Consider the following 59,807-nt stretch of genomic DNA (forward strand, 5'->3'; position numbering starts at 1 on the left):
AACTGGAAATAATTAGCTTAAAATAAATGATTTTGCACACCCAATACCATCTTAGTACATTTTGACGTACTATGAAAATTCTCAGACAAGTGCCACCTTCTCTCGGTTACTGTACTTGCAATGATTGTCAATTAATCTAGTCTAGTAATGACTTGTCCTCATCTACTGAAAGACGCTGTTCTCTGTCATTGTTGACAATCAACTGTTTGAATATATGTAGTCTCCAATGATGAACAATTTAAAAATATGAAGGAGAACCCAGGGGCGTGCCTCAAATCTCTCGAATATAAAAAACGAAATTAAAAAATTAGAAGACATTTTCACTTAACTCTGTCATGATAAAAGTATCATTCATACTGGCTGGCGTTTTACGTATACGTTGATTTATAAAAAGAAAATTTTATAGCCGCTTTCGAAACCCGACCCTAATTAAATCGGCCGATTTCTAATCCGACTCTAAAATAGGGTCGCTTTCTGAAATCCGACCCTATTTTTAGAGTCGCTTTCGAAATCCGACTCTAAATCAAAATCCGACTCTAAATTAGGGTCGGATTTAGAGTCGGATTTTAAAGCGACTCAATTTTTCCTCGCATCGCGAGTATCCGGATCGATGCCATATTTTGCAATTTTCGAGCTCATTTCGATCATAAAACGAGTTCTACTTGTCGCGTCTATTGACCTCTGGGTCAAGTGCATGATCTTCCCGGTAACCCGACGGTTTCTTCTACCCCCAAGAAACACCGTTGCCAACACATTTGGTAGACTCACTACTGTTTTTTCAGGGATGGTGGACAATGAACCCATTTTCTCGACTTCTCGTTCTAAAGGGTGGTTGGCAGAATTACTACTCCTGTAGCTTCTTTATAGTGCAAGGAGATGTTCTGTTGAAAGTTTCCTAATTAATTTAGTGCTTCACAATTGGCTGCTTTGTACTACTTTTTACAATTGGTTGCCTTTTTCGTTGGCAGCTAGTAAATGCTAGAATTGACAGCAGCCACAAGATCGTGCATATCATCAGAGTCTAAAGAGTCAGTATCATCAAAGCTGCGCTTCAGATGTGCCCCCTTGTCACCCATTGTTTCACTTTTGGTCTCCTCAATGCCTCTAAATTTGCTTTCGAGCTCAATTTTACACTGAGTATAGCTGTCGTGGTGCTCTCGATATACTAAAAGGTTTTTTGGCACCTCTCGACTTTTTTCAAGTAGTCATCTTGCTCAGTTTTAAGACGCCAAACAAAGGCAGTATCACACTGCATCCTTCTGAAAGCACAGTTGTCCTTGCAATGGTCCCTCCATACTAGTTTTGCATCTTGGTAGTTGGATGAAATCGTTTCCTCTCGAAAATATTGCTTCGAGACCTGTTTTGCTGCTGACTTGCTCCACTCAATCACCTTAGGCTTTTCTTTCTTCTGAAGATCACCCTTCATGTGCTTCTTGCGAAGCAGTCTTAGTATTCAAGTGAATTTGTCACCATGGGGGATACCATTGAATGCTGGGTTGTCGACGACTACCTTTGGTCACAATTCCATTGATGCAATTGGGATTTCTTCTGCTAACAGCGCTTCTTCAAGTAGCCCTCTTACTACCATTCACTTCTCCTGTGTGACTTCTTCATCCTGGATATCCTTCGACAAAAGTAATAAGCTGCTACTCTTAACTATTATCTGCTCCCGAAGGTATCGCGTTGAAATTAGGAATCCGATTGATGTTTGGCTTCTGTCTCGTTCCGCTACCACCGCAACCAAATGACTGTTCATTGGGCAGAAACAAGACAACTTTACTATAGACTGTGAGTAGATCTACTAGTAGATATGGCTCTGGAAATCGAAGCAAAAATGAAAATGCGACTCTAAAAACTTGAGTCGCTTGCGAAATCCGACTCTAAATCCGACCCTAAATCCGACTCTAAATCCGACCCTAAATCCGACTCTATTTGAAAAACCGACCCTAAATTAGAGTCGGATTTAGAGTCGGTTTCTGAATCCGACTCTAAATAGAGTCGATTTCGAAATCCGACTCTAAATTAGAGTCCGTTTCAAAAGTCCGGCCAAATTTTTAGAGTCTTTTTCAAAACCCAACGCTCAACTTACATGTATCAGTCATTTTTAGCGTCCGTTGGGAAAGCCCGCCTGGCGCACTACTGGCATTTAAAGCTCGAAATGCAAAATGTCGTATTTTTGTTTTCCCGGGATTGCGACTTAATGAGGCACGCCCCAGACAGAGTTGCCACAACTTTGTATTGTTACCCGGATATTGATGTACATTTGGTTTTACAAAGTTCCGTCCTTTACGGTACTTTTATTTATCGCATAGACTGTTGGATGCGAGGGGCGTTTCTGGGTGGTGACTGTATAAGAGATCAAAATTTACGATGTCTCGCAAGAGCAAACTTTCATTTTAAAATATGCTGGCTCACGCAGAAGTTGCGAACTTCGTTTCATAGGAAATCTTTCTTGAAATTTTCATACAAATTATATACAGCGTGTAGCTCTTGCGGTTCTCAAGTATTAATTTAAACAACCACAAGAAGCCCCAATCGATAACTCTAAGTTTGGGCTTGGAATTCTGATCTATTTAGTAGGAAGCATTTCTAGAAGACTTTTCAAATGACTTTCACTGACAGGCATACCTTCAAATTGGATGCCTGAAAATTTTAACCATTTTCAATTGACTTACTGTTTCACGTTGTTGAAATGCGGGTTCCCTGGCATAATTGCCATCCTATTTTCAGTGTTAGGAGTCCATTGTCAAAAAAGGAGCTTACTGTAGAAAACTAACTGTCCGAATACTTTCTCTCCTAAGCATTTCACATTTATTAGCAGCGGGTAAAAAGACATAAGAACCCCCTATCGAGTGAATTCGCAAATCCTTCCAGTGAAGTGACCAAAACGACGTGGTCATGTGTACTACGGATTTTGTTGCATCGGAGGCGATATCGACCGGTATCATAGTTTATGTTCGTGCATTGCAGGACACCACACCCCTTTCTCATGAAGTTTCCTTCGCAACTCGGAGCCACGGTCGCTTTCGTCGTCGTTGCCACAACGACAACTAAAACGGTGTCGGGCAATCTAGCCTCTCCGTTCCCTTTCGAAGAAACCAACGCTGATGGAACCCCCACAGGTGAGATGTACATCCACGGAGGACCTGGCGAAAGCTGGTTCGAAGACAAGCAGGGATTCACTATTTGTCCAGTGGATGAGCAGCCAACTAGACGTAGTCGACGTTTTCTTGGTGTCTTGGACTGGTTCACTGGTGGGACAAGCGAGGAAGATTTAGCCTCTTCTGATCCAGAAAGGACCTTCTACTACTGCGACCAGGACGAGAACGGCAACGCGGTACCCAGAACGGATCTGAAAGTGGGTGAGAGCGATCCCCAAGCCTCTGGCCTCCCCGCACATATTGAAATAACGAGCGATCAGCTCGAAGCGCAATGTGGGCCTTACTGTCAGTTGGACGAAAACGGTCGCCGCTTGGGTGAAGAAGAGATCGATGGCAGCCATCGCAAGCTCCAGGGAACTTTGAAGAACCTCGTGGTCCTTATGCGGTTCAGCGATCACGCTACTCGGGATCTTCCGTCGGTGGGTGAAGTGGACGACCTGATGAGTGCCGATAGTCCCACCACGTCCTGTCCTACTGGTAGTGTAAAGCAGGTGTTCTTGGAGAACAGCAATGGTCGATTGATTCTCGATTCCACCGTCTACCAATGGGTGACCCTCGACCCTTTATACACGGAGACATACTGTGCCAATGGACGATCCGGTCTTGACGCACGCGTCCACGAATGCATTGCGAACGCACTGGACCAGGTTGAAGCTGGTGGATTGGACTTCCGTGACTTTGATCAGGACAGCGACGGCAGAATCGATGCCATTACCTTTCTGCACTCGGGCTATGGGGCAGAATGTAAGTTTCGAAAATAGAAAATACGGCAGTCGCATGAGATGATAGTGCTCTCCTATAAATATCTGACAATCTCTTCTTCTGAACCCTTAGGGAATGGAGCTCCTAATCGCATCTGGTCGCACAAGTGGGTGCTATACTCCATCAACGACGGTGGCGGGAGTGGCTGGACGTCTAACACGGGTGTGAGCGTGTACACCTACCACATCAGCCCGTCTCTGTGGGGCACTAGTGGCAACGCAATTGGTCGCATCGGAGTCATTGGTACGTGGCGTAAAGGCACCACACAAGGAGAACTGGCGCTCTGTGGTAGTCGCGCTTCGACTTTTGCTCCGAGTAACTTCCTGTTGGGACGAACTCACACATTTCTCAATCACTCTGTCCTTGCAGCTCATGAAACCGGCCATTTTCTGGGACTACCTGATCTCTACGACACCGATGGAGGCGGACAAGGGCTAAACTCCTGGAGTCTGATGGCCAACAGTTGGGGATTTGACGGGTCGCAGCTGTACCCGCCTCTCATGGATCCTTGGTGTAAAATCCAGCTAGGTTGGGTCACTCCCACAGTCTTGACGGAAACCTCTCGAAGTATCGAGATTAAACCTTCTTATACCGAGGACGACTACTATGTCATCCAAAAGGGTTTCCCACAGGGAGAGTATCTCGTGATTGAGAATCGTCGCAGGGTGGGATACGACAGCCAGATTCCCAGGGTAGGTTTTTGTTTTGTTTTCCAATGGGCCATAATGCTGACTGTTGAGTCGACGTGAATTCTTACCTGTTATCCTGTCATGCCTTGCCTTGCTCTTTGACTGTGAATGTCGTTTGATTGTAGGAGGGACTTATGATCTACCACATTGATGACAGTGCTAGTTTCAATCGAGAGGGCTTCCCAGGCCAATTTAATTGGCCTCAAAACGGAAACCACTACAGAGTAGCGCTCTTGCAAGCTGACGGGGCCTACAATTTGGAACGAGGACGCGGTGGAGATAGTGGTGATGTGTTCCACGGCGGGAGCGGCGGCGTTTCGTCCCTTGGCCCTGGTCCGAATGTCTATCCAAACACTGATAGTTACAAATTTGGTAACATTGTTCAAACTCGAGTCACCATTGAGAATATAAGTCCGGCCGGCGAGATGATGACTTTTGATTTCCTGGACGGCGACGATGTGGTAGAGGGCGCTCCGACCCAAGCACCCACAACAGAAGGCCCGCACGAAATTAGTGTTAGAGTGACGCACGATAGATATCCCGAAGAAACGTCCTGGAACCTAGTAAACGTGGCTGGAGGAGGCGTACTTGCTCGTCAGAATGCAGGCGAAGTCACAACCGACAATACGGTTGTTGTAGAGACAATTCGAGTTTACCCCGGCACCTTTCGGTTCGACATATCGGATGTGTACAACGATGGCATTTGCTGCACCTATGGAATAGGGTCTTTCGAGATCAAGGTTGATGGTATGGTTGTTTATGCTTCTGACGGGGCGTTTGGTCAGTCCGATAGTACCACGTTCGAAGTCGGTGGCGCCATCATCGATACGTCCGCACCCATGGGACAATCCAGTCCTGCGCCCACGCCGATTCCGACTGTACAACCCACAGGGCCGCCCACTGTTTTTCCTACAGTTTCGCCTAGCACGAGTCCCACCTTCCCTGCTCCAACAGCTCCACCAACTGTGACGCCAACGGATAGGCCTACCACTCTTGCTCCGACAAACGCTCCAACCAGTCAGCCTTCGAACACACCGACAACCATACCAACCTCCCTTCCAACCGTTTCTTTCAGTACAGCTTCACCCACTCGGGCGCCAACCGATACGCCTATCACACTTTCTCCTACATTGACTCCGACCAGTCCGCCCTCAAACACCTCCACTTCTGTAACCACCTTCAGCCCAACCAGCCTAATCTCCACAGCTTCACCTACTGCGATACCATCCAATAGACTTGCTACTCAATCTCCAACAGTAGCTCCCACCAAGCAGCCATCTGCTTACCCGTCTGCAGCACCCACTGTTACAGCAACAAACTTACCCACTGGAGAAGAGTCAAACCTTGACAACAATTATCTGATTGAAATTGAAGTAGTCCATGATGATTATCCGTGGGAAACTTCATGGACCTTGACAAAGCCAGACGGTGTCAACGAAGTTCTCGCATCTCAAGCGCAGGGTTCCATTGTCACGAAGGGCTACGTAACAAACATTGCGCTTAACCTTTCTTCTGGAGCGTACTTGTTTGAGTTGAGGGATTCTGCCAGTGACGGAATTTGCTGTGGGTGGGGAATTGGCGGTTACGAAGTCAAGGTGGATGGCACTGTCGTTGCCACCGGGGGCGAGTATGGGCCCTCAAAGCTTGAAACCATCATAGTCGGCCCCGTGGATCCTCCGTCCGACGACTTGGTGGAAGTGACAGTTCGAGTGAAGCACGACAATTACCCCGGGGAAACGGGCTGGGAGATGCTGGACACAACAACCAACGCCGTATTGATAAATCAGGTTCAAGGTACTGTTACCAGTCGCGGGCAGGTTGTGACGAAGAGTGTCCTAGTTTCTCCGGGAGAGTATGCGTTCCACATAACGGATACGTTCAGCGACGGTGTTTGCTGCTCGTATGGTGAAGGTCTATACGAAGTACTTGTTGGTAACACTGTTGTTGCCAGCGGTGGCGATTTTGGAGCCGAGAGCTTCAACACTTTCGTAGTCGTAGGCCTCTAGATAGACAGCATTGCATCCTGCCGGTTAGTCTGGCTCTTAATTTGTTGTCAAATGAATCAACTATTAAGGATTGATATACATTGAAGGTGTGAAGTATTGGAATTACGTGTGCAATATGGGAGCCATGGAAGAAGGCCAAGGGCCAAAGTAGGTTATGGATGAGACAGATGACACGCTGCTAGGTACATTGGTCAAATATAAAGCTGCTTCAGACCTGAGGAGAATAAAAATTTGCTTTCAATTTCTTGGAATATGCTGTTCTGAGAACAGAAAGCAATTTTGTTACAAGTCATCGAGGGTCAACTTGCTTAAAGTTTCGTCGTGTATGGCTTTTCTGCTGGCCATCCAGGCTGTCAATGTCAAGGCATCGTCTTTTTCAGCAATGAATGAATCTTCTAATTCCGCAAGGTTTCCAACAATAGTGAGACGATCATTAATTTTGCGAGGTAGCATCCTTTTGGCTGGAGATATGAAATGCGTAAGAAACGACGGCACTTCAGCGTAGACCCGTCGGATTCGGTTGCAGTGCATATCCGAAAGATTCTCTCGCGCCAGCAAAGTCAGGCGTAGATATCTCATGGCTCGAGAAACCGTCAATTCGCCGTTAGCCACGCAAACGAGCGCCATTCCCCGGCGTGCTTCATTCATATCCGCCGCCGCAAGATCCCATCTCCGCTGCTCGGCGGCTAGATAGATCGAGTCTTTGTCTTTGGTCCCCACCGGTGGTGAGTGCGCTATATTATGACCCACCACATTGTGGCCTTCCTTATCCTTGAGATAGGTCGGAGCAAAATACTTCGGTTTAGCCTCCAACAGTTGCTGGAGGGCTACGTCACCGTCGATTTGATCCAACCCGTGCCGTTTTTCCCAGGCCCTGCGCTTCTGGATGCGACTGAGCGCAATTTGCAGCCGTTTGGCATCCGCTTGCTCATCACTGTCCTGAACCGAAGACTCGACAACCAATACGTACTTCACAAGTTCGAAAAGTGATATGTAGCGGATCCCTTTCTCAAGGCAGGCTAGCCGTAGTCTTTGCACGCTTGCTCGCTCCCAGTCCGTAAAGGAAAAGCGGGTGTCTACGCTTTCATCGCTGTCGCAAGCAAGTTGCGAGTTGTCGCCGATGAGCATCCTGAGTGATGGCAGAGAATGAGGATTGTATCAGACCTTTGAGTGATAAGAGAGGTATCGCTTTCTGCCATGCGCATCAAAAGCGTCAACATGCACAGATACGAGACTCGCAGTCAGTCAAATGTTTCCAAAAGCAGTATGCGTTGGTTGGTCGGTATATTCATGAAATTGTCATTCGCGCGGGATCAGGGGATGAGACGCGAATTTAACCTTAAATAAGTGAATTCAATCTACATCTTGCTTTTCCTCCGTAGTCATTCCTACGAGCTAATAAAATCGAAAAGTTTTGTGTATATATGAGTAAAAATTCATAGTAAGTTTTAATTATCAATACAATAGCGTCGTTGTAGGCAGGAAGGCTGTCAACAAATTCTGCAAATTTCTATTCCTGCTTTTCTTAGTCAGGCGCTGATAGTGCAGCATATGCTACAGCGGACATACTTCATTTATTTTCGGTATACTTCTTCTCGACTTCACTATAGCCTTTCCTTCTGCAATAAATCGTTGCCACACTTCCGGTAAATTCGATTCTGTTGCGACACGGTTTATTGAACTCGTATTTTCCTCTTCACTTCTGTTGCGAAAAAGACCCATTGAAGTTTCGGCAGTATCAAATACCTGATAAGGTCATGATCACTGGGAGCGTCGGCGTCACGCATAATTGGTGGGAAGCGTGGCTTTCGAATCCTTGGTTTTGTTGGGGTTTTGGATCATATTTAGCCCTGAACGTGGGCTACTACACGACGGCCTTGCTGCTGGAATACGCATTGGCTCACGGGCAGGAAAGAAGCATGATTTCTTACGGTGTGTTTTCCTCCAAATCGCATCGTCGACGTAGCAGCCTTTTGGTCCACAAGGAACCTTCATTTGCCGAGCAGCTCTCCGGATCTCTGTGGACGACCGCTGGCCCTGCCGCCATTTCCAACGCCATGCTTGCAGCCTTTCTTATGCCCTACGTAATCCCTGGACCGTATCCTACCCTACCGAATTTGTCTTGGCTTGAACTGGTATGCCAAATTTTGGCAATCTTGATTGCAAACGATTTTTTGCTCTACTGGGGCCATCGTATTCAGCACGAGAGCGACTATCTGTGGCAATTCCACGCCGAGCATCATCGCATAAGTACACCTCGTCCGCTCACGACGGCCAACATTCACCCTATTGACGGGACGCTCCAAGGGGGGCTGCCACTGATTCTAGCATGTGCGTGGTTCAAGCCACATCCCTTGATCTTTTACGGTTTGATTGTGGTGCGGTACGGCGAAAATGTTCTCAATCACAGCGGACTCGATACGTGGTGGACACGAGCCCTCAAGGGCTCTTGGTTCGTGCCGTTCGTCCGAGCTGGCGTAAACCACCACGACCGCCATCACAAAATGTCCAACCACGCCAAGGGAGCAACTAACTATGGAGAGTCTCTTGTAATCTGGGACTGGCTCTTTGGGACACTCGCTAAGACAGACTTGCGCTACCGGGAAGACGACCGTCTTGTGAACATCACCAATAGTTTGAAAAGGTAACACCAAAATAATACATACTACATACTCTACTCTTTCAGTGTTTACATTGAACAGACTGGAACTAATGATGGCCGCATCTATCACCCAGCTACATCCAAATATATCCGGCTTGCCGAGAAGACGGCATGATCAACAAACAAAAAGTTAGTAGAAAAAGTGCGCACTCGATACTTCACACTTTCCGCGCTCAACCAGACTGGAACTCGCTATGGTCGCTAGTCGCAGCGGTCACTCGGACGGCGAAAGTGCGGCTACGAGCCTGTCGCTGGTTGTGCACGAACCAAAGACACCGCCTTGTTTTTTCACCATACTGATTGCGGCAGCGTGATTGTCTGGATCCGTCGCCGCGCAACAGTCCTCCAACAGTAAGCACTCATAGCCCATATCGTTGCCGTTGCGCATCGTTGTGTGCACGCAGACGTCCGTGGTAACGCCCGCTAGGATGATGTTAACAATCCCTTGGGAGCGGAGAATAAGGTCCAGGTTGGTGCCCACAAAACTTCCTTTGCCGGGCTTGTCAATGATAATCTCGCCGTCGAGTGGTTGCAGTTCGGGAATGAGTTCCCACCCCGGCTCGCCCCGTACCAGAATACGTCCGCAGGGACCGGCACTGCCGATCTCGGCACCAATCTGTGCCGAGCGCCAGCGCTTGTTGGGCGGACAATCAGCGAGGTCGGGACGATGTCCTTCCCGAGTATGGATGATATGGTAGCCTTGGTCTCGCATACAGGACAGGACCTTTTGGATGGGTTCTATGGGAGCTCGTGTGAGGCTGATATCGTAACCCATTGTGTCGACGTAGCCGCCCTTGGAACAAAAGTCGACCTGCATGTCAATTACGATAATACAAGTGTTTTCTGGTCTCAGATCGCCATTGTAAGGCCACCGGTACGGATCGGCGTCGACGTACTTTTTCGTCATGATAGTCGAGAAGGTTGTACAGGGCTCTTTCTTTCACGAGAGAAGTAACGGTAAGTCGGTAACGAAACTATAGAGAGGATCTGTTGAAGCTAACAGTAAACTGTATCCAGCAAAGAGAGTTGTTGACAATTCAGTGGCGTGTCCAACCTTCGAATTTACCCTTACTTTCGAGTAATATATTAACCAACAGTGAAATCAATGGATGCTTTGGAAGCGCGTGTTTGGAAAACAATTTGGGACCGTACAAAATGATGCCTGGACACCGGACCGCTCCTCCTTTCGTCTGTCTGACTGTGACGTGGACAATGAATGCTTGCAGGACCGACCCCGATCCGTCAGCGCACTCCAGACTGTCTACAATTAGTGGATTTTCCCTCGAAGCTGTTCTTCTCAAAAAGGCGGCGTAAAAAGGAGTATCAGAAGTATTCCTCGGATTCACCAGCAGAGGCTCTTTTGTCGCAGTGAATGCGTTTGTGGTTATTAAAAGTTCCGTCGACTACGGGAGAAGAAAAAGACGCTGACGCCACTAATTTTGATTTTCGTGTTCAGTCACGCCTTTTGTATCGTTTGTTTCGAGCGTCTGAACGTACCATAAATGTACGCATTAGATGCGGTGTGTCACTGCCAGATCGAATTACGCGGTCCATCGAGTGTACAATAAATCGGCACGTGCTCTCGAGCAATTGTGTGAAGCATCCATCGACTGGACAGTTTTCCTTCGAGTAGTTCGGCGTAATGTGATGCTACTCTCTAAGATACGGATAGTCCAATTCAGCTTCTTCCGTCGGCAAGGGGGGAAGTTGTGATCCGACGAACGATATGTATGGCTCAAAGTCAGCGACGGATTGTGTTTAACATGGACACATCCATAATTCCGATTGACTGTGACATCGGGGAATCCGTATACGAATCAGCTTTTTACTTTCGCAAGCACATCTCACAAAAAAGAAAACGCCGATCGTTTGTACTTGGCGTTGACGTCGCCCACAGCAAAAGCACCAATAGCACTCGCAGTCAACCACCATGGTGCGATCGGCAGAAAACGACGGACCCGTTGGACCTCCCGTGGGAGCGCTCGGACGAGTGAAAAAGGTAAGCCTGTCAGCCTAACAGTCAGTCAGTCCGATCGATCGATTCATCGATTCCTCTTGGCCCTGTTCCGATACGAGCTCTGTACTGATTGAGCTGTCGCCATTGTTCTTTCTTTGCTCATCAGGAACTCGTCGACTTCAAAAATGGCTTGAGTGTCGGTGGTGGTGACCTGGGATCGCTCGGTCAACTATTCTTCGACAACTTGTCCACCTTGCTCGGTGCCATTTTTGCCATGCAAAATATGACCAACTTTGGCGTGTCGCGCGATCTTATCGACGACACCATCTTTGGCAAGATCGTTCCCGGAGTTGGACTGACCCTCGTCGTGGGAAACATCTATTACTCCTGGCAAGCGGTCCGTCTCACTACCTTGCACGGACGCCAGTACACTGCGCAGCCCTATGGTCTCAACACGGTCGGAATTTTTGCGTTTATCTTCAACATTATCTACCCCGTATACTTCACTTCCGTGGACGCCGTGGGGCCCTCCGAGGCTTTCTTGACCGCGTACAAAGTGGCCATTGCCGCTAACTTTATTACCGGTCTACTGTCCGTCGTTTTTGGTATCATTGGACCCACACTCCTCCGCATGATCCCCCCGGCCGCTCTTTTGGTACCGATTGCCGGGATCGGATTCAGCTTCCTGGGCCTCGAACAGCTTACGACAACCCTGGCCGCCCCGTACGTAGCCGTCTTGGCCAACCGCTCCCTCGCTTCACGTTCGTATGATGAACCAAGTCATTTCTCACAAACAACATTCTCTTTTGACTCTCGTTTACAGATTGGTAGGATACTTGGCAATCATGTGGGTGTATCTGGGATGGTACGCGGGCGTCAAGATTGGTTGGGGCAAATTCCGCATCCCCGAAGCGGTCACCGTCATTTTGGTCGGAGTCGTCATGGGATGGATCACGGGCTTGAATGACGCGTCGGCGGTCCGCAGTGCTTCCAAGCTTGTCAAGTGGTCGGCTCCGGTCTGGTCCGGGGACGATCTCTTTGCCGGTACGTTAAAAACGCTTATGGTGTCTTGATTGCATAGCACAAACAACTTCTATTCGCAAAGAACGAATGTATGTTTCCTTTTCGTGTGACTCTCGGAGCTCTTTCTAACATATGCACAACAATGGTTTCGTCATCTCCTCTCCTGCTCTAGACTTTAGCGAAATTGGGGACTACCTTGGAATTATCATCCCCATTGCCATTGCGAGTTCTTCGGCGACGCTGATGTAAGAAACAGATGAAAGTCATTTAGGTTCTGACTGTCACTGCTTCTACTTCCAAGATTGTCGACAGCTCACTCCAATCCTTGTTCGTCGTCGCTCTCCTTTTCCAGGTGCCTCGTGAGTGCTAAGGAAGCGGGCGATCCTTACCCTGTCCGGGAGACGATGATCATTGATGGCATTGGTACCTGCATTGCTTCATTTTTCGGTAGTCCGTTTGGTACCGTTATTTATGTCGGTCATCCCGCTCACAAGCGTTCGGGTGCGACTGTCGGGTACTCTTTTTACAACGGATTCTTGTACTTGTATGTATTATGACTACGTTTACATCAGGAAGAGATGACCGTGAATATAGCTGTATCGTTCACAATCTCACTGATTCTTATTTATCGCCGTGCAGGATCTTCTGTTTGACGGGCATCCTAGCGTTGATTCAGAGTATCGTGAACCAGGCAACCGTCGGACCCATCGTTTTCTTTGTTGGTCTCATGATCAACGAGGAAGCCCTCAATTTTATGCCTTCTCGCCACTATTCGGCGTACATCATCGGTCTCTTTCCAAGCATCTACGACTGGTTAGTCAACGTATCGAATCGTTCACCACTCGAGGGTTTCGCGCGGGATGGGAGCTACGAGGGCAGCTGGAATACCGAACTACCGCCAGGATCGTCCGGTTTCATCGGTGTGCTGTCCTGGAAACGCGGATCGCTGCTTGTTTCGATGGTTTGGGTCGCCATGATTGTCATGGTGCTGGATCGCAAGTGGAACATGGCAATTTTGTGGGCTATCATTGGTTCCCTTTTTGCCTTGTTTGGCATCATCCACATGCCCAAGGCTGGCTTTGAAACAATCAATGACCCCATCTGGGAACAGTGTGAGGCTTTGCGCAGTGCCGATGAAACCATTATCGGCACGTCGTGTTGGGAACACGCCGAGCAGTGGATGTTTTTTGTGGCATATCTAATGCTGGCCGCGACGTTTGGTTTGATAGAGATTGCGAAGCGTTTCGATGACAGCATTGCTGATTCCATCGACGATCCGTCGCAACATGCATTTGATGATTGGTTCAAAGACGCCAAAAAGACGACCACCTTAGTTTCAAGCGACGAGGACCAAGCGATGGCGAAGGTGCCCCCCCGTCTTGGAGCCAACAGTGAAGATGAGATGGACGCTGTCCGCGATTACTTGGATGAGGCCTAAACAGAACGGACCCATGGTACTTTACATGTAGCATGTAGGGAAGTGGCCACATTTTTTGTGTTTTGCATCGTGCCTTCAAGCGCTAGGGGGTAGAAGTTTTGATAGCGATTTTTCAGGTTTTTTACAGTTAATGAGAAAATACGCTAAAGGGGATGGAAAAAGGTAATAACTCGCTAAAGGGGACAGAACGTGTTCTCTCTAAGTAGCTTCATTTGGCGCCAGTATATTGTTAAATATCCAAACTATTTAAACTAAATGCCAAAATATTTGTCACGGATGCCAACCGTTGCCCAAAGCTGGCCAGCAAGGTATCACTGTCAACACCACTCCCTCCTCTCATTGAATTTACGAGCCAAACATTGCAAACTGAGCATGAGGATAGCTGTTGAAGATATCTTTCCTTCCTTCAAAGCTCTCCAAGCTGCATGGTTCAGCCATAAACACGTGCTCAATAAAAGGTACAGAACTTTGGAGGCAACACCACTGGAACGGACTCGACCCCGCGTCACAATGACAATGATAAAGAAAAGCAGCGCGGATTGGTAGTCCTTGCCACAGCGGAACCCTGGGAACAACATTCCGTCACCGAAAAAACTCTACGCCGGACTAGCTGTAAGCGCTGTACTTACGCCCTTGTTGTCTTGCTGGGAATCGTGGGGCTCGTACTGGGCGTAACCTTGGGGATTACCAACCGCACGAACAGTCGCACCGACAGCCAAACGACTGCAACAACGGCGAACGACGGTACAACTACCGGAGACGCCCACGGCAATTGTGACAATTTGGATGGCGACACCAATGATGCACTCTCCGTGTCACAAACGTCCCACGTCGTAGCTTGGCCGGTAGCCACTTCCTGTCTGGATGAACCATCTCGGCCACTCGTACGGGTTTCTTGTGGCGCCACGGAAACGGTACGTATTCGCACCGCCTTAAACGCTAACCGCACCCTTACAAGCAATCGCACCAACGTAGCCATGTGCGTCCTCAATCAGCTCGCCAATTCCGCAAGGTTGGCGGTTGCCTTTTGGGACTGTACCGGCACCGTGCCGGGGTCCGTCGGTCCCGTCCAGGCGGTGTTGTCCCCGCCGCTCCCTGCCGACACCGCCAATAACGTTGCGGACGAGCCCCGACCAGTCCTTGTATAGTCCTTTGCTGTTAGTTATGACTTTTACCACCCTGCTTCGTGATTCTGGCGAACAAAAACGTCGTGGCAGCGTGAGAGAAATTTGGACACTCTTTTCTCAAAACCTAGTCCTAGTAGATTCCGTTATCGTGTAACATCAAATTATTTCCGACTGGAACTCCCAACGAAAAATCTCGAAACGAGACGGGTTCACGAACCTGGTGGACATTTTCTTCACGAAAACATATTACATTCCTTCCACCTTGTGAGTCTTCTACTTTCATTTCCATTATACAAATGGTTTGTCCATCTCTTCATCGGGATAGTATGCAATGAGACGAGGCGTGCTAAATTTACAGCTACGTTGGTTTTGTTCAGTTCCGTTGGTGACGGCTTGGACGTTTCTGCAAGCGCTGCTTTGGTCACAGACTCAAGCTCCGAATTCTTTCCTGGATTGCTCCCGTCCACAAAATTCTGACGGGCCAGTCAGTATTCTATTGGCAGCGAAAGAAGCGAGACTGTGAAACAGCTGTGGTTGGAGTCATGCTCCCAAGATCACAAAAAAGTGATACAATTCCAGCTGCCCCCGAATCGATGCCGGCTTACCGAAAAGAATGCCTGGCAGAATCGCTGTTCCTTTTCCTACGCTACACGATGTCCGGAACCAGCCTGGTTGAGAAAAGCAGAAGAGACACTGCTATCACCTGATCGGGATTTTGCTAAGAAATTGGATCGCAAAGGTCCAGTAGCGATTTATGTCGGCTGCAACAAAGGGATGGACGCTGTGAATACACTGCGCATGTTGTCTTCCAGCCCTGTCATTGACAAAAACATTTGGCGAGATGCTCTCATGGAAAGTTCCCGCTCCGCAAACCGAACGATTCATGTAGGACACTGCAATCAAGAATACGCATCACAATACGCGCTGCCAACAGGGCTGGCCACTGCGGTGACAACAACTTCCCAAAGTACACCTCAGGTGATTAACGCTCGTGTGTTTTGTATTGAAGCCATGCCCAACTCGGCCGAACAACTCCAGCAAACTACGCATCACCTCGGTTGGGAGAAGTCCCTTATTGTTACGAATGCCGCCATTGCTGCAGCCGACGGTACCGCAAGATTTCCTCATCGACAAGTCGGAAAAATTGTTGGTGTCGAAAGTCTCGGTCTAGCCACTTGTCAAACGCCGGGACAGAAGCGGTTCTGCACGAATGTACCACAATACAAGCTCGACACCTTTGTAAGAACGGTTGTAGACGATTTAAGCGAGAATTATTTTGCGACTCCTATTGATTTCTTGAGCATTGACGTCGAAGGGTTTGATTGGGATGTGCTACTGGGTGCGAACGACACATTGCGTCGCGTCAAGTATCTCGAGTTTGAGTACAACTGGAAAGGTGAGTCGTCACGAACATGATACCAGGTATGGCTATGGTATAGACCACTACTATGGAGTGTGTTTCGCGGTCAATCCTTTTTGCTTACTGGACTTTGAATGCTTCTAACGACGATATACCTGGACACGGCAACCACAGGGTCTTGGAAGCAACAAACCCTGTCATTTGCTATCGACTCTTTGCAATCGCGGGGTTTCGTTTGCTATTGGGCAGGATCTGGTGGTAATCTTTGGCGAATAACTAATTGCTGGATGGACTACTACAATCTCAAATTCTGGTCCAACGTGGCGTGCGTCCACCAGCACTTGGCGGAGTCTTTGTTGCGTCGTATGGAAGATTTGTTTCGACATACACTCGCTGCGGGCCGCGCGATTCGGTACCACAATGCGTCGAGTGCCAATACGGATGGACGGATGCAGTGGGACTACCACCGGATTGTTGGTGGTGGTAGTGACGGTGCAGCGAGTGTCCATTCGAATACTGGTTAGCAATCATGCTCCCTTGCTGCAGTGGTAGTTTGCATACGCTAACTGTAACTGCGGTATAATGCCATCCATTGATGCAAACAAAACTTTATCGTTATACCGTACGTTGGGAATGAGCATCATCTCTCTAATCAAAAGCGCAACAAAAAGGTCCATAGGTCATTAATCGCTCACAGACGCTCCACGAGATGGTTGACACCGTTGCCTGCTGTGGTGCATGCCTACTGTACTCCTTGTTCTCAATGTTGAGAAAACGCGCGTTGTTGCGACGGCGGCTGTATTGCCGGTGCTGGCGGAGGTGGCTGGGACTGTAGTGGTTGTTGCTCGGTAAGTTGTGGTGTGGATTGGGGTTGTTGCGACGCTGACGCTGATTGTGGGGTTGGCAGCGGCACTTGCATCGCTGGATGCTTCTGTTGTTGGAACAGTTGCAGTGGCTGCTGCGGCTGTGGTTGTTGTAAAAAGCTTGCGACAGCCATCGGTGGCAAGGACGCACCATCCCCTATACTATTGCCCATAGTGTTGGGATTTCCAAAATTCAGCAAGTGTTGTCCGCCGGCGAGTGCTTCCAAAAGCGCGGCGTTTTGCATATTGTTGGTTGCTGATTGGGGCAGTAGGAATGGGTTCACCCCGGAGGCTGCCGCAGCGTTCAAAAACATGTTGACGTTTCCCATGGCCGACGGCATTGCTGCAACGGGAGGCATCGGAAGGCTCCCACGTTGACCGTTCACGAGTAGAGTGCGATTTTGTTGTTCGAGTAGAGTCAACTGGGCGCGCATGACTTCGTTGTTGCGTTGCAGTTCGGCCTTGTCCCGAGTCAATTCACTCACTTGGGTTTGGAGTGTCGCAATGAGATCTTTGGACCGTTTGCGGGCCTTGGCGGCACACATCCGGTTGTACGCTCTTCGTTGCTCGAGCTTGACGCCCTCCTCCCCGGGAATGGGCGCCTCCAAGGGATTCTCCGTGCCCGTAGGAATGTCGGTAGTGAGAGCGGAAGTTGGAACCGGCCGTTTCCGACTCGCGCGATTCACAACGTTGCTTTCGGCGCCTTCTTCGTCCGAGTCGGAATGGGAGGTCGTGTCTCCGGCAGCGACAGCGGGTGGGTTGGGATCTTGGTCGACGTTGTTGTTGTGAACGTTGTTGTCACCATGGTGTCTCGAGGCAACGCCACTCGCCGCAGCGTTCGGGTGTTCCATACGAGGAAAGAACCAAGCTTACGGTTGCACAACAACGAAGAGGCCCGTGATCATGAGTGGGATCGGGCTGCCGACTCGCTCGACCTACCGACGATTGACTCCGTAACGGTGACAAATTTGGGCGTGAAGGTGCGTTCGGACGTCCGGACGTAAACGTTTCTCTCTAACTGCGACGGAACGGAACGCAATAACGGGCGTGTGTGGATGGATGTTGGATCGTGTCTACACACCGGTGTGGCCTATACGTCCGGTAACGTACGGAACGGTACTTCTAACTAGTAGCTAGAGTGAAAGGGGTGGGTGGTGTCTGATGCGGGACAAAGTCACACTGCGTACGCCGCGAGTTGGTAGATAACGGGGATACGAGCAGCACCTCGGTGTTTTACAGTCAATGATACGACGGGTTTGGTCACTTTCAGACATGCGTTCGCGTCTTTTTATGAAAACAGGTTCGGAATTTCCGAAGGACGCAACGAATTCGGTCCGGGCCGCAACCGTACCAGTGTGTAGACGCCACGTACTCTGTACCGAGCCCCTCAGGAACAATTTTGAATGGCTAGGAATCGCTACGGGCGGGTTTTCCGTTGGTTGGGGAGTCCTCACTCGTTCCTTTTTGCAAAGTGCCACTACTATAGTAAATCGAAAATTACCCAAGTCACAGTGTCTGTGGTGACTTAGTGTAGGGTGTTTTTAAACTGGAACGTTATGGCGCTTCCGGCGTGCAGCCTTCCCCCTACATACTCTTGTGAATTATGGAAAAGGTCACGCGGAGGATTCCGTTGACGGATTTCACGTCCAAAGTTGAAGCGTGCCTCTGGCTTTTGAGGTTGGTACCGGGCGACGCCTGGACGGTGTAGTAAACCGACGACGGTCGTTTCCAATGAAAAAGGACAAGCACCCAGAATTGATACTAAAGGTGAGCTCGATTCCAGGAGCACCTGTACCACAGGACAATGTGAGAGTGACTGTGAGTGACCTGCGTGACCTGTGATCCGGTAGCCCTACCCCTAAGTAATCCTGGATCGCCATGTAATGCTTAGAACCAACGTTCGCAATCCAATCGTCGATCGTCCATCCAAGTACCATCCAACTAGCAACCAACTAGCAACACCCCACCAATCCCAATTTGTTCGAAGTACCTGTAAACCTGCCGCCTCCTTGTCACACACACATACATACATCCATTTATAAATCCATCCATCCATCCATCCTTTCAACATGAGCGCTTCCGAAATTCAATTCCAGAGCACGACCAAAGATACGGCGCAACTCGAGCGCATCGGAGCACACTCGCATATTCGCGGTTTGGGTCTCAATGAGCTCCTAGAACCCGTGGATACTTCCACACACAATATGGTGGGCCAGGAAAAGGCAAGACGAGCCATGGGAGTTGTTCTCAAAATGATTCGAGCAGGGAAGATTGGTGGACGCTCCGTATTGTTGGCGGGCCCGCCCAGTACGGGCAAAACGGCCTTGGCCATGGCCTTGTCGCAGGAACTCGGAACGGATGTCCCCTTTACCAATCTCTCCGCCTCGCAAGTCTTTTCACTCGAACTCAGCAAGACCGAGGCCTTGACGCAGGCTGTCCGAAGATCCATGGGTGTACGCATTAATGAAGAGACGGAAATCATCGAAGGTGAAGTTGTGGAAATTCAAATGGATTCCATTCTCCCGACCAACCACAACGATACCTCCACTGCTGCTACCAACAGTAGCATTAGCAAACAAGGACTCACCAAATCGGGTCGACTCACTCTCTGTACCACGGAGATGGAAACAATTTACGATTTGGGCAGTAAAATGATTGACATGCTGCGATCCGAAAAAGTGTCGGCCGGAGACGTTATTCGTATCGACAAGGCGTCGGGGAAAATTAGCAAGCTTGGACGGAGCTTCAGCCGCTCCCGTGACTACGATGCCGTCAGCAGCACCACCAAATTTGTCCAGACGCCGGAAGGAGAACTACAGAAACGCAAACAGGTTACCCACGTCGTCAGTCTACACGAAATTGACGTTATCAATTCACGACAGCAGGGCTTTATGGCACTCTTTGCCGGAGATACGGGAGAAATACGTCAAGAAATACGGGATCAGATTGACGCCAAGGTGGCCGAATGGCGAGAGGAAGGACGCGCTACGCTGGTCCCCGGAGTCCTCTTTATTGACGAAGTCCACATGCTGGATATGGAGTGCTTTTCCTTTTTGAACCGCGCCCTGGAATCGGAAATGGCCCCGGTTTTGGTGATTGCCACCAACCGCGGCCTTTCCAAAATTCGCGGCAGTCAGTACGTGAGTCCACACGGCATTCCCGTCGACTTGCTGGATCGACTCATGATTGTCGCCACCGAACCGTACGACGTAGCCGAGATTCGGCAAATTTTGTCGGTCCGTGTGCAAGAGGAAGAAGTCGACATGGATCCGACCGCATTGGAACTGCTTACGCGAATTGCGTCGGAAACGAGCCTACGGTACGCGATTCATTTGATTATCACCTCGCAACTGACTGCAACCAAGCGCAAAAGCAAAGTCGTCGAATTGGCCGACATTGAACGCGTCTACTCTCTCTTTGTCGACATTAAACGTTCCACCAAGCTCTTAATGGAGTATCAGAAGGAATTCATGTACAATGAGTTAGATGATACCGAGGTTGATGGTCTGGGGGTCCAGAAATTAGGGAATGTCGAAGAGACGAAGACAGAGACCATGGTAGAAGGATAGAGTGGACACGGAATGCACCGTCCGGAACAAGACTGTTATCAACAGTAAATAAAGTTTCGATGGTGTGTGAACGCCGACTTTGCCAAAAGGAATCGGCTATTGTTTACCTTTGAAGGACACACATTGCGACCGCCTTGGAACCAATAGCAATCGCCAAAGCCGGAAACAGTTGGCGAAGCTAGCACTTGGATAGTTCCAACCCCTGTTCAGAAAAAGTGATGATCGATTCTGCAAACAGAAAGCGAAAATAGTCGAACATTTCTTCGTTTTGTCTTTCGAACGTCCTATCTGTTCTATTTACTGTGAGCTCTGTCTTTTACGCGCAAATCGATGTCATCTAGCTTTGTGTTAGGTATGGTAGGGTCAATTATTAAAAAATCGATAGGTCGGCACCATTGCACACATATACGGGGGACGACAGACGGCTTGACACTGACAGTGAACTGACTTCGGTTTAGGTTTCACGACGACTTCGGTCAATCTGTTGCGGAAGCTCCATTGTGCGTTGATGGAGTTGGTGCTCCTAGAGAGTTGTGCTTTCCGTTGATCAACACAGAGTATGAAAGCCAAGACCAAGCGCAAAAGGCAGGATGCACCGCTCGTGCCGCCACCACAAATACAATTGTCGCGCAAAAAGGCACGTCGGGTGACAACGCTCTTCCACAAACTTACCCGTGCCTTGGACGCCGCCGTCGAAGACGGTGACGAATCGCAGGTAAATCGTTTACAAAACGAAATTTCCAGCATGGGTGGACGAACTGAGTACCAAAAAGCAAGTCAAGTGAGTACGTTTTATCACTCCACGAGCAAATGGGTTTTAGGATACTTGTCTCGTAACGGCTGGCTATACGGAAGAATGGTTCCGAGCAAGGAGGTGATCGAGGCCCCAGATAAGGCCACCAAAAAACAGCCTCGGCGATTGACACGCCTATTGGAAGTGGGTGCTATTAATACCGAACTCCTCGATGCGTCTCAAAAAATCATCACGAATCCGGACACCGAGGTAAAAACTCAAAAGTATCGTTTGGATGTGCGGGCAGTCGACTTGCACGCCATGGACGATCGAATTCAAGAAGTCGACTTTTTGACCATGAACGTTCCTCAGCGCGAGGTAAACGAGCGCTACGATGTCCTCGTCTGTTCAATGGTACTCAACTGCGTCACGACAGCGGAAAGACGAGGAGAAATGGTTTGTCGTCTGTATCACTTTTTACGTCCCTCTGGCTTGTGTTTTGTAACCATTCCTCGCACCTGTTTGAATTTGTCTCCCTACATAAATCAGGATCGGTTCTTGGCGCTTTTGCGCCTAGTGGGGTTTGAGATTCTTGAAAGAAAGGAATCGCCCAAAGTGGCATTCTTCGTTTGCGGTAAACCAGCTCAGGAACAGCGTATACCTTGGAAAGAACTGGATAGTAAGTGGGCCATGGTGAAACCTTTACGTCAGGGCAAAAAGTTTCGGAACGACTTTGCCATAGCTCTGACCCAGGAAAGCTACGAGGGGCGCTCTTTGACCTTTGAAGCCCGGTGATTCGTAGCAGCCTAGCTTCGCCGACTTCGAGAACCAAAGGGATGTGGGGAAGTGGCTATGTGTATCGGGGTTTCTTTACATTAGGAAAAAGTAGTGTTTTTTTACAAAATACAGGCCGACAAAGCAAGCCAAGAATACTGGAACGACCAGCGAGTTCACAATGTCCACATTTATCAGCTTGTGCGAAAGCTCCACAAAAAAGATTTGACCATCGGCAAAGATGCGGCCAGTGAAGGAAAGAAAGACAGCGAGACTACTCACATGTACCGACACGCTGCTTAGCCGAGACGGTGACGCCTTAGATGCCAGTGCCTGGGCCGCCCCCTCGAGCGATGTGAGACCAATAAAGGTAAACGTCAATCCGATCACGTACTGGAAGACTCCCAACTTCCAGTCGTAAGGGTGAGCCATGGGACCGTCAGGCCTCTCCGCTAGCAGACTTGAAAACCGCCCCGCCAGTGAGCATATGCTTACCCAATTAATCATAAAAAACAGCCCCCAACTTATAACGTGCAGTGATCGCTGTAGAAGGAACAGGAAATCAAAATTGGCCATCGCAGGTTGCCAACGATTCCGTACCGCCGCAATTTTGCTATCGACTTACCTTGAGAACAGTACGTTCCTCGTATCGTCGAGCCACCAACTCACATACAAAGTAGGTCGGGAGAACCAAAAGAGCGAGGCCGCCGAGAAAGACGCCGGCATGATCACCGTTCCATCCAAAGTATCGGCAGACAACAATCGGAGTGGCGGTGAAGAATACTTCAGTGGCATAGCTAGTGTACAGGAGAATTGCCAAAGATATAGGGATTGCAATATGAAATGCAAGCAGCTTCTTTGTTCGAGCAAAAAATGTGGTGATTTGGCGAAAGGGCCGTCGTCGAATGCCGTGATCAAAAGTCTTTAGAGGGGTCGATTCCGTGCTGGCAGTGTTTTGGTCTGACATTATTTGCTCCTCTTGCTGACTCCCGTAGGCTATAGTGAAAGGATCATGGGACGTAACGTCTGAAGAAGATCGGTACAGTACGCTCGTAGGTGTTCCTGGCTCAACGGAGCTAGATGAGTCGGAACTGTAGTCGACACTCGAAGCTTTTGCAGGACCATTGATCTCTTGTCCCTCTAGTACCGAAAAATCGCACCCTAAAGCTTTCATCCGCCCTTCAACTAATCCTGAGCTCAATAATAGATTTATCAGTTGAGTCATCCAGAGGACTGCCATCAGCCAGCCCGATGTTTGAAGGACGCGAATTCCGAGTGCATCGAAGGAAATCGGCAAGGATTCAATGATTGTGCCGGCGATAAGCCCAAGAACAGTGCCGACTGCTCGAAGCTGCACAAGCATCGATGATTCTGAAACGATGTACGCAGGCAAGCAAGTCGACAACAACTGTCGATGCAATATCTCGGCGGAGCTAAACCCCAAGAGGAAACGTCCACATATCGCAAGTGCTAGGCATTCTTTTTCGATCGCGAGACTGTGCGCAATGTTTCCAAGCACGCCCATGATTGCAGATACCAGAAAACAACCACGCAGAAGACCTGTACTGTCTCTGGGAAACCGCCCAGCGGTCTTTTCCGAAGCAACTGCTTGTACATGTATGACCGCGACGATGATAGCTGCCACATTAGGAATCCCAATAATCACAGAGGAATAGGCTGAATGAGCCCCCATCGCGTGCGTAAAAGTATTTGTACTCGAATGAGCGACAAAATAATTCATCTGGATAGAGGGATTCAATATAATGTGAGTCGTAATGAACTCTGAAGCGTAGTCTCAGTCGGAAAAAGGCAGCATAAACTTACCGAATAAAGAAAGCATGAAAATTGACTTAATCGCAAGATCTTCAATGGAGCCTCTGATATGTTCGGACTTCCCTTCACAGCAAGTTGTTTAGGAAGAAGTCCCTTCAAAAAACTTTGGAGGAACAAGTTCTTAGGTCCGGGTACGATGCTGACTGCATTTGCCACCGCAAGCTCTTCCGGACTTAGTGTCGATGAACCATTGAGCAGAAACGCAGGATCTGGACTTGTAGCAGCTGCCAACGTTGAGACCATGACCTCACTCACAGGTTCACCGAGCCAAAGTCCGTGCTTGATACCATTGTACAGTACCGAAGAGTCGAAAAGCAATGCTGCATCGGGATTGTACGACACCAAAAAATCGAGAGTCACTCGCGAGCAGCCGTCCAGTCCTTCGCCGGCAGCGGGCTGTCCTGTAAACGAAATCAACGATCTAGACAAGTATGTAGCATAATGGTCCATTTTGTATCGAGCTGCTTCTCGCAAAGCAAAAATTGATGTGACAGTGAATCGCAGCCTTGTCAAAGATACCGTGGAAGTCGTCGATGGCGGCCCGTCATCTTCTTCATCGTCGGATTTTACAGCTGGCTGAAACAAGCTGTTCTTCAATCCTTGTACCCATGACAAGGTGCCGCCATGTCCTGATCGTTTTGGAGTGTCCGATGACGTTGTAGACTGGATCTTGGTCAGCTTCTCGGCTCTCGACTGTGTTATTTCGTGCTCTGATAGGGCCAGGGCCAGACAGGCAGAAATTACTTGCACGGTACGTGAATTTGCTAGCTTTTGGACCTTTCGATCGTACACTCCCACGAGTTTATAATACGTCATATGCCCAATCAACGCTGGATGAGCTTCGTAGATATCGCCAGAAACTCGTGCCAGTAGACCACCCAGGGTTTGCACATCCTCTATGTGGGCGTACCGATCGTGCCCCAAATTCCTTGTGCGGTGATAGTATCCTCCAAGCATTCGATTCATCAGGAGACGATCATGCTTGCGACATATTTTGCGAACGGCAATCAAGTTGACACAAATGTAGCGGAGCACGTGCATGAGTTCTACCCCCACGGCGGTAAAGCCGTCCGCCTCTTCCACGGCCGATATCAGCAACATATCTTCCCCAAGAATTTGGTCATTCCGTTGAAAGACAGGTCTATTTTTTCGTAGGCGAGCAAAATGAGCAATCTGTCGCTGCACGGATGACAGCGTTTCCGCGTGCTGCTTAACATTTCGCTGGCCTTTGCTCTCCTTAATTTTGGCCGCCCGTTTGAGCTGTTTGGCGGAAGATGCAACACTTTTAGACGCGCTGGGATTAGCTCGTCCCAAAGTTTCTTCCGACAGGTGACCTTTGGGTATTATGTACGATCCTTCACGGGGACTTGCGCGACCGTTGTTGGCAGTAGTCGCGTCTTCTTCGTCCGAGCTGTCTGACCAGGGACATGCTCCTGCCGGGCCGTCGTCTTCTGAAGAGGATGCCGAAGGGTGCATCCCACCGTCGGTAAGGCGATAATCATAGGCGGCCGAGCCCTGTGTTTGGTGTGGAACATAGTCGATCTCATCGATCGAAGGAAAGCGCAAACTACCAGCTGTATCGGCCAATTCTCCCAATCTCGACTGAGCAAACAACATGACCTTTTCTGTTTCGGCTCGCAGTAATCCCAGGAACCGTTCCGTAATGGCCCTAGCTTTGGAATGTGCGACACGAATGTGCCGGGGTACCTTCCGTTCCTTCTGTTTGCGTATGGCACGGAGTCTGTGCCGACGTTTGCGACGAGCGACGCGGTCGCGATTACGTTCGTCCTCTCCCCGGTGGTTCATGCGTCCGGACAATGGTGGTGTGAGATTGATGCTCTCGGGTAGAAGGTGGTTGTCTCGCAGAAAATCTGCTGAAGTTACGTGCGGTGGAGTTGTATTGTCCATATTGTGACTCGTCCGTACGGATGGAGATGTATGGAACGTATACCAGGACGCATTCGATTGGGATGGTGTGGTGGGTGGCAGCAATGACGCACTTTCGCCCGTTCTACGTATGGGGGCGTTGAGAATGGACGGAGTGTGAGAGCTTCCCAAGGTCTGCAAATACTCGGCACTGTCACTGCCGGAACCCCCAGCCATGTAAAATGCTTGGGTGGCGGTATTGTTGGTGAGCGTTGTTCCGTGAGAGGGAAGAGTGCCGATCCCTGAGCGAACGCCGCTTCCCCCAATCGCGTGGCCACTTCCGCCAGCGCTCGCGTAGAAGTCGTCGTCTTCTCTCAATCGTGGCAACCGATGAGCCTTGCGTTTGGCGGCGTTTCCGCCTTGCTGCTGGTACGGTGGCTTTTTGCGAGTAATATTACTGGTGTCCCAGGTCCGGGGTGTCCAGGAACTCAAGGTACCGGCTCCACAGCCAACGTCCACCTGGTCCTCTTCCTCGTCACTCGAGGTGGCTTCGTGGGAATAGGACAACTTGAAGGGTTTGCTCGATCGGGACGACGTTCCCATTGAAAAGTCGACGTTTTGTCCCGATTCGTCGGCTGCGCCCATACCGGCAGAAAGATCGTCGTTGTCGTTGATGTCAACATCGTCTTCCAGGGACGCGTATTCTTCGTCCGAGTCCGACTCCAGAAACAATTCTTCCCGATAGTCCCTTGCGGTTTCTTGTTCGCCCAAGACGTTCCATTCGTGCGATGTTTGGCGGTGCGTCTCTTCTTCGTAGACGGCTTCGATTTGCGAAAGCAAGAGTTTGAGGGTTTCGTAGTCGAGGTAGGCTCCTTCCCAGCCGGACCGACGTGCTATGCGGAGTGAAGATCCAAAGCCAACCATGAGTGACAATTTTGGACTGTAAGGGACTCACACTGTCAATGAATTGACGGGTGGTGACTGCCGAGACGGTGGATTGATTGCGATTCCGTTTGGGTAGCTAGGAGGTTCGTTGTGATGTTCCTTGTCACTTGTCGGGAGCCGGTAGGGTTCCCTGGTATCCAAATACTAGGATATACCTGGAGAACGACCTCTCCCACCCCTCATCATGGTCGCCGAAACTCGGGGGTTGCTGAACTTTTAGGAACAGCATGCGTTAGGGTCGCTATAGCCAAGGTGTAGATGTTGCTCGTCCGTCTTTCGACAGTCGTGTGGACACGAATTAACAGTAAGAAAACTCTAAACTCGTCCCGATTTTACGTATAGAGTCAAATAGTCGGTAGAAATGTGGGGATAAAGAAACAGACCACATAATGAATTACTACGGTTCCAAATTCCCTTCTGGTCGGAGTCTGCGAGGGCAAGGTGCGGCACTGTGAACCTCCGGAAGTACCCTGCCGGCGGTGGTGATGCAGTTCCAATTCCTACGTAGATGCTGAGAGACCCCGGGGAACGTGAATACCGGTATCTGGCAACGTGGTCTCGTCATGACGATATTCGCGTGTCATCCCGAACGCGATTGTGTGTTCCGCTGTCGTACCAATCTCTACGAGACAGCCCATGTCCGTAGAATCAGCAGTGGTAGTTGTACTAGAGCAACAGATGTAAGGAATACGCGTACCGTTCGCTCGTCACTGTCACGGTTCACAAAATTGTTTTCTCCCGTGGGGCCAAGTTCGGAATTTACAATCCTGTTACACGGAAGATGGTGATTGCCAATTCGGACTCGACCAACACGCTCGTGAGTCTCGATGACTACAACAACGGTGGATTCAAGTGTAAGGCAATCTGGGCGTCCCACCAACAAATCCGTGAAGCACCCACGCACGAACACTGGTTGATACCCACCGCGTTGCGGGTTCCGGAAGATTCATCCGTGCGTTTGGAGGATACGGACAACTCGTGCAGTCCAAGTAGAACTTCTTCCTCGGAAGCATTGCGATTGGTTCATTTACCCACAGAGTCGTCTCCCTACACGGTCGACGAATGTTTGGGGAACGTTCCGGCGATTCGGCAGCGCTGTAGCGACTTGCTGGAGTCCGGTACGCGGCACTACCACGCGAGTTCTCCGGCACGGATCCTGTACGTGGCACAAGGCGAGGTTGCCTACGCCGTGCCCAGACAGTGTGATGTTATCGTCAGTGACAAGGCAACAACCTGTCACGTATTAATACTGAAGAGTGTGTCGGATCACGCTGCGCCCCTCGTCTCGTGTGCACACATTGATGGAGATCGGTACGAAACTTGTATTCGCGACATGTTTCGGCGTCACCAAACGCATCACGAAGAATCGGCCGATGCCGAAATGGATATTCATATCATGGGGGGCTTTGGAGACGAGCACGGTGCAAGCCGTGTCATTACCTCTTGGTTGGTGCGATTGCTCGCCGCGCTAGCCAAGGAAACCCAACCAGTGTTCCATACAACCACGTTAGGAACCTGTGCCGTCACGTCACTAAACCATTGCAACGACAGCAAATATCCATCTCCTATTGGTCGTGGTCTAGCCATGGAAATGGAGTCGGGCAGAGTCTTTTTGGCCTCTTGTGACACCGCCGTGGCTGGCCCCAATACGGTTCTCCGGTCCGTGCGACTCTGGGCACCCCAAGCACAGCCTCGATTGCACGTCATTCACGAAGCTCACCGGGACGGTATCATTATTCGGCCCTTTGCGTACAAACCGTTTGCCGATATTGGTACCTTACTGGCCTTGCCCGACGATCTACTCTTGACCTACACGAGTACGTCGCCCGACTGTGAACAAGACGATTTTTGCGGCGCTCTCCGGGAGACTCTACGTTTTCTGCAAACCGTCCCAGCCGCATCGGTCTTTGGACCCGACCTGGGTCAGCCCTTGGTGTACCGACGTACGGGACGACTAGGAAACCGATGGATGCTGGTCCGGTGATGCCTTGGATCTTTTTGTCCTCCGAAGAACTGGTGTAATGGCAGCTTTTTCCTACAACTACATATACTATTCTTCCCTACACTTTCGGATCCCGACGAGTTTTCTCTGTGTCGTCATTTTTGTGATCCACCACTCCTGGAAATCTTTCACTTGAAAATTATGTAAAAACGCACTTGAAGTTTGCTGTAATATAAATTACCAATTTTTTTATCCCTACCCAAATTCGGCTTTGGCTGCAGCCACAGTTTATCGGCTGTACTACACCTCTGTCATAGTAGCTGCTGAGTTATGGGAGTTGTAGTCGCCTGGCTTCGCTGTCTTGTTGCTTCTTAGACTTTTTTACAGTTTTTTACTTTTCTTTGTGTTTTTCACTCACAGTCAATTCTACGAACCGTAACTGTTTGAACAGCCGACTTGCAACTTCGGATTTCGATTCGGCTGATGCACCGAGTCCTGCACGCAATAGTCTAGGCTTGTCCTTATCTTTATAAATTGGATAATCTCTGTCTGTTTCTATTCACGTTCGCGCTCATTCGATTCCTTTTCATACCGTTGCCTCTGTCTCTATTATTCATATTCGTAGGAAGGGTAATGGGAACCCGAGTGGGCTGATGGCTCGGTACCGAGGAAAAAAAGTCCGCCGTCGGCATGAAAGACGGCACCCCTGTTGGCTGAGTAGTCGGTACAGATGAGGGAGGAGCTGTTGGTTCCCTAGGAGTCGCTGTTGGTTCCCTAGGAGTCGCTGATGGCTCCCTTGGAGAAGCTGTTGGATCTCTTGGAGAAGCTGTTGGTTCCCTTGGAGTAGGTGTTGGTTCCCCAGGAGTCGCTGTTGGTTCCCTTGGAGTAGCTGTTGGTTCCCTTGGAGAAGCTGTTGGTTCTCTTGGAGTAGCTGTCGGGACGCCGGAGGGCATTAAGGATGGGACGCCGGAGGGCATTAAGGACGGGACGCCTTCCTCCTCGTACACGAAATCGAACGTTACAGTATCTCCTGCCAAACTTATGTTTTCAATCAGGATGCCCGTTTTGGTTACACTTCCAGACTGGTAGCTGTCGGTATTTGGGTAGATATCAGGGCCAGGGCCGAGAGAAGAAGCACCATCCCTTCCACCCCGAAAGACATCCCCAGCATCGGAATCTAGAAACTGTTCCAGGTCATATTCGCCATCGGCCTGCAAGAGAGCTACACGATAGTGATTGCCATTTTCAGGCCAACCCGTTTGTCCAGGAAACCCTTCTTGATCGAAACTAGCAGTGTCATCAATGTGGTAGATCAGAAGCCCTTCCTGCAATCAAAGAACATTTTCAGAAAGGCAGTTTGGATAACCAATCATCTGTCACTCCCTTTGGGACGCAATACACAACCTTACCTCGGGAATCAGGCTGTCGTATCCTACCCTGCGACGATATTCAATCAGGAGGAACTCATCCTCGGGGAATCCTCTTTGAATGATATAGTAGTCGTCGTCAGTATACGAAGGTTTGATCTCAATGTTCCTGGAGGTTTCCGTCAGCACTGTAGGCGTCACCCAGCCTAGCTGGATCTTGCACCACGGATCTAATAGGGGTGGATATAGCTGCGAACTATCAAATCCCCAGCTATTTGCCATAAGACTCCAGGAGTTCAGCCCCTTTCCCCCTCCATCTATATCATATAGATCAGGCAGTCCTAAGAAGTGACCGGTCTCGTGTGCTATGGTGGATATTAAAGTATTTGGTGAGATCATCCGTACCACAGGATGCTGGAAATAAAAGACACAATAATGCTCCTGTAAAGCTTCTGCCTCCTTTAATTGCTCTGTTGCGTACCTATTACTCCGATACGACCAATGCTTGTACCAGTAGATCCCCATAGAGATGGATTAATATGGTAGTTGAAGACACTTACGCCAACGCTGGATGTCCAACCGGCCTCGCCCCCATCCTCGATGGTAAACAGCGACCACTTGTGAGACCAGATCCGATTGCTGGCCCCATTCCCTGAGGTATAGAAGATTACAAAGCAAGAAGTGAGAGTGTGTGGTCTATGTCGACCACGCTATATTCACTTGACGACACTTACATTCCGCTCCGTAGCCCGAGTGTAGAAAAGTGATCGCATCAATAAGCCCGTCGTTGTCCTGGTCAAAGTCACGAAAGTCCAATCCGCCAGCTTCAACTTTGTCCAGTGCATTCGCAATACACTCGTGGATTCGCACATCTAGACCAGACTTATCGTTGGCGCAGTATGTCTCCGTGTATACGGGGTCAAGGGTCACCCATTGGTAAACGGTGGAATCAAGAATCAATCTGCCGTTGCTGTTCTCCAGGAACACCTGTTTAACGCTTCCAGTAGGACATGATGCAGTAGGACTTTCAGCATTCATAAGGTCGTCTACTTCCGCGACAGTTGGGAGAAAATTACGAGAAGAGTGATCACTAAATCGCATTAGAACCACCAGGTTCTTCAGGGTGCCCTGGAGCTTGCGATGACTGCCGCGGAACTCTCCTAGTCGGCGTCCGCTGTCGTCCACCTCGCAAAAAGCCCCACACTCCTCCTCGATCTGATTTTCGTTTTTTCCGACGTTTGGCTTAAGGCCGGAGGCTTGAGGACTTTCTCTTCCTACTTGAAGATCCATTCTAGGCACCACGTCGCCGTTCTTATCTTTTCCACAGTAGTAAAAGGTCGTCTCCGGATCAGCGTTGCCGACCGAATCTTCATTGGAGAGCTGTTGGGGGATTTTATCGGGGTGCGTGACTACGGGACAGATAGTGAACCCGTTCTTGTCCTCGAGCCAGCTATTACCTGGTCCGCCAAAGACGTACATTTCGCCCGTCGGGGAGCCATCTGCGTTGAGTTCTTCGAAAGGAAATGGAGACGCCAGAGTCCCCGACACATTGTCTATCTTTATTGTGGTAACGACGAGGAGAGCGAACAAAGCTTCGCTGTGGAACGAAAATTTCATTAGTGAGATATTTCAGTCGCAAGCGTGCGGATCTTGAATTAATGCTTTTACAGTTAGCTTTGCTCCTCACTATCTCTTTGTTTGAGAATCGTAAAGGACAACACACACGAAATTGAGCTTTCAGCGACGGCCGCGTAACCAAGTTCGCATTGAAACATTAATCATAAATCGTTCACAAACGTGAACTCCATTATAGGCCCTCGCAGTCACGTAAACCAATGGTTTTACAATTCCTGTTAACTGTAAGAGTCGCTTAGCATGCCACTCTAGGGCGCCATGTATTCCCTTTCGGGATATAAAACGACAAAATCCTCTATATTAACAGTGTTTGGTTTGAACATTGGCAGCTGCCATTTCACCGGACTGCGCCACCAAGCCCTGCCTACAATCGTCATGATCCGTAAGCAGATTCCTGACTGTCTCTTTGAGAATCGCGAAGGAATGCTCGCACGTAATCGAGCTTCGAGCGACGGCCGCGAAACCAAGTTCGCAATGAAATATCAATCGCAAAGTGTTCTCAAACGTGAACTCCATTGTAGGCCCTCCCAGTCACGAAAACCAATTGTTTTACATTTAACTGCATCATGCAACCAGCCGCAAGATATTCTGCATCCATTCGTCACCAGCCGACATGGTATATAGATTTTTCAGAAATTAAAATTTTTAATTAAATAGTATTTCACGCTTGAATAAAACTAATTAGAGCCAGAGCGAGAATTCAATTCCCCCAAATAGCGAAATGTCACCTAGTTCATCCCGATTCCTGGGTTTTCTCATATAATTACAATATAAGTATTTTGGGGGGCAATGCAGAAACCGTGTCTGACCATTATTGGTTGAATACCAAAGACATATATTGTCTTCCAATTGAACCCTATTTGCTGTTCAACAGAAATATACCATTTCGAGTATAGCGTGTAGTAGCGATAGTGTTGGAACTTCCCAGTAGTATCCATTTACAACTATAGAGCACAGCTGACTTCCAAGACACTTTACTGTTGGTCGAAGTTTCCTTTCCTTTGAGCCCTACACACGCGGCATAAGAGGCTGATATATCGACATCAAGTTGTCCCGCATTTTAGAATATGTTAACAATATGTAGGTATTTAAGGGGTCTGTCTTGTCGCATAGTTCCTCTTTTTGAAAATTAAGTGCACGTAGGTCGTCGTTCTTTGGGCGGGCCTAATTTATTAATATACCTTATTTAGAGGATCGTAGCCGAGTAGGTTGATTTTCAAAGAAATGTATTCCGCAGAGGTGTCGCATCAAACGGCACTGATCCAAGTTCTTCTCGAATTCTCGTGATGTCATGCGTATAGGAGTCGTCGAGTACGCTTTGATTCTTGATTGTGAGTACGAGAACCAACAACAAAGGCTCTTCCAAATGTTTGCTGCCGTAAGTGTTATTTGAACTTACGGATCCAATTTTAAGACTTCTTGGTAGGTATTATTCGCTTATTGATGCAATGATCATGTTCGTAGCTTCGGCTTCGAATGTTGACGTACGGGCGACTTTAGACTTACTGTTAGTCCTGTTTTTAGCAGGATCCCTTGAGCTGAATGAAGAACCGATAGCTTAAAAGTGATTTTCTCTGTTGTAGCATTGACAGTGAAGGTGAGCTACCGACGCATGAAGTCATGTCCATATAGAATCAATAATCACATGCTTCCTCTTGACCTCGTAGTCACTATAAAGCAGCATTTTCATTTTTAAACATTTCTTCTGCCTTCAGTCGTTTCGGTTCATTGTAATTACGTCGCTTACGACGCTGCGCCCTGTCAGCTTTTTCCAATTAACGCAATGTTTCGAAATACACGTTTGCGGACAGTTCTTACTGTTACTCTTGGTTGCGGTTGGAATCAACGACTTGTCTCTGGTTTTCTCTCCCATTTCCGTATCTATCGTACGGCCACTTCCATTCGGAATCGGTGTGGCGTTTGGATTCTCCATCGGATTTTTTTTTGACGGGGAGTATTTGTGTGCTGGAGATGGGGGGAAGAGGAAACACTTTCACATCAATGCTGCGTACGGCAGTTTTGCTTTTCCTCTTACGGACTCCCATGTTCGTCGGCGTTGCCACGGCTGCTGCCGTGGAATCCCTACCGACGACGATGACGAGTCATACGTCTCCTGGTGAAAATTATGACAACCAAGGAATGAAAAGCGCGCACAATCTTGTTGGGGAACCACCGGCATTCGAAAGCGATCTCGAACGCCGTCAGCGGGTCTGGGAAGACGAGAAGTCGCTGCTAGCGAAGAAGCTCCAAGTCGCCCAACTTGAGCGAGATCAAGCAGTCTCGCAGAATCGGGACCTTCTTACTACCATACAAAGCCTGAAAACACTGTTGGAACACTCGGAAGCGACCAACGCCGACACGGAAGACCGTATCGCTCAAGCCGTACAAGGATCTAGAGTTGCCGCTGCTCGTCAAGCATCGAAAACGATCCAGAGCTTGGAAACGCGTCTGGAAAAACTACTGACTTCCTATAGTGAACTAAAGGATCAGAGTGGTACTCTCACGGAGACATTGAAGCAGGCAAATGCTCGTCTGGTTTCGGTCGAACAAGAACGGGAGACTCTACAAGCTTCGGTATCTCGTTGGGAGGCAAACGTCCAGATACTAGAAATGGAACGCGCTCAGATCCCATCTACATTGGGCGGATTAAACGTTTCGGATTCTTCTGTGAAAGGTGTTCAGGAACATTGTTCCCCAACAATGTTGGTGGAAAAACAGACTTTGGAGTTAGCATTAGCGAACGAGACCAAACGTGTGCAGGAACTCGAAAGTCAGCTCGAACAAGCGAAAGTCGAGCAACATGAACTCGAAAATTCGTCAATGTCATTTCGTAGCAAGATGCAGAAGATGGAATTCTTGAACGACAAGCTTACAGCACAATGGGAAGAATCTAACGCAGTTGCGGCCCAAGTCGACGCCTCCCAAATAACGCTAGAGTTGGAGCACGTACAGGAACGCATCCAGCAGCTGCTGCAAGAAAAGAATGCATTGAAGACGGAAGTGGCAGATCTGCACAGGCAACTCAATAACACCAAAGCTGACAGTGAGCGAGCCGCGCAACATTTGCAAACAAGCAAAGATTTAGCGGATTCTTTGACAATCCAGCTAGCGGAAGCTGTAACTGAATTGGATTTCGTGGAGGCGTCTACAAAACAGGCAGCCAATGAGAAGATAGCAGCAATCCAGTCACGCTACTGGACGCGCACCACAGAATTGCGAGAACGCAGCGATAGTCTATCAGTGGAATTAGCTACAGCAAAATTGCAACTGCGTCAAGTGAAAAGGACGCTGTTTGAAGTGCGACGAGAGTTGTTTGAATCTAACGAAAAACTCCGAGATCGCCATCGGTGGAAGCAGAATGCTTGGACTCGGGTTCGCATTGCGACACATGTTATACAAATTCCATACGAGCACCTTTGGCGGTATTTTGAGCCATCCTACGTGCAATACGTGTCACCGGTTCTAGAACAGCTGCAATACTTTTGGCAACGACTGCAAGTACATGCATGGCCAATGTTGGGCTTACTAGCAAACTTGGGGCGGGAGCTGTGGGTCGAAATTCCCATCTTGTGGAGTAGGGCTTGTGCGGAATTTCGTCTTGTTGTGCCCAAGGTGGCGGAAAGTCTGGCGCCTTTGGGGAATCGCGCCCAGCAGACATGGGGTTATTTTCGATCGCTTTGCCAACATGTATTGGACCGCGTCTTACCGCACCATATTGTGTTCAATTTTATTCCGTATATGGATACTATTCGGGAAAAGCTGTCGCCTTTGACGGCTCGCATAGGAGAGGCCTGGGATTTATTCCGATCCTTCTGCAAGCAACACGTATACGACCGCTTCTTGCTCCGGTACATTGTTTTGGAATTGCGTCCATTTGTGCACACACTGCGAGAACACCTAATGCTTTTGTGGGATTGTGCAGAGCACGCTTGGGAATCGTTCTGTTTGCTTTGCAAACGTCAGATATTTGACCGCTTCGCACCCAAGTTTGTTGAGTTGCACAATATAGATTTGTACGGCTGGAGATATCGCGTACAAGACAAACTTGTCAATGGCATTCGTGTGGTTGCCGACACTTTGCTGACCTATTGCAAACTGAGCGACGCACCCCAGCCTTTCGTTCATGCTGTTCGGTACATTCGTGACGATCCCGAATGGTCCATCGTCGTCATCGAAAGCCTGGTGCTGGTAGCAGCCGTACTCGCTTTGACGAGACCCCTTTCGTGGCGCTGGCGGTCTCGTGTGGTCAAATTGGAAGCCAAGCCACGGCGCGGATGGTTTTAGAATTCAAAACGGTCGCGTTCGTTTTGTTGGCATTACCGAATCGGGAACTACCGGGAACAGACTGGTATGTCGGGAGTCTCATACAAAGCTAATAGTAAATATAACGTAAACGTAGCAATACCGATGGATCTACTGACATTATCGAAATAATATTTAGGCTTGTGTAATTGATTTTTTGGGAAATGAATAATTTAACTGTAAGGAATTAGAAACGATCTACGTCACAAGCGGGAAAACGTGTTTCACCAAATGCTTCCCTGTGTGACCGGAGGGTGTGCTCACCAATCTCATTCGATACTGGGATGGCGGGAAGCTGGCTGGCGCGTGCGATAGGAATACCGCAGTCCTTCGACCGTCACGACACTCACGAATGTGGTACCGTTATCTGATCGACGATAGAGACGGATATAGACGTTGGAAGCCAGGAAGTCCCTCGGTTCCCTGTACGGCCCTTCTTGCACCTGTGGCGGTTACAATTCACACACAATTGTTTGGACAGAGTCCAACTATCATGAGTCCGGGGCCGAGGTCCACACATCCCTCGTCGTTGCAGACCACACCAACTGCACGCCGGAAAGGAGGCGCCGGACAACAAGGTGATTCAGAGTTTCTACAAAAGCTCGCGGGTGCCTGCAATCAACATCAAGCTTCGTTGCATTCACACGGCACGGAAGCCTTTCAGGAAGACTTGGATGCTGTTCCCACTCCTTGTCAAGCCGCGATTCGAACAATTCGACAGCTCATTCCCAAAGCAGAAAAGTCCTACGCGCCGTCGAAGCACACGACTATCCTCGATGTTGCGAATATGTGCGATTTTTATCGCAACGTTCTGCAAGGAGTCTTCTGCCCCCACGCGCCACATCTTTTGGATTTTGGTAAACGAAGTGGAACCGAAAGTACGTCTCGTGCGCCTTTACTTGTAAATTGCGGAAGTCACGGTACGATTACTAAAAGTTCGCCTTCCTCATCTGCGTGTTCGTTCTTTGGTAGTTTTTCCGCGCGTCAATTTCCTATTCCAACACCTGGTTTCCAAACCGATCATTGCGAACATGGTGCTTGTTGCGGAGAGTGCTCCGGTTGCGGACAAGATCCAGCTCACGATTGCGCACTTGCTGAGCTCAATTTCCGACGAGCGTTGGCATGATTTGGTGCAACAAGATTTGATTGATATGGGTGCTGATCTTTCTGACTTGGCGGCTTCTTGGGACCGTGGCGAGTTGAGTGGGAAAGATCAACAGCAGGTTTTCTTGATCCTATTGGCGGAGACCGTGCATCATTCAGGACTACCAAATGATACGGAATACAGTGTTCCCGTGCGAAATCGTGAAATGGTGACGATATTGCAAGCGGCCGTGTGGGGTATACTGCACCGCTATGTGTCGTTCCGAAAGCATGCTCGTGTCAACACTGATTCTGTGATGAACCAAGCCGACTCTCCGTCTAGACACGCGGACATTCATTTTGCGAGTGTCTGGAGAGATCCAGAACTATTCTTTCTTTTACTTTGTCAACTGCGCCGACTTCTCGAACCATCGACCTCCTGTGAGCCGAGAGCTATAGTATTCAATAGTCGTTCGAAAACTGCGGCCATCATGGTTGTGTTTCGTTTGATACAGGACATGAAGCGCCGCGGTGCCGATAGTGTGGCACAATTGCTGGAAATCGGGCTTTTGCTCGCAGCAGCAATGCTGGAGCATTGTCGGGTTCTCTTTGGAGACTCAAAGACGACATTCAATGGTTCAAGTGCAGTTCAGCTCTCGCAACAACTCGCCAAGTCGTTTCGTTTGTTGGTGTTTCCCCCTCCACGCGTCCACGGTTCAGTTTCTGCGAAGCATGCACAACGTGCTCTCTTTTTTGAGCTTCTCCCGACTCTTTTAGACTGTATGCATTGGATTTGTCCCTCGGATGTCAACGTTACAGCCTCATCATTCAGTTTGGTTTTACTAGACGCCTTGAAACAGGCTTTTCAAGAAGTCTTGGAGGCAGAGAGTTCTCTATACGGATTCGTAATGTCAAGGGAGTCTGTTGCCAATATATTTTCTCTGATCGTTGATCCTGAATTGGGCAATTCTGCTGTCGGTGTCGTATTGCAGCTACTGGCTTTCGGAGACGTTGCGTACGAAAATCTGATAGATTGGAGTCTTTTGAAGAGTTTGTCTAAAGTAGCCACGACAGATTTTGAATCATTAAGACTGCCCAGCTTTTCCATTTCAGAGGACCAACACTGTGGAGGGGAAGAGCTTACTGCTGCTGCTGCTGGAACAAAAAGAAAACCGTCTTCGATTGAAAGCCTTAGAGCACGATCACGAATTCATCTTGAGAAATCGTTGGGTAAAATCCGTCGCATTGAACAAATGACTGTCTGCTCCAGGCATAGTGTCAAAGCCTCTGATTCTTGTTCAGTACTGGAAGAGCTAAGTCGTGTCTTATGCTCTGCAACTCATTGTGTGAGCAGACTGGCTAGGTTGCTCCAGACTCACGAACACATCCATTACTCGAAAGAGACAGCTCAACTAGACGCCAGCAGTATTATGGAAATTATGCTTGCACCAGCTTTGCAAGGAATTGTTATACTGGCTTCGTTATTGGCCCAAAGACCTTCCCACTTCCAAGCTTTCGATAAAGATGAACCAAACGGAAGAGCTTTGCGGCTTCTGGCGACTTTCATCGAAACTGCTGGGCTCGCAGGAAGGCATTTTTTTTCAAAAAGTCGTGCGAGCGACAAATACGATCGAAGAATTGGTGAACTCTTCTTTCGTTGCAGTACCCAATTGAATATTCTTATCTCCCGGCGCTCTCTTCCAGCGTCGTTGAATGGTTCTTTTAAGGCCTTTGTCAATATCGGCTTGGATTTATCAGATTGTTTGCTGCTTTCGGATGACGAAGCGATGTACATAGGAGCCGAAGCTCATTGCGACGTGATTAGAACCGCTCCGGTACCAGAGCCCATCTCTGTACAGTATTTTGAATGCCCCCCAGGCGCCGTACCAATCGCTCTCGACATACAGTCTACCTATAGCTCACATTCCCAAATACGACGTATCGCCTGTTTGCGCTGGAAATATATAGGTGGTGTGGTTGCTGCTGGAGGTGACGATGTTCCACTCGTTCGCCTCAGCATTGAAACAATCCGCCAAATCGACTGCAAACAAACTAAGTCTGCTCCTCGGCTCCTCCTTTGGCAGACGGTTGCATGGCTTTTTCTCAACGCGTCTCGTGATGAACTCGATACGTTGCTTACCAATCGAAGATCAATCGAAGATTCGGAGTTCTATGGATACGTAAGATGGATGGTCGAATCCGCATTTGCGGATCGAAGTGCTTTCATTCGAAATTATGTTTCGCGGGAGATTGGAACACTTTTCAGCGGTAAATCCTTGGGTAAAATACTCGTGGCTTTCGCATCAGGCAACGAATCTCAAACCATAGGCCTCGAGGCTATGCTGGATTCTGATGTGCAATGTCGAACGACTATAGTGGCTGTGTCGGATCGTCTTTTTAAGATGATTGACGAAGTCCTCCACGAATTCTGCTATTCCCCACAATCCACATTTTCATGTTCAGCAACCACGTCGCAAGAGCCACGAGTTAGCAACGCAGGCGCCTCTGCATTACATGGCTTGCGGTGCTCCCAAAAGTTGGCTCTACGTACGCTTCTGTCAATTTGCGACCACGTAGACTCTAAAAGCATTGCCGGCCGATTCATTTACGAATACTCTTTCATGCGTATCGTTCGGTTGTGGTCATCGGTATCGAGACGACCTCAGGGGATTACGAAGGGGCTTTCTTACGGCGAGATGGCTTGCTTCAGGAAGCGAGGTCCAGTTGGAACACTTGTTCCAAACGAGTGGTTCGGTGCCCTTATCCCCTCTATTGTTCGAGATGTGCTTGTCGTAAGTACGGAATATTGCGGTCGTTTGCCCAAACAGGGATTTGAAGGCATACCACCGAAAATGATTGAATTCCAATACTTTTTGCTGGAGACCTTTTTTGAGAACCTCTTGAACCGTGATCGAGAAGACGGAGCTCTCGAAGTGACACGGACAGGAGGTATACTTGAATCGATCCTACCAACCATTATATCTCAATTCGTAGCCGAGATGAACTACGACGCTTTGCGCCTCGTTGCCGGTTTTAGGATATTTATTCAAGCTCGAAAAAGGAAATTTGAAAAGATTACAATGCGAAATGGTTCCATTGGCGTCCTCCCAAGATTCCACCGTGATTCAGTAATTGAGGATATGTTTTCTTTCGCTTCTAAAAGTACAAGGACTAGACAATGGGCACGAAACCTCGGCGATCATGCGCGAAACATGTGTTTGACTTCATTTCTTATCGAGAGGACTCTGCCGTTGATTTTTTTTAAAGCAGGGAAGGCCGAACTGGTCTTCTTTATCAAAACTGCCCTCCAAAACACAATTACCCTGAAGAAGCTCTTGTCTTCTCGTGAACAGTTGATTTTGAAAGGACTTATTTGCGAATTGACCAAAGATTCCGAATTGAGAAGCGCAGCAGGACGTGTCCTTCGTACCGCTGCTATCGCCAGGAGCCAGGAGCGGAGCGGAGCGCCGTCGCTCATTGTTTCTAACGAAAGCCAAATTTCCACCACGTTGAATTTTCGTGACTCGGCCGGATATCATCGTGAAGCGACCGCCGCTATCTACTGGGTCACTTCACATTTTATGTACCTTCTGGTGAATGCTGTACAACATCGGTGGGGATTTCGCTCAATCAACGAACGCGTCCATGCCATGCATTGTTTAACCTTTATGCTAGAGAACCTGCAAGCTTCCGACGCAGCACAATATTTTCCTCAAATACTGACCAGCGTAAACGCTGCAATGACCCAACGGCTTGAACCTGCGATGGACAAAAAGGAGCGCAAAGGAACGCTGGAGCTTCACTTTCTCGCAGTGCATGTCCTGTCTTTATTCACGAAACGGATAGCCGAGAGCAATCCAATGTTTCTTGGCCAAAACTTAACTACAGTGGTTGTATCGCTCATTCCTATTTTGTCGTCCTCCCTTTTTCCATCCTTTCTCGTGGACGGTGCGGAACAGAAGATTGCCCAGGGATCCTTGAATGCCGCCGTCGGTATGCTAGAAGAATTTACTACGGGTGAGCTTGGGAAGCACTTGGCGCCTTTCTTTCGAAAGATTCCATTCCTCCCTCCGTGCGCAGCACTGGACTCGGTACGTGTAGCTCTTAAAGGGCTTGGGGTGGACTTTGACAATCTTCATGTGGTTTCTGTCCAAAGTCCGCAGCAAGATGGTCAATGGCGTGGAAGCTTAACAAGCGATATTGGATCGGGTAGTGTGGACAGCGCAAGTACTGCGTGTAATTCTCGTCGCCAGCTGGCACTTCGGCAGCGACTGGAAATGATTTGCTCCCTACTTGGGAACGAAAACGCTAGTATACGCCGTGTAGTTCTTGAGCATTTAACGTCCCTTCTTAAAGCCAACCGAGAGTTGTTCCATCGCCTACTGGAAAACGAAAGTTTTTCTTCCATGAAGAGATACATCACGGTTGCCTATTCTTGCACGAAAGGTAAGAGGAGTGAGCTTTTGTCAGAAAGCGTCTTTCAGATTCTCAGCGATGGCGTATATTTTACCAGGTTCGTCCAGAGGAGCAATTACTGAGATGATTGATTTGCTACTGTCAAGATGTTCCCGGGAAACGGATCACGACACAAAAATTTTGCTAGCGACTTGTTTCGGAGAAGTTGGCGCTATAGGGGAGCACTACATAGCCGAGACAAAGCCTGCTTCGAACGACTCGGTGTACACAGGTGCCTGGAGACTTGAACAGGCACCTTGGCAGTCTAGACCAGCTCGGTATCAGCTGCATCTTGTGACTAAAGATCTTGTTTTCGCCCTTAAGGCCGCTTCGTCTGCATCAGAACAACACAAAGTTGTATATGCGATACAACAGCTTCTTGTTTTACTCAATCAGCATGCTCCGCACACTACAAACGAGACTGTAAACGTCGAACGAAATGTGATGAGTAAAGGAGACATGTCAGACTGGCTAAAATCGAAACTATCAGAGGCTAAGGTTCTTGATACGGTGGAGCCGTTCTGGTCTTCTGAATTTCAAGAGGTAAGTGGCGAACGGGTGCATGCTTTTCCTGTCCATTTCTCATTCTCACATCCATTCAGGTTGAAGGCTACAGCACCAGACAACCCCCCTTTTTTTCTAGAGCGGACTCGTATTATTCGTGGATCTCAAATTGGTGTCGATTTATGGTTCATCGATCGAACCAAAACGAGAATACGCAGTGGAGCGCGCTTTTTTTTGCTTGCCGAACAGCTATACGGACAAAAGCCGGTCTACCAGTTTCCGAGTTCCTCTTACCGCTGCTCGTGCTCGACCGCATATGCTTCGGTAGTGGTGAGGATAAGGAAACTGTTCTAAGGGAGTTCCACGAAGCCCTGACAATCGACGAACGCAAACTGCTGATGAATATTGGCGATCGGCAAAGGGTAGTTAGCGCCCTTTTTATGGTCATCGACACGTTCAAGTACTGGTTTGAGCAAGAAACTGAAAAGAGGCACCGGAAGTCTTCTCACAGGGCCAGCTCAGTAAGCGAACCGATGAAGGCAGCTTTAGCTGGAGACAATTGGCAACTTGACGATTCCATGCCTGCCATAGAGTACTTTCTCGAGGCACTCCCCCTTTCTGTTCAAGCAAGGGCAGCGTCTCACGTTGGAATGTACGCAAGATCTCTACAGCTACTTGAAATGTCATCTCGTGCCGCGTCGGCGAGCAAGGTGTTTGAGGCGGGGAGCAGAGGCTCCTCACGGTACGAGGCAACGGCGGCGGGCACCTGCCCGGCGGTGGACCTAGAGCTGATGAAAGATGTCTTAGCCGCGCTAAAAGACTACGAAACTATGTCGGCTTTGAGCCAAGAGAGAGATATTATTGCTTCTGCGGATACTAGAGTGAAGGATAGTATAAGGTTGAAAGAAGCAGCTGCTGATTGGGAAGGGGCTCTGCAAGATTTCGAATGCGCACACCAGCTTGCCCCGGCCATTCGTGACAATCAAGTTCTTCACTGTGGCACATTGCGTTGCCTTCTTAAGCTGGGACAATTCGAAAGGTAGGATGACTTTATGATTTTTCGTTCGCTTTTCGTTCGCTTTTCGTTCGCGTTCTTACTTGCAGTGTTGACAGTGTCTTAAACCAGGTAAGCGGGTTCATGAAAAGAGAACTTTCTGACAAGCGCTACGATAGCCATCAGCTGGGGTCCAAAACGATTCCATTCGCGGTAGAAGCAGCCTGGCGAATGGGAAGGTGGGATACTTTGTCGAATCTTTTAGCGACGGAAAAGAATCAAGGTACTAATAGCAAAAGGACGTACGAAGTTGCTTTGGGAAATGTTATGCTTGGTCTGCACAAAAAAAATTTGAAGAGTGTTTCGGTTGACCTAGACAGCGCCCGATCAGTTGTAATGGAAGAGCTTGCAAGCGCAGCAAGGGAGAGCTATACAAGAGCCTATGACCTCGTTGTCAAGCTCCACATTCTTCGTGAAGTTGACGATGCAAAAGAGATTATTTGTAAGGGAGACAGTTCTTCGATTTTGAATGAGCTTACCGAAGAGTCAGGATGGGGGCAATGGGAAAGAAGGCTAGCCTATGTATCTCAGTCTGGTGCAACATCAGTAGTAAACGCGAGATTAGCCCTGGGGAGACTGGCTGGAGACGCCGGTCTTGAAGGTTCTCTTTTTGTCAGCGTCGGCAAAAGAGCACGGAAAGAAGGCATTTTCAACATTGCGAATAATTCATTTGCCCAGGCCGAGGCTGCAGTCGCCAATATCTCTGATTTCGGCTCTTTGCGCAGTTCTCTGATACTGGAAGTCGCTAAGCTCAAGCGTGACATGGGAGAGACCAACCTGGCCTTACGAATACTCGAGCCCGCGGATGTGGGAGACCTGTTCGATACCAAGAGCGACCAGCTACAAACGGAAGTCATCCGCAGAGCGTCTCAGATGCTGCAACCCTCGGGGAAGCTGCTAAACAACGGAAGGTTTGATGCAAATGGCCTACAAGAGAAACGACTCGTTGACTTTTTTGTTGAATGTGCGCTGCAATCGACGAGATGGATGATGGATGGTGGATTAAAAGCAGGCGCAGAAATAATGTACCGATTTCGAACGATACATCGGATTGCACCTTCCTTTGAAAAGGGTACGTTCCACTATGTCCATTCAGCTCGCTTTTGAAGGCTTTTTTTCTCATACGCAATTATTTAGCCCACTTTCTATACGCCAAGTACCTCGATTCTGTTCTAAAATCTCGAATTTCAGCGTTGCAAAGAAGACAAACAGGTCAACTGCCGGGGTTAGATGAGGATGACTTACGGAGTCGAACGATTGGAGCCGACGAAGCTTGCCAGCGAAATGTTCTACGAATAATGGAGCACTATACACAGACATTGTGTCTCAATTCGATACATGTCTACAATGCATTACCACGATTGCTCTCCCTTTGGTTCGATTTTACGTCTATACAAAGTAGTATCGAGGACCGGGAAGTGCAAGGTAAGTTAATGCGATAGATGTGCGACTCGTTCTCTTGTCTAACTTTACGCTCCGTTCCGTACAGGCAACTTGAAGCAGAATCAGGAGGAAGCCAATGTGTTTATGGGTAATCATTTTAAAAAGATTCCTGCGCAAGCCTTCTATACTGCTCTTCCTCAGCTGGTATCGCGTATAGTTCATGTAGATTCTGACACAGCATCCGTCGTTCGAGGTATTTTGAAACGGGTTCTTACAAAGTTCCCGAAACAAGCCATGTGGCCGCTCGCTTGGTTGCGACACTCAAAAGCTTTAGAAAGGAGAAAAGTAGGAGATAGCATATTTCAGGATGCCGAGAAGACGCTAGTGAAAGCTTCAAATCAAACCCACTACAGAGTCTTGATGGCGTCAAAGGGTCTCTTCAAATTTTTCCAAGAACTTGCAAAGTACAAGAACTCGGATCTATCCACTCAATCAATAAATGTCAAGCCCTGGAAAGGCGAAGTAGATCTAACTGAATTTATTCCTCCCGTTCAAGCAGCGTTGTCAGCTTCACTGGACTCATCTGAGAGCGCATTTATGAGCGATCCGTTTCCTAGACAAGTTCCACGCATGAGATTGTTCTCACAGCGCGTTTCTGTGATGAGCTCGAAGGCCCGTCCCAAGAAATTGAAAGCCTATGTTGTTGCAGCTGACTCTAGGCTGTCCTCAGCATGTGCAAGTAATGGAACGGATCAAAATCTACCCGACATTGGTGAGATTCATTTTCTTGTCAAACAGGAGGCAAAAGGTGACCTTCGCAAGGACGCACGTGTTCAGGAGCTAAATAATGTTATCAACCGGCTAATGGCGAATTCGAGGGACTCAAAAGGACATACTACGCACAATAGACGGCACGGACTAAGAACCTTTGCTGTCACTTGCTTATCAGAAGACACAGGTCTGCTGGAATGGGTGCCCAATACGTCTTCACTTCGAAGTCTCGTATCGGTAGCGTACAATCCACAGGCAAACGCGTTCTCTTCTCGGCGACGTGGATCCCGCCTAGTTGCAATGAACGATCCAGTTTTGCGAGGAAATTTTGAGAAGAAATGCCAAGCAATGTATTTCTCAGACGGAAACCTACGGAAAGCCGCTACTTTGTTTGAAGAACTCTGTCTCAGACAATACCCTCCTTTACTCTATTGGTGGTTTGTACAAACGTACTTGGATCCGCATTCCTGGTACGAAGCTCGAATCAGATTTACATTGAGTGCTGCTGCTTGGTCGGCTGTCGGGCACGTGATTGGTCTCGGAGATCGACATTCAGAGAACATTCTGGTCGATGCATTGAACGGGGAATGTGTCCATGTGGACTTCGATTGGTACGTTGATCAAGGCAGTTTCGTACTTTCTCATTAAGTTGCCGACAGCCTCATCATCTTCTTCAACTGAATCAGCATTTTTGACAAAGGCCTACTGTTGCCTCGCCCAGAAGTTGTTCCGTTCCGTTTAACTGCAAATATGGTGGACGCCTTCGGGCCGACCGGGGTGGATGGCGTCTTTCGGAGTGGATTAAAATCAGCCATGACTACCCTTCGCGACAATCGCGATACACTACTGTCCGTCTTGGAGCCGTTTGTCAAGGATCCCGTGATTGATTGGAAAAGATACCGATCACATCAACGCAACGACGCGACACCGACACAGGAACGTCCCGTAATGGAAATGAAGCGATCAATTAACGTGATTGATGAGCGTTTGCAGGGCATCTACAATTTAGGAAATCCAAACGCGAAAAAAATCCGAAGGACAGATGGGTTCATCGATCAGGAAGACGACAAAATAACCCAAATGTTACCTTTGTCTGTCGAAGGGCAAGTGCACAAAATGATTGCCGAAGCAACGAGTAGCGAAAACTTGGTTCAACTGTATGTAGGATGGATGCCGTGGGTATAGCTCTTTTGGCAGCAATCAAAGACGAGAGAAATCAGTTTTGCTTCACTTAATCTACCTAGCCTAGAAGCACAGCAAATTGTGAATATTGATACGGACGGAACTACCGTTCGGCTTGCTCGGCTTACGGTACAATCCATCAACGCACAAAGCAACCATATTGCAACGTCACATTCCAGAAAAACGTGAAGCCGCAAATTTAAAATATTCGGTCCCGATTCATGTCGAATATTTGCAAATTTTGCATACAAGGCTAACGTTAGTCCGTCCTTATGCGCTCGAAATCACGTATGTCAGTCGCACTCCGGTCTAAATGTCTTTTCCGATATGTGAGGCGACTCCGGAATCGATGTAGGCTCCCGGGCAAAGAGTTTGAGCGGGGGTGCCCTACCATCAATAAGAATCTCGTCTCCTAGTTCCAAATTGTGCATCAGATGTGAGCCGTCAATGAAGATTCGTCCCTTCTGTGAATTCCATCGCACATGCATTTTTTCTTCCGTTCTGATCATTCCGTTGTCGAGGTCGTGGCCATCGACATTGCCTCCTTCAATCATATGCTCACGAATCAAGTACTGAATATCTTCCGAAGCGAGGGGCATTGGTTGTCCACCAGCTGCCGCCATTGCGGCGGTCGATCCCGTCGACGTACTCAGCCACATGCCCGAACTCCAAACATTGAGAGAATTCTTGACATCGTAGGTTTTCCCGCTAAAGCGGGTAATGGTCCCATACGTTTCCGACAATGTCGGAGCACCTTCTGGTACAAGATTCATCCAACCCAAGCGAAATCGGGACACGGCTGCAGGTGACGGGTTGGCAATCAAGAGATCGTTCAAAGCTGGGACGAGACGAGTTTCGGAAAAAGTCGATTTTACCTTGCATCGGATTCGAGTCCGCGCCTGCAAATATCCTCCGCCGTATAAAACCTGGGCAAGTCCATCTTCCATATCGAGTGCAGTGCACATACATAGTGCACCGTGAGAACGCCGTTCGTCAGATTTCTTGTGAACGACTTTGATATCTTCGGGTTTGACATTAGGATCCGAGTTGATGCCGAGGAGAGGAATCGTTCCGTGATCAAGAAAGTGTGCGGAGCTCAACACGGTACCATCGCCTCCAACTGCCACCACCAAATCAACATCAGCTAAATGCTGTCGATCCAGTTCGACACGATTCACGCAGGAAAAGTTGACTTGGTGTTGACGAAGAATTGCAAGCAGGTGCGAGACACATTGCTTGTGTGCCTTATAGCGACTTTCGAGACGCTTCCATCGGAGTGCCTTTGGCGCTTGTCCTCTGAGCTTCAACTGACGATTATAAAGGAAGCAACAGATGTTAGTACCAAAGCGTTGTTTGCGTAGACGATGGTTGGAAACGCGAAGTAAAAATACGCACTTGTGAATATTCTTCAAATGCGGTCTGCTTAATGACAACCAGCAAATTGTTGAAACGCAGCGAGTTTCCCCGCAAATGAGATGAAATTTGCGATGCCGGCAAAACCATCGTTACACGAATAGGTTAGGATGTAACTCGGCCAAAATGAGTAGAAGACTCCTTATTCGGAGAGACTTTGTTGATCAAATGAGAAAACGGTAGTGTGGTTGCTGTGCTGTTGTCACCCGTCATCGTCGGCGTCTGTCTTGGCCGAAAAGCGTTCCCGTTGGAGCATACCAACAAATAGGGGTAGCATACTTTTCGATTCGGTCTGCACACTGTGCGCCAAGAATCGTTTCTAACGTAAGTGCTGATGTCATCCCTACCGATTTTAGGTGAAAGAGGACTGCTCTTGGATAGCGACACTTTTTTTATGTACTCGTCTAATTATTTTGTGAAAGAACAGTTACTCGAGTTTTTGTTGATGTGAGCACGGCCAAACTCACAAAGTGAGCCGAGAGCTCGAGCTCTTCCTTCCACAATTTTTGCACTTTCTCTTTTCAATACCAAAACATTTGTCGTTGGCCATCATAGAATGCTGCTTGATGTTTGCTCCCCGCATCACGATTCGATTCCAAAAATTCATTCCTTGCAGTTAACCTGTTGACGTGACACGAACACAACCCACAAAGCAACTGGATCCACTAGCTAGAATGTCTCCCTTGAAATTTCAGCCGGTTGCAGATTCTCCCCCTCTTTCTCCAGAGACCAAGCGAGCCTCCAAAGTGACAGCAATAACGTCAACACGGACGGTGACGGACATATACTTGCCGTCGCGATCGCGAACGCTCTCGGTAAACAGCCAAGAGAGTAATGCGGGCTCGCGTATCGAAGTCACTGCAAAACTCTTACGAAGCATCAGCAGTCGAAACACTACTGGGACGATTGTTCTCAAATCGACGACGGGCTCAGCCCCTCGGCATCATAATCGGTCCTCACCGAAATTCGACTATCCTGAGAACGTCTCCGAGCTCAAAGGAGCCTTGCAACGACGGCAGAACTACATAGGCAAAACTCATCCTTCAATTGGTTCTTTGTGGAACCGAATCGGCAACGTTCATTTTCGTCAGGGGGCTCGACATGACGCTGTATTCAGTTACCGAAACGCCCTTGTCTGTGACCCTGGCAGTCACTACGGTGCAGCATATGCCAACCTTGGCACCGTCTACGGCAGTCTCGGTAGTCTTGACCTCGCCATCGTCGCCTCACATAAGGCCTTGCGGAACTACAAAGTGGATTGCGGATCTGAAGGCAAACTAGCAAATACTGATGCCATCGCCAACGTCTATCACCAGCTTGGACTCTGTCAGTCCTTGCAAGGTCATTACCAACTAGCGTCTTCATTTTTGGAGCGTTCTCTCGAGATTCGTAGAAGTGTCAACGGTCCCCGGCATGCGACCGTCGCCAAAGCGTTTGATAAATTAGGGCATGTGCACGCTTTGTTAGGGGACTACCAGATAAGCATACAGTACCACGAAAAAGCTGGTGAAATTTTCCTCGCCGTCGGTTTTTCGCTGATCCCGACATTGCAAAAAATTGCACAATTGCATGTACTGCGTCGGAACTATACTGACGCCGCCATTGCTTTACGGCAAATCTTCAGTTTGCAGAAGGGCGCAGGATCCGATTTCGACGTACAGGCCGCGTACGGTACTTTGCAGCGACGAAGACATATGTACACATGGACGCATCAAGCTAATCTAGCTGAGCAGTGCCACAAAGAATCCATGCGCTTTCGGGAAAAGTATGGAGAGACTGAATTTCTATAGTTGCTGGATTTTGCTATCAAGTTGAGGCAACTTCAAATTACCGATGCAACCAGCTAGACAATTTTGAAAAAAGTTTTGTGTATAGATACTATTGGAAGCACTATTTCATATCTTTTATGTTCTCCTTGTTATGCAAGTTCTGCTGGAAAGGTTGAAAGCACTCGAGCCATGAATTCACAGTAAAGGGACTACAATCGAAACTCAAAGTCGTACTATTCAGCACCATCAATCGATCATTTTGTCTCGGTGTGCCTGCTTTTTGCTTTCAAGTAGGCTACAAGATTGCGCGATTTTTCGAGATTGATCGAATCCGGTGGACAAGTGTTTTGCTTGTAGAAGGTAGCGGCATCGTTGAGTAGTCGAAACAAGAAACAAAGAAGAAACGCCTCCCGGTTGGCTTCTGTTGGCGTAACCATTTGTTTTCGCCCGTTCCAGGCCCATTTGTAGTCGTACAGGACACCCAAGTCAGAAGGAGGCTCCTCAAAAAGGGGCGTTTCACAATCGTATATATCGGAAGGAATCTTCCTTTTGCTAAAAAACCAATCCTTGCCCAGCCAGTACCGCTGACACAAGTGCACCACCGAAGGCACTGCGTATTTGGAAGGATCCAGATCCGAAGCAAAGTCACAAACTTCATCTGGAGGAATCCTGTCGACCAACGGCCAACCTTCGCCGGACGCATCCGTCTTGGATATCATCAAGGAATCGATTAACTGAAAAGGCAATTCTTCATCCGCGGCAGCGATGCAAAATGCAAACATTTCGGCCAATAAGTGTGGGTATTGCTCATACACACGAGGGACGAAAGCTGTCCATTTCAAAGCAATCCTATGCATATCAGATATGGTGCCAATGTACGGTGGACCGACTGGATAAAAGAGCTGCCCATCCTCTTTGGATATATTCCTTGCTTGACTTCCAGCCCCAGCAATTTTTTCTAGATCCAGGCGGGCCCACTGAGTCCCAAAGCCATAGACCTGTGCAAATGGATGACCCGGACCGACGTTTGTGGCCAGGACTCCATGTTCGCGACGACGGGGTGAAACGACGGTTTCACGTTCGTCAGAAAAGTCAGCTGTTATCGGTCTCAACAAGCCCATATCAGGATCGATCAAAATAACGATATCGTTCTGAAAATCTTTCGGAAATTCGGAATGGCTTGCGCTGTAGTGGAGCTGCGGTGAGTGCTCTAACCAGTACAAAAACCCAAAAGGCTTATTGAAAAACTTGTAATCGGCGACGGTTTCGCCAGCTTCGTTCTTGACACCCGAAAAGTGTGGTGTCATTTGCAGATGATACCTCTTTGACATAAATTGCACGTCCTGGTCGAACCAACGTTGCATAGCTTTGGCCTGCTCTGGATCGCAACCACTGGCGATCCGAGTAACCTGTCCAGGCTGACGCACTTTCAGTGCAGTGTAGTAAACCAGAAAGCTCTGCCAGTGTTGATAAGGACTACAGTCCGTTGAGAAGACAAGATGATAGCGATTGCCGCGTTCATCCGTTTGGAGCCTTTCGTCTTCTTCGGGTGTCAACAAGCTCTGTTGGAGAAAGCTTGTTTTCCTTCGTTGCGAAGATTGTGCAACAGTTTTATCTGTTCCTGAACCCGAATGAAAGTCGTTGTGCGATTCCTGATAACGGTTCTGTACGACACCAGCACCTACAAATACGATTACAATGATACATACGACCAGATTGGATACCATCGGTTTGGGCGTTTGGGTAGAGTGTTGCTGAGACGATGTGGTGAACAGCAATTGCTTTCCCAACTTGTCGTCGTCTGCCTTGTAGCTATTGGCATCGTTTGTGGTGGGACGTCGACGAATCATAGGCAACACAATCTTTATGACTGCCGAATGAATTTTGATGCTCACTTGACAGTGAGCAACTAGTCAAATGCGTTGCTGTCAGCGACATAGAAATGCCGTACCCTTCAATAGATCGAGGAGACCGACTGAGAAGACTTCACTGAGAAGGCTTTGTGGAAAACAGGCGGTCATATTGGGGAAAATGACCCTCTTGTCATAGACCTGCTGGGTTCCGGTAGGGTTTGGAAAACTGACGGTGAGGATGGCGCACCGAGGCAAACGCCTCGTCTAACATGTAATAGACGGCCGACAGATTTTTCTGCGACACAATTGCTCCGTTTTTTCTGTTGCTATAGATCAATTTCGGTTCTAAAATAGTATAAAAAAGCAGCGCAAACTTTCATTTGTTCATTGCGGATGTTGTTGAAGAGATACATTGGGCAAACAGGGGTCCTTAATGGCAAAAACCGACAGTTGCCTTGTCATCGCCAACATGACAAGTCAATTTAACCAAAGAACTATTTCTCATTGTACTGCAACACTTGCAATAGATCGCTAAAATCTGTGACGAACCAATCGGCTACTTTCTTGACTTTTTCACGCACTGCAACACCTCCAAATCCGATAAATGCGTTGGCAGGAGGCTTGGCCTGGGCATCCGTTGCGCCATCCCCAATCATGATCATTGTTTCATAATTTCCAAGTTTTTTAATGATTTCCAATGCCTTGGGTTTACCCATGTCAGCAGACGTGGGCTCGTTTGTATCGAAACCAGCGTACTTCCCAGCATCGTCAAACAAGATGGTATTGGCATAAATATTCCGAGGGTTGATACCCAAAACGTCGGCAACGGGTTCGATCATAATTCGGAAGCCGCCAGAAACCAGATAAACATGTTTGCCTTGATCTGCCAGGACCTGTACGAGATCAGCCATTCCTGAAGTTAATTTAAGCGGATGAGCCTCGAGACATTCCATAATGGCTTGCTGGCTCGGTTCCAACAAGTTTAGCCGAGCCGCTAGAGCCTCTTGAAACTTCATGCCTCCTTCCATGGCCGCTAGAGTAAGCTCCGACACTTGCTGTCCCTTTCCTAAATGCTCCGCCAAAACATCAATCCCTTCTTCGTCAATCACAGTCGAATCCACATCGAAGCAAACGGCATCGGCTCGTAAGAGAGCTTGGATAGCGGCCTCTACATTTTGTCCTATTGGCGGAGTCGGTAAGTCGATCGAAGAGGGAATGTTCATACCCGCAAAACCTTGCGAGAAAGCACGAGCCGTCGAGGAAAAGGTGGGGCGGACAACGCGGGTTTTCTGATTAGTTGACGACACAACGGAAGTGGGAGCGGCGAGAAAATTATTCGAAGCAGAGGTTACTCTGCACGCATATTTTCGGCGACTCCAAGAGACCAAGGCATAAGGAGAGCGCATTGTATGGGAAAGAAGTAGGAAGTTGAAGGTTAATAGATGCATGCGTCCATCGACAGAGACTACACGGCTCTACGGCAGCTCCAACTAACGGTGGAGAGGAGGCCGTCCCCGCTTTTGAGATTGATGTGTTGAGATAGTCATTCCGACATGTCGCATGGATTGTTTGTTTTCTTATCAATGTCATAATGTCACAATTCAAAATGCATCTTCTTGATTGTGAGACCATATGTCACATTGGTGACGTTTCCTTGTTTTCTGTCAATTTGGTACAGCCTCACGAGAGGATACCTGTCGGTTTCAAAGGAAAGCAACAACAAAAAAAACCGCTTTGTTCATATGCGGTACGGCTAACTCAGTGACTAGCTATCATGGCCCTCGAGTTTTATTCAATAACAACGGTCCTAAGGTATGGCTGGAACGTTCGATTCCAATCGTGAATTATATAAAAGCGTGGATGGTTGTATAGGCAGCAACCGAGGTCAAAGAAAGGCATGTACTATATTTCTTCGACCTTCGAAGCATGGATAACTTGCAAAGCTTCAGTTGTCAACATGATTTTCACAGTCAGACCAAAGTCATGCCTGCTTCAACCACAGAAGGAGCAGAATGGGCCTTTGGGAAAAAACTCCAGGTCAGGATCTGACGCTGAGGCGCAGCCTGTGTTGATGAACATTCGCTCAACCTGACGACTATCACCTTGGATCAAATCTCCCCAGGCACATAGATTTTGATCAAAAGAGGCTGCTCCGGCAAATGTATCTGTAAAACCCGCTGCGTCGACTACGCCAGACACGTCCCAGGATGAAATATCTTGATTGAAAGATGCAGCATTCAAAAACATGTCATCCATGTCACGTACATTCGATACATCCCATCCACCAATGTCAGAATCAAATGCAGACGCATCGCGAAACATTCCAAACGCGCTCTGAAAACTAGACGTGTCCCATGAACTCAAGTCCCCACGAAAGGATACAGCCCCGGAAAATAGAAATGTAGCGCTTTGCACGTTTCGGGTATCCCATGTGGAAATATCTCCGTTAAAAGCGCTATGAGGCGAAAACAAATACAGAGTCAGTGGAAGCGGGAAAAGTCCTAAAGGGCTAGGACTACCGGAGCAAACGGTATCTCTTTCCTCGATATTGTACATACATTGCATTCAGAAACATTGAATCAAGCGATACTGCGTTAGACATGTCCCATTGATCCAAATCTTCGTTGAAGTCGCCCAACGAAGAGGAACGTTCCGAACTAGGACTAAACAAAAATCTAAAATCCGATAACTGACTGACGTCCCAGGCATTGATGGGAAATCCTCGTATGCGTGCAACGTTTGACTCGGGGCTTCGGTCGTCGACGTATTCGTCAACGGCCTCCACCAGCTCCGCTAAAGATTCAAACGGAAGGAATGCTTCAGTGGGGGTGAAGGTTGGCACTTCCACTTCTTGCAACGCCGTTGGAAACTCAGTGCTAATGGAACGTGTTGGCTCACCGGTGGGATTGCTCGATACTGACGGTGGTGCCGTGGTGCCGGTACCGGTGAGTTTACCGGTAGAACTGGACTTTGCGGTGATGACGGTACAAAGAATCCACCGCCTGAATAAAACGATTTCCCACTTTTCTTTGAGCTCTTGCTGCGTTTAGGCTTTCCTTTGCCGCTCTTGGAACTCTTAGAGCGTTTTTGGCTTTTTGTGGAGGAGCTTGGGTACCCTCCTTTTCTGTAGAAGACATTTCCAATCCTCGTTTGGCCACTCTTGCTGCTCTTGCTACTCTTAAGTAGTCTGTGAGAATGATCCCCAGAAGAGGCACTGATAGCTCCAGATTTCTTACGCACGATGTCGTCTAAAGCGTTGCCAACCCGTATATAACGGTCGATTTGTTGTGTTCTCATCATTTTTGCGTGAACGGCATCGGCCATTTGAGCGAATGGCATGTCTATGTAATAGTCGAAATTAGCCTCCTCTCCATGAGATGAAAACGGAACCAGGACCATGAAGAGCACAACGCCATTGCTGAGTCGGCGGGTCATCGTCGCGGACGTGCTTGAGAATGAGTGAACTTGGACTATTCGTTCTTGCCAAAATTGATTGGAACAAGCGAGTCTTGTGACCCTGACCAAAGCAGATGCGAGTATCGAAATCAATTTGATTCTACACAAGTGAAATCAAAAGTAATTATCAAAATAGAGCACAAATCTTATGCTGTATATTCTTTTAGAAATTGAAATCGGCACTCTTTGTGAAAATGTTTGTCGACACTCATCAGTACCAAACAGTACGATGGCTGTATTACATTTGAAATGTCTTAAGGGCATAAGCGATATGTCGATATGCGATTCGACAAATTTCACATAAACGAAAGACGAAATTGTCGATCCGGGTTTCATCAAGGCAGCCATCAATCTATTCTGACGGTAAGCAGCCAGGGTCCCAAAACATTTCCTAAGGGGTAGAGATTAGGGTGTATAAAAAAACTAGAACCTGGAATGACAACGGGCTACTCTAGAATCGTGCCTAAGGTTAGGGTCAGGGTTAGGGTCAGGTACGTACAAGACGTAAAAAGGAGCTAATGCACTATTCCCTAAGGGGAGGGGTATCCCAGAGTAGAAACTATATACATCGCTTAATATAATTTATCCAAAAACTCTTCCTAAGTAATTCCTCTGGGATAGCAGGGTTTCCCTCTGGGATGTCTAAGTAATCCCTGAGGGGAGGGAGATCCCAGAGTAGTATAATCATACAATACTGTGTAGAATTTATCCAAAAACTACGCCTAAGTAATTACTCTAAGGGGCGGGAGAACCCAGAGTACTACTTTCCTACAATGATGTATAAAATCTATCTAAAAACTCCTCATAAGTTAACCCTCTGAGTTCACAGTGCGACATATAAATATTCCCTCTGAGTTCACAGTGCGACATATAAGTATTCCCTCCCAGTTCACTGTCCGATGTTGTAAGTAATTCCTCTGGGTTCAGTGTCCAACAACATAAGTAAACCCTCTTGGTTAACCCTAAGGGGAGGGAGAACCCAGAGTAGTACTTTCCTACAATGATGTGTAAAATCTATCAAAAAACTCCTCATAAGTTAACCCTCTGAGTTCACAGTGCGACATATAAGTATTCCCTCCCAGTTCACTGTCCGATGTTGTAAGTAATTCCTCTGGGTTCAGTGTCCAACAACATTAGTAAACCCTCTTGGTTAACCCGGAGAACAGGAACTTCTTGAGTGTGGGGCAAAGGGGCACATTTGATGACGTCAATATCGTGAACCAAGAGCAGTGCGCTCGACGAATCTTTTCTGCTTCCAATCTTCAACGCAGCAGACCTTCGCTTTGTCACAACCACCACATCATTTTGACTGTTGATTCTGACAAGTGCTCATCCATTTGCCTCAATTGCCTTGAACAACTAACAGTCAGGAAACATCCAAATTCTTGCAAAGTGCCAATAACAGTAATAGGATCAACAAAGTTAAGCGGATCTATCTGTAGTCAGTGGATCTCATTTTGCATATTCCTGTCCAATTCCCCTACCACAAGCCGCAAGATAGCTTGTCAAGTATGAAAAGCAGAAATTGGTTAAATATTTTCAGCCTTTAAAAAAAATCGCTAAGTATTTCTTTATGAATTCTATGTAATTTTTGAATGACTATTTCATATCCTTCCTCTTGATACTTAGGATCCGGAATGAGGGGAATCTTCCCAGTCCGAGTTTAAACCGACCTGCTTGCTGGTTTGAAAAAACGTCTCATTTTCACTTGCATCATGTCAACTGGTGCCGAATGGTTGCAGCAAAGGAGATCTTTCTGCAAGGAATACCAGCGACTTTCAGCTATTGCGACCAACACTAAATGTCATGTTCACATTGATTATGCACCCTAGTAGTATCTGTTCATTCATTTGAAAGGAAAGATCAAAGGTGCAATCAGAGTGCCGTCGTCTAGCTTTTTTCTGCGAATTCTCGTAGCAACGTCGAAGCGAGCTAGTTTGTTGCGGTAGTTGAGAAGTGGCGAGAATGAAGTTAGGCAAGGGTCTGGGCTGATTGGTTCTCTGGACCGGGATTTTTTTGGAACGAAATTGGTTGATTGGGGCTAATTTTCCGCCCTTGGAAAGGCTGTTTGAGAAACTTTGTCGGGCTTTCGTGTCGTCGAAGAACAGTCCTACCCGTGGGGTGTTGTTTGTAGCAACGTCGAAGCGAGCTAGTTTGTTGCGGTAGTCGAGAAGTGGCGAGAATGAAGTTAGGCAAGGGCCTGGGCTGATCGGTTCTCTGGACCGGGATTTTTTTGGAACGAAAATGGTTGATTGGGGCTATTTTTCCGCCCTTGGAAAGGCTGTTTGAGAAACTTTGTCGGGCTTTCGTGTCGTCGAAGAACAGTCCTACCCGTGGGGTGTTGTTTGTAGCAACGTCGAAGCGAGCTAGTTTGTTGCGGTAGTCGAGAAGTGGCGAGAATGAAGTTAGGCAAGGGCCTGGGCTAATCCGGCTGTCTTAGCCGGATGTTTTGGTGAGAAAATGGTTGATTGGGGTCTTCAACTTCCCTTTCAGATGGGCCTTGAGGCCTACTTGACCTCGCAAGTCATTGAGGCACTGGACAGAGGCGACCCTGCCGAAGTTGCCGATGTCCTTAGCGTCGCTTTTATCAACAGGAACGTCTCGCGCGTTATCATAGGTCAATTACGTCGTCCACGCCCTCCGACAGCTCGCCAAGCACTGGTACAACATGCTGTCTCAAGAGTGGGGTAATTTTGCCCACCAGCGCATGGAACAGTTGGATCCCTTCGAAACACTACGCTTTCACATGCCCCGGGTCCTCCTTTTGCTGTCGAGTTTACGGGGACGCAACGCGTGGGATGCTCAGGTATTAGGCCCAATCATGCGTAGATTGCAGGCTTTGAAGCCCGCTGTGGATAAATGTCGAGTCAGGCAACGATAAAATGATTTCTTTGAAAGTAGCTCATCTCATGCCTCGGGCCTAAATTCCGGTGGCGGAAAACTTACTATACATACAACCAATCCGCCGCTCGGTACACGCCGTTCCTTTGCGAGGAGAAGACTTCGGAGTTGATCAACTTTGGTAAGACCAAGGTTGTGCGAGTACCGCCGCAATCCGTTCTTGTCGTCGGAGGAGGCCCAACTGGACTTATCACGACAATTCCCTGTACGGAAGCGTGTTTAGCTACTGGGGGCACCATGAAACTCCAGGAGGCTCGCGATGCTTTTGCGAAAGGAGTATCAACCTTTGAAAGAGCCCAGATTGTTCGACTTGATGCTCGCTGGATAGCCATGCTAAGGTACCATCTTGGAAACATTTTTGAGGACGTCTACATTCCTGCTTCCGGGGAAACCGATGCTCAGTGGGGAAATACACTGTAAGTGAGCATTTTACTGTCTCCATTGCTGTTCTAATCAGCCCTTGATATTAGGTTTCAGTGCCTGGGAAAAAGACGCACGGGAGACTTTCTTCAGCAGACTGTACCAATGGCGTCTATTCAAGATGCTAACTTCACTCTGGATCTCGGACATACTGACGTTGTCGAAGCCATCGGGTAAGCATTGCTCTTTCGACTTCCCTCAACAAACATGTTGTTGGGTTGTGCACTCACTTTCCCCATTTCTTCCGGTCTCTTAGAAAACAATACCCATCAGCCACCCATATTGGTGTCACTACAAAAGAGCCTAAGGGGAGGGAGAACCCTAAGGGCAAGAAGATCCCAGAGAAGCAGGGGTATACCTGGCTGTATAAAATTTATCCAAAAACTATTTCTAAGTAATTGCACCGGGATCTTCAACATGCCATGTCTTTTGCGTAAGTAATTGCACTGGGATCTTCAGCTTCGTTTGTGTCTTTTGCGTAGGTAAATGCACAGGGATCTTCAACACATTTTGTCTTTTTGGTAAGTAATGGCTCTGGGATCTTCAACATGGTTTGTCTCTTGTTTAAGTAATTCTCTTGGATCATCGATAAGTTTACTTTTCCACCTAACAAATTCATCCTAAATCCATGTCAGACCAGCACTGACCATATGGAGTCTTTCTCCCACTACCGCAATTAGAGCTACTGCTGCCATACATCCTGGTATCACTGCAAAGGCGTCACCTTTGTTAAGCACAGACGCCGCCCAATACGGCTTTACTAGTGTCTATTCTACTTCTGTGCTCACCTGAGGACCAGTCCTCAGGTGAGGACACTTTTCAGACCTATGGTAATAAACAAAGAAATCATTATTAAAGAAAGTTACCACTACCGTTGTCTTCAGCATGCTCTAAAACGGCTTGGGGTAAAGTAGCAAGCTTTAATATCAAAAAGTGACAGAGAAATGACCGTCAACGGAAAGTTCATCGATTTTTTTTAAAATTTTTTGGCGGGTAAAATGGCTTGTCTGGACGTCAATGAAATGGCCATTACATCTCCGATACTTGGTTTGAGTCATGTAAATTAGGCTTGGTGCATTGTCAGACATGCCAGTGAGGGATCTTAGACTTAGAATTGGAGGGAAGGTGACGGCAAAGGCTTGTCATGTTGTGCATCTGAGCGAGTGCGCACGGAGATATGGCGTCAACAAGCACTCCAAGCGGCTTGTTGGAACGGTTCTAGACGTCACGACCACCCCTGTATCCATTACAACCGGGCGTACCTCTACTTTGATAAGTTTATGATTTTGGAGAGAGTTTGTTCAAGGAAAAAACACTGAACATTCGGAGTGTAAAGGCATTTGTACCGCCAGAAGATGAAGGAATGTCCTTAATTGAGGAATTAGCAGCAGAGGCTTTGCAGGCAGCAGAAGCAGACATGGAAGCCGGAAACTTGATGGAAGAAAGTGTCGAAGCCCCGGTAGCCGAAATGGTTGAAACCCCGGCTGACATAGAGCCCAATACCTTGGTCGACACAGAGCCCAATACCCCGGTTGACACAGAGCCCGAT

At 48.3% G+C, this 59,807-nt stretch overlaps 18 protein-coding genes across 18 annotated transcripts; 10 read left to right on the forward strand and 8 right to left on the reverse strand.

Moving 5' to 3' along the window:
* Positions 1–2,967: 2,967 nt before the first annotated feature.
* Positions 2,968–7,042, forward strand: PHATRDRAFT_44695 (predicted protein). The gene is made up of 4 exons (XM_002178366.1): positions 2,968–3,905; positions 3,996–4,166; positions 4,293–4,615; positions 4,738–7,042. Exons 1-4 carry the CDS (start codon positions 2,990–2,992, stop codon positions 6,616–6,618), a joined length of 3,291 nt encoding a protein of 1,096 aa, XP_002178402.1. The 5' UTR covers positions 2,968–2,989; the 3' UTR covers positions 6,619–7,042.
* Positions 7,043–8,693: 1,651 nt separating this feature from the next.
* PHATRDRAFT_10852 (predicted protein) lies at positions 8,694–9,194 on the forward strand (the record flags this gene model as incomplete). The annotated part of the gene is made up of 1 exon (XM_002178367.1): positions 8,694–9,194. A coding segment is annotated over one exon (501 nt), but the record flags the coding sequence as incomplete, so codon positions are not given.
* Positions 9,195–9,290: 96 nt separating this feature from the next.
* PHATRDRAFT_26363 (predicted protein) lies at positions 9,291–10,344 on the reverse strand. The gene has a single exon (XM_002178644.1). It carries the CDS (start codon positions 10,185–10,187, stop codon positions 9,495–9,497), a length of 693 nt encoding a protein of 230 aa, XP_002178680.1. The 5' UTR covers positions 10,188–10,344; the 3' UTR covers positions 9,291–9,494.
* Positions 10,345–11,520: 1,176 nt separating this feature from the next.
* Positions 11,521–13,323, forward strand: PHATRDRAFT_10988 (predicted protein; the record flags this gene model as incomplete). The annotated part of the gene is made up of 4 exons (XM_002178368.1): positions 11,521–11,960; positions 12,061–12,285; positions 12,562–12,804; positions 12,900–13,323. Coding segments are annotated over 4 exons (1,332 nt in total), but the record flags the coding sequence as incomplete, so codon positions are not given.
* A 3,456-nt stretch (positions 13,324–16,779) lies between these two features.
* Positions 16,780–18,329, reverse strand: PHATRDRAFT_44700 (predicted protein). Its single transcript, XM_002178645.1, has one exon. The coding sequence runs from the start codon at positions 17,897–17,899 to the stop codon at positions 16,946–16,948; it is 954 nt and encodes a 317-aa protein (XP_002178681.1). The 5' UTR covers positions 17,900–18,329; the 3' UTR covers positions 16,780–16,945.
* Positions 18,330–19,036: 707 nt separating this feature from the next.
* On the forward strand, positions 19,037–20,944 carry PHATRDRAFT_50825 (predicted protein). The gene is made up of 4 exons (XM_002178369.1): positions 19,037–19,535; positions 19,612–19,643; positions 19,670–20,529; positions 20,765–20,944. Exons 1-4 carry the CDS (start codon positions 19,118–19,120, stop codon positions 20,808–20,810), a joined length of 1,356 nt encoding a protein of 451 aa, XP_002178405.1. The 5' UTR covers positions 19,037–19,117; the 3' UTR covers positions 20,811–20,944.
* Positions 20,945–21,125: 181 nt separating this feature from the next.
* Positions 21,126–22,248, forward strand: PHATRDRAFT_44702 (predicted protein). Its single transcript, XM_002178370.1, has one exon. The coding sequence runs from the start codon at positions 21,177–21,179 to the stop codon at positions 22,143–22,145; it is 969 nt and encodes a 322-aa protein (XP_002178406.1). The 5' UTR covers positions 21,126–21,176; the 3' UTR covers positions 22,146–22,248.
* On the reverse strand, positions 22,221–26,747 carry PHATRDRAFT_44703 (predicted protein; the record flags this gene model as incomplete). The annotated part of the gene is made up of 3 exons (XM_002178646.1): positions 22,221–22,667; positions 22,750–23,865; positions 23,949–26,747. 3 exons carry the CDS (start codon positions 26,745–26,747, stop codon positions 22,221–22,223), a joined length of 4,362 nt encoding a protein of 1,453 aa, XP_002178682.1.
* A 410-nt stretch (positions 26,748–27,157) lies between these two features.
* On the forward strand, positions 27,158–28,967 carry PHATRDRAFT_44704 (predicted protein; the record flags this gene model as incomplete). The annotated part of the gene is made up of 2 exons (XM_002178371.1): positions 27,158–27,219; positions 27,447–28,967. 2 exons carry the CDS (start codon positions 27,158–27,160, stop codon positions 28,750–28,752), a joined length of 1,368 nt encoding a protein of 455 aa, XP_002178407.1. The 3' UTR covers positions 28,753–28,967.
* A 97-nt stretch (positions 28,968–29,064) lies between these two features.
* On the reverse strand, positions 29,065–31,694 carry PHATRDRAFT_44705 (predicted protein; the record flags this gene model as incomplete). The annotated part of the gene is made up of 5 exons (XM_002178647.1): positions 29,065–29,205; positions 29,274–30,035; positions 30,120–30,442; positions 30,559–30,729; positions 30,812–31,694. The coding sequence occupies 5 exons, from the start codon at positions 31,692–31,694 to the stop codon at positions 29,137–29,139; spliced, it is 2,208 nt and encodes a 735-aa protein (XP_002178683.1). The 3' UTR covers positions 29,065–29,136.
* Positions 31,695–33,755: 2,061 nt separating this feature from the next.
* Positions 33,756–35,996, forward strand: PHATRDRAFT_34192 (predicted protein; the record flags this gene model as incomplete). The annotated part of the gene is made up of 1 exon (XM_002178372.1): positions 33,756–35,996. One exon carries the CDS (start codon positions 33,756–33,758, stop codon positions 35,994–35,996), a length of 2,241 nt encoding a protein of 746 aa, XP_002178408.1.
* A 7,589-nt stretch (positions 35,997–43,585) lies between these two features.
* Positions 43,586–46,530, forward strand: PHATRDRAFT_44708 (predicted protein). Its single transcript, XM_002178373.1, has 4 exons — positions 43,586–44,182; positions 44,248–44,535; positions 44,600–45,875; positions 45,951–46,530. Exons 1-4 carry the CDS (start codon positions 43,873–43,875, stop codon positions 46,447–46,449), a joined length of 2,373 nt encoding a protein of 790 aa, XP_002178409.1. The 5' UTR covers positions 43,586–43,872; the 3' UTR covers positions 46,450–46,530.
* A 281-nt stretch (positions 46,531–46,811) lies between these two features.
* Positions 46,812–47,708, reverse strand: PHATRDRAFT_4074 (predicted protein; the record flags this gene model as incomplete). The annotated part of the gene is made up of 2 exons (XM_002178648.1): positions 46,812–47,132; positions 47,211–47,708. Coding segments are annotated over 2 exons (819 nt in total), but the record flags the coding sequence as incomplete, so codon positions are not given.
* Positions 47,709–48,533: 825 nt separating this feature from the next.
* Positions 48,534–49,649, forward strand: PHATRDRAFT_34196 (predicted protein; the record flags this gene model as incomplete). Its single annotated transcript, XM_002178374.1, has 1 exon — positions 48,534–49,649. One exon carries the CDS (start codon positions 48,534–48,536, stop codon positions 49,647–49,649), a length of 1,116 nt encoding a protein of 371 aa, XP_002178410.1.
* A 94-nt stretch (positions 49,650–49,743) lies between these two features.
* PHATRDRAFT_44709 (predicted protein) lies at positions 49,744–51,556 on the reverse strand. Its single transcript, XM_002178649.1, has one exon. The coding sequence runs from the start codon at positions 51,476–51,478 to the stop codon at positions 49,883–49,885; it is 1,596 nt and encodes a 531-aa protein (XP_002178685.1). The 5' UTR covers positions 51,479–51,556; the 3' UTR covers positions 49,744–49,882.
* Positions 51,557–51,895: 339 nt separating this feature from the next.
* PSP (phosphoserine phosphatase) lies at positions 51,896–52,704 on the reverse strand (the record flags this gene model as incomplete). Its single annotated transcript, XM_002178650.1, has 1 exon — positions 51,896–52,704. The coding sequence occupies one exon, from the start codon at positions 52,702–52,704 to the stop codon at positions 51,976–51,978; it is 729 nt and encodes a 242-aa protein (XP_002178686.1). The 3' UTR covers positions 51,896–51,975.
* Positions 52,705–53,473: 769 nt separating this feature from the next.
* Positions 53,474–54,618, reverse strand: PHATRDRAFT_34199 (predicted protein; the record flags this gene model as incomplete). Its single annotated transcript, XM_002178651.1, has 3 exons — positions 53,474–53,936; positions 54,040–54,374; positions 54,451–54,618. 3 exons carry the CDS (start codon positions 54,616–54,618, stop codon positions 53,474–53,476), a joined length of 966 nt encoding a protein of 321 aa, XP_002178687.1.
* Positions 54,619–57,194: 2,576 nt separating this feature from the next.
* On the forward strand, positions 57,195–58,435 carry PHATRDRAFT_44711 (predicted protein; the record flags this gene model as incomplete). The annotated part of the gene is given in 4 exon segments (XM_002178375.1): positions 57,195–57,535; positions 57,555–57,803; positions 57,839–58,254; positions 58,309–58,435. 4 exon segments carry the CDS (start codon positions 57,398–57,400, stop codon positions 58,433–58,435), a joined length of 930 nt encoding a protein of 309 aa, XP_002178411.1. The 5' UTR covers positions 57,195–57,397.
* Between the last annotated feature and the right edge of the window lie 1,372 nt (positions 58,436–59,807).

The sequence above is a fragment of the Phaeodactylum tricornutum genome, chromosome 4 (assembly GCF_000150955.2).
Source record: "Phaeodactylum tricornutum CCAP 1055/1 chromosome 4, whole genome shotgun sequence".
NCBI classification, from domain to species: domain Eukaryota; phylum Bacillariophyta; class Bacillariophyceae; order Surirellales; family Neidiaceae; genus Phaeodactylum; species Phaeodactylum tricornutum.

Coding starts and splice junctions, on each gene's coding strand:
- PHATRDRAFT_44695 (XM_002178366.1), top strand. CDS start 2,990: ATGAAGTTTCCTTCGCAACTCGGAGCCACGGTCGCTTTCGTCGTCGTT. Junction 3,906..3,995: donor CTCGGGCTATGGGGCAGAAT/GTAAGTTTCGAA, acceptor CTGAACCCTTAG/GGAATGGAGCTCCTAATCGC. Junction 4,167..4,292: donor TGGTCGCATCGGAGTCATTG/GTACGTGGCGTA, acceptor CTGTCCTTGCAG/CTCATGAAACCGGCCATTTT.
- PHATRDRAFT_26363 (XM_002178644.1), bottom strand. CDS start 10,187: ATGACGAAAAAGTACGTCGACGCCGATCCGTACCGGTGGCCTTACAAT.
- PHATRDRAFT_44700 (XM_002178645.1), bottom strand. CDS start 17,899: ATGGAACACCCGAACGCTGCGGCGAGTGGCGTTGCCTCGAGACACCAT.
- PHATRDRAFT_50825 (XM_002178369.1), top strand. CDS start 19,118: ATGAGCGCTTCCGAAATTCAATTCCAGAGCACGACCAAAGATACGGCG. Junction 19,536..19,611: donor AGAGACGGAAATCATCGAAG/GTGAAGTTGTGG, acceptor TGCTACCAACAG/TAGCATTAGCAAACAAGGAC. Junction 19,644..19,669: donor ACAAGGACTCACCAAATCGG/GTCGACTCACTC, acceptor TGTACCACGGAG/ATGGAAACAATTTACGATTT.
- PHATRDRAFT_44702 (XM_002178370.1), top strand. CDS start 21,177: ATGAAAGCCAAGACCAAGCGCAAAAGGCAGGATGCACCGCTCGTGCCG.
- PHATRDRAFT_44708 (XM_002178373.1), top strand. CDS start 43,873: ATGGGAGAGACCAACCTGGCCTTACGAATACTCGAGCCCGCGGATGTG. Junction 44,536..44,599: donor CGAGGACCGGGAAGTGCAAG/GTAAGTTAATGC, acceptor CGTTCCGTACAG/GCAACTTGAAGCAGAATCAG. Junction 45,876..45,950: donor GTCCATGTGGACTTCGATTG/GTACGTTGATCA, acceptor CAACTGAATCAG/CATTTTTGACAAAGGCCTAC.
- PHATRDRAFT_44709 (XM_002178649.1), bottom strand. CDS start 51,478: ATGATTCGTCGACGTCCCACCACAAACGATGCCAATAGCTACAAGGCA.